Consider the following 71,221-nt stretch of genomic DNA (forward strand, 5'->3'; position numbering starts at 1 on the left):
CCCTTTTATATCTGCCACATGACGACCGCTTGTGTTGCGATCGAAACGTCGTGAGTTTTTGTTTTTTTATTAATTAAAATTGTATTTGTATTATTTTTAATGTATTATTTTCTATCTACGTGACTTTACCGAAAGAACCAAATTTCCACCAAGTTTTTATTTATAAATGCCAGTCAGGCTGCGTGTGATGGGTTACAGTATGGGTACTCTTAACTCGTCCAAGACGTCTGACCAGCATGGAAGAGTAGGCCAAGGCCCTCTGAGTAGGGCCGTCTTGAGCTCCCGCTCGTTTTGGAGGCCATTCTGCCAGCAATGAATGGTGTGAGCAAGCAAGAGATGTAGAGTCTGAACACCCCAGATGTTCCATACTTTTTAGTTATTTCGGTAAAGTCACGTAGGTATAAAATAAAATAAATAATAAATAAACACACAAAATACTAATAAATCAAAGCACGACGTTTGGGAAGCAACACAAGCCTCCGTCATCAGGTGGGACAGCCACAGCAAGAAATACATTGCTGCAGTGGGCAAAAAGAGCTGCTTGTGACTTAAGATCTAGATTTAATACATGTTATCATCACTACTTATTGCACCATAAATGAGGCTCTATTCCAGTGACTGCGGTTGAAAACACGTACATCATTTATTACTAATGCTGATTTTTCAGTGTTTTATCATTTCAAATGGCAAGCGCATATTTAATGCATGTGTATTTCACAGCGCGCTCCAAAGCACTCCGTCGTCTTAAGAAGCCATTTCTGTGGGGAAAGAGTTTCTATTCATGTCGCGTGGAAACAATGACTTCCATTCCGACACAACACCTGGCAGTTGTGAATAAAACATTGAAAGCTCCAGCGAGCTCCGACATGAAGCACGGGCAGCCGCACGAGTCATCGCAGCGGTGACGACTACATCGGCGTCTTAAACGATCAGCAGAAAAATATTGGTCGTAAAACGACGATGAGAACAACTACGATAGCAAGTGCCGTGAGCTGGCGAGCGATACAAGCCGTGCACGGCCCTGCGTGTGGTGGTCATCGCGGAGTCTCGGTCAGCAGGGCAGACACGCCGATCCGGTTCGATTCGATCTCCAGGCGTGACAGTTGAAGCCACGGTGCAAGTTTATTTAACAACACAAATCCCCCTCCTCCCTTTTCCTCTTCCCCCGCTTCTGCCCGCCGAAGCTTTTTTAAAATGGGCACAGCGCAGTTCATTGATCGGCAGGTCACGTGTAGTGGGGGGGGGGCATTGTTGGCACTGTCACCTCTTCAAAGACGTCTGGCGTGGAAGAGTAGGCCAAAACACCGTCAGCAGGCGGCTCGCCAGAGCCTTCCGTCAGCAGTGGTATGCCCAAGAAATTGCAGGGCTGCACCTGTTCCACCTTTGTCAACATCTCTCAGCGAGAGCTGATTCACCCCAGGACCCACGGGTCGCTGTGTACACACGCACTCGATGCTCTGCCGGTGATTCTGGCTGACCAGCGCACTGTCCCTACCCCTTTGTCCGCGTGGGAGCCTGCTCCGTTGTGTGGGGTTTTGACCGTCGGTACGGGACTGTCCAGCGATACCATCTTCCAAGTGGGCATCGCCACCTGAGATAAGGGAGTCAGCCCAGGACTGGTTTTGTTCACCTTATGCAATTCTGTTTTCGGTTTCTGGCTGCCGTGAGCCAGAAGGGCGTTGCGTAATGCCGCACTCATGCGCCTTTTTTCTCTTCAGAGGGGATTTTCTTTGTAATGTGAGCAGTGTGGATTGTTTTGCCAAGCTAATCTTTCACATTCCTTCTCGCCTATCGAAAACTGTAGTCAAATAATGTAACTTGTTGAAGAAAAACTACGTTCCATATTTTACGTTTAAATATTACATTAAAAAAAACATTGTGAACAAAATGTTAAACCGTTAGGAAGTTTTATAATTAAAAAAATAACGAGCCAATCAATTTGTTAACTAAACTAACTGAAGACTTTTTACCACAATATCAGTTTATCTTTTCCAAACTTTGCATATAATTAAATCCGGTTATGTGTGCAGTTCGTTGTCAATGCACGGCCGGATGAAGGCCTCCCCACGCCGTGTTGGTAATGGTGGGGTTGTTTAACCATACTTCACCACGCTGGTCAGTATGAGTTGGTGATGAGGATGACCCAGGACAGGTTCAGATATCACTCTAACACGGATATTAGCCACGATCGGGAGTTCGACTCAGAGCAGAGTGTGCTAAACACTGCACCTCCTCATCACCGCACATCTACTGCGGTTTCAGCTGTTTACAACTCTCAACGCATCACACATCTCATCAGAAACACGCGGTGCTGAGAAGAGCCGGGTGGAGTGGTCAGAGTCAGCCTGAGCAAAATACCAACCAAAGTCTGGCACGTGACATATCGAACAGGTGCATTCTGAACATTCGCCCCTTAGACCACATTTATGATTCGCTGCAGCTTTTAAAAAGGTTACTTTTATATAAATAGCATTTACGGGACAAAATAACGCAATTTTCCCAGGGGCCTGCTTCCACTTACGCCGTGACCAGCGTGGCGAGTAGGAGGTTCGTGATAAGTGCTTCATTGAGTTATATTATTTTCCACCGGCGTCTGCGACCGTGATTCATCGGCGGTTTCGCGCAGCCAAGCCTCGCGCTCCGCGAGCCGCAGCGGCAGCGGTGACGGGGGCCTCGCAGACCTCGGTCACGGGACATTGTTCCCGGCCGCGTCTGGCAGATCCGCATGGGTCGTGCTCATCATCACTTTTTCAAACGAGCAACCCCGTTAAATTATCCGCCGTGACACATATTGGCCGTTGGCCAATTTGTTTTTGTCCATCTGCAAGAATTGTTGAGAATGTTAGAATTGAGTGATGATGGCTGGGGGGTCGTGGGGTTAGGTCGCAAGGGCACCCGGCGACATGATTCGAATTTTCCCCCCAAAAATCTGAAAGTGGCAGTCACACGACACGCCATCACCCCCCGTGTTCCACCGAGCATTCATAAATGAATACGCATGCCAATTCTGGCCATTCTCACTCCATTAATAGCATAAGGCCTAGCTGCAGTGTGTCAATCGTGAGGGTTTTTGACGATACTTCACCATGCTGGTCAATGTTGGTCAATGCTGGATGGCAAAGATGAGATGTTGGAGTGGGGGGTAGGGGGGCAGGACCGATTCAGAGATCATTCACCACTGATGTTTGATGTCAGCCATGGCAAGGAATCAATCTCTGGTCGCCGGGTTCATAGCCCAGGTTGCTCGACACTATATTGCTGCTCTACCCTAACAGTACGTAGTACATCCCAAACAATGTGCACATACCGTCAGTATGACATACATGTAGGTTGTAATCATACTGACACAAATACCGTATACGAGACATGCAAATTCTGACATGGTCTGGATTGCTCTGCTATCATTTGCCAGCACACGTTGTTCCACTGCCTGTGCTTATTGGGCCGTGGCCTGGAATTGAACTCGGGTCGTCAGGTTCAGAGCACCGCGTGCGACCTCTGTAGATGCACCGCTTTCAGGAGACACCCACAGGGAATGTGAAGCTCTGATTTCAACCGACATGTCCACATGGACGGTGCATGGTGACAGAATGGGACAGGTGTCACGTGGACCTCGTGACCTCTGTCAGGTGCAGCGAGAGGGGAATTACCACGCGCGTTGTAGACCCCGTGCTGTTTGATTTACCATGGTGATCAACCCTCCAACTATCACGGTTGGCTATGTACGGTGCAAAGGAAGTTCAAAATACATACATACGAAGCTTTTTGGATGGCGAATATCCCTATTGTCGACCACATCAGCGCCATCAGAAGCCAAGGTCTCAGCCATTGGGTGTTTACTACTTCCACATGTGGAAAGAATTTGTCCATAAAGTATCATCAGATCACGTTCTTTTAAATCACCGGGAAGTTGAGTGTCTTGCAACGGGTGGACAATGTCGGGATGCTCCAGACCCTCACGCACAGCAAGTGTTCTCGGCTCCTCTGTGAAGGCATGAAGTGCGCGTAATTCAGAGTGGGATACATCGATCACAGGCCCGACTCACGTCTCATCCCAGTCCAATATTGTTTCCAAATTGGACGCCTTCTGCAGGCAAAACTGCCAGCAAGTTGTGGAGGACGGTGTGGACGTGATGAGGCCACACTCATCAGACGTGTTGCTGCTGCTGCACTTGTCAGCTGCGTCTGTGACCTCACACATTTTAGAAATTCAGATTAATCAGCCCATTGGCCATGAGGGCCACGTGAAATGTCACCACCAGTCCCGTTTCGTAGACGCATTTTGGTTAAAATCCGAGCGACACACTCCATGAATGCTCCTTGTGACCTCCGACCAGAGCGTTAGTTTCATTGTTGTGTTTGCATGAACTTCTCAAACATAACGATGCACGCACACCATGTGTAGATGTCACATTTATACATGTGCAGTGCATGACCTGCAATAAGCCTCCGAACAAATCCCGCGCAATGCAGGGTTGAGGCTGGAGAGAGTTTGGATGGGTGACCGCCATAGTCGCAGGTCTGCGGGGCTACGCGGTGCGAAGTAGAGGGCAGTGTGGCGAAGTGAATTGCTGTGCCGTGCTCGACGTTGATGCTGCCACATCTGTCTCCTGTCTTTGCCGACAACGGTGCGGTGAAGTTGGGTCATTAAACCCCCGTGAGCCACACAGCACGGGGAGGCCCTCAATCCAGCCGCAGAGTCACCAAAGCGCTGTGTATGTACGGCGTGCAAGTAGCGCTCATGCAATGTATGCAGAACATCTTGGATGATCCGTTTACAGATACCCAAAAGGCAACTGAATGTTGTGAACGCGACGGGCTACGTATTTCGCAGAGGTGGAGCCGTAAAGGATGTCATAATTGTAATGAAGAGGGTTGTTGGAGACATGCCTTTACAATAAAATGGTACTTTCTCTGTGTAGCAATATCCCACTAATCATTATTTTAGTGGAGTGTCTGTAATTGGATCACCATGAATGGTGGCACTTACAGTAGCATACTGTCACAGTGTACTACTGTAACACTGAAACACAAATAGAGGGCTTGTAAAGTTAAATAAGCAATCGTCGTGCATCTATAGATCGTCACCTGAAATGACGGTGCCATATGTGTTAGGATTTGCGTAAACACGGTCGCTGTCGTAATGAGATTCGATTCAATTCACTCTTCCTCATAGGTGGCCACTATTCCCGTGCGTGAACGACGAAACGCATCGTCGGTGGTCACGTGCGCCGGGATCATTCCCAGTGGTGGCCCTTGCACTTCGGTTCTGTTTATCCGCGGGACCTTTTTGCCAGCATCCCACGTGATGGAAAGGGAGAATAGGTGGGATCCTTTCTGGCAATAAAACAGCAGGTGTTAAGATGTTCAAACACCAAATAGATGCCCCTTTCAAGGCATCAAGTCTGCATTAACCACACGTCCTTGTGGCAAAACATGCATGCAAACAAACATGCTCTGATAATGTTTGTGTTATCTTTGAAAGTGATTGCCCTACACCAGATATTGCTCTTGTTATGGCCTCGTCTCACCACCAGTGTTCGACCAGGGAACGCCAAAAAGGGAATAGTACAAAGACGATGCACGTATCAGAGCACTTACACCTCGGGTCAAGCAGTGACATCTTTGGGACCTTTTTGCCAGCATAAAAAATAATGTTCTGTTTTTTTTCCGTTTCCTAATTTGTCCCACGAGTTGATGCCACGCGTGAGCCACGCGGTTGAGCACCCAACGTCAGGGGTACAGCCGCTGTGGGTGGTGTGAGTGGCCAGACGCCCTGAACATTTATATCCTGGGCTAAGAGACTCCCACACACCACATTGTGCACCACCTGGTCAACACACACACCCATTCACACAACCAGCACACACACATTCACACAACCAGCACACACACATTCACACAACCAGCACACATACATTCACACAACCAGCACACACACATTCACACAACCAGCACACACACATTCACACAACCAGCACACATACATTCACACAACCAGCACACACACATTCACACAACCAGCACGGACACATTACAGTAAAACTCTTATCTGCGAACCTATTATCCATAAATCCTATTATCCACAGAGGCAGTAACGTCTGTAAACACTCCTATTATCCGTGGTCCCTATTCTATTATCAGTAAATAATTGGTATTTTCAATCCGGCATTGCAGAAAGGACTCCCGAAACCGACACCCCGCCTATTTCTCCGATAAGAGTTCATTGGCAGATTGTTTTCCTATTAGCCGTGTTAATCCGCAAATTTTCGCGGAGAAGCGAAGTAGATTTGAGGATGACATCGCGGACAGTTGGATCCACCACGACCGTCCCCAACATGACGGTGGATGAGAGAAGTTCTCCCTCCCCTTGTCTTCTCCTCCGTTTTGCCGCGTGACCATGAGATTTGTAACTGCCGCAGAATATCTCGCGATCAGACGCACTGCCATACATCGTAGCGAGATAGCAATCAAAAAAATGTTTTAAAAAATCAGGCGCCGTTCGCTATCGCGTTTCCTCATCCCCCCGTGCGTGGGGTTGTCCACCTTTCTTCTTCTTTCCACGTGGGAGTCATCGTCGCAATTTGCATCTCTGCAGTTTAAATTCAGATGTTTATTTGTGGAAGCGTGGCGCAACGTGTGAATAACAAGATGCGTAACCTCTGAGAGCTACGAAGCATGTGCGGTTCTGCAATACTGCACATATAAAAATAAAGTTACCGATTAACTGCAAATAACATTTCCGTGCCTGAATTGGCAGGCGTACTGAGACCGCCTGAAAATACGTGAGCACCATCATTGCCTTATCTCAAGTTTGACGGGCTATTGCAAAACAGACACGAGCTAATTATAAAGAGTAAAAACATATAAAGATAAAGGTATATCCCTGCAGTTGCTTGCTCATGGTACTGCGGGTGGAAAGGCATCCAGTCGAGAAAGTCATAGACCCAGCCTCAGCTTAACACGTGGTGGTAGGCTTTGGCGACCAATATTATCCACAACAAATGTTTTTTGGGTTAGATCGCGTAAATAAAAATATTTCGTTAAACCCGCCAACACCCGACAGCCAATTAGTAAGGGTTGAAGCTGGTTGTACTTATCATCGAAACGTTGTGCTCGGATTATAACTTCTGTGGGTTTACTTTCCAACACAGCGGTGTACTGAAGAAGTAACTAATGTGCACGTTTTTGTTTACGTGACAAACCTTACTAATTGGCTATGTCGGATGGTAGCAGGTTTAACGACACATTGACATTTATGCGATCTAACTAAAAACAAATCCTTTATTGTGGAGAACGAATCCTCTCGAGGTCATTCTGTCCAACTCTTACACGCTGGCCACGCGTCTTGGGGAGCAGAGGGCTCCCACTTGAACCCACTCATCAGCGAGCTGTGCCCAAGCCGCTCACACGTCTGGCTGCTGCACAGAGAGGCGGCGGAGGGCGACTTCGTGAACTTGCGCCGTAGCTGCAGCTGGCGCGCTGCGAGACTGAATTGAATGGCGACCTGTGAATTGCAATCCCGGCGTGCTAACCACCACACCGCTGTTGTGTTCATTAAAATAAAAGGCATTGCTTCTTACTCGTGGCAGTCGTGACCGTTTTCCAGCCGTGTACCCATTAACATCGGTTGTGCTGCCTTAATGTTGTCAGTACCTAGCCATTTTATTGCTGTTTTTTATACTTTACTTAAACATCGATAATGGTGGTTACCCTTTGATGCACTCAGCAGTGCTAATGATGAGGATAAAGATATGTTATTGCGAAACAGATCACCTTAAGATTTATAAAAACGCTGCAATGTGTCCTCGCCGAATATTTATTGGGGAGCACAATGCTTATTTCACCTCTGTGGGAGTTTTAAAAGTGTCGCGCACGTCAAGGAAGATATGTTACTTTTCATTACCAAATTCAGCTTCCTAAAAGCACTCCCAGTCTGCTCTCCTCCACGTCTTCCTTCCATGCCGATGATGTCAAGGATGCCCCATGAATCCATGGGCAGGCGTGTGTGGCTAACGCTCAGGACGAAACTCAGCTATCATTTCTGATTTTATTCTGCGTGGACACGCTTAATAAATATATAAAATGTCATGGGACAGAATTATTATTATTGGAAAAACAGGGCAGCGGTACAAACACAAAGCCACTCGTTTATTACTCCATAAGCCAAACTAAATTTAGAGCGGGGCCGTAAATCATGTAATTGAGATCAGTGGGGTTGGGAGAGATGCCAAACCCGCCACGGCTCCAGTTATATCTCTTGTCAAGATTTTTCCGCTCACCCAGCGATCCGAATAGAGAGGGGTGATGCCAATCAGTGGGAATGCGATGTTCTGTTGAAGCGAGTGCGGCTATTTTCTTAACAACACTGCACCACATCGCTTAACCGGATATATCTTCCCAACAAAAATGCCATGTAAGGAGGACAGCTTTTTGGACAGCATGTACTTTAATAAGACGACTGACCTTCCTTATTATTCTTTCCTCACCCTTGATTTAGCGATACCACCGCTGGCCGTGTGTGATACTTGCAGGCATTCTGATTGACTGGCTCATTTGGAGAAGAAGCAGACGAAGAAGAAAAAAACCCACGTTCGATAGTTACTGTTGGCAAGCAGTGAAGTGGAATGCGGGCGAAATTGCTGGTTCTTGTTTACTCAGCGTAGGAAGACTGCTGTACAAACCCACGTGGGCAAACTTGATACAGCAATTAGTGTCCTGAGCCTGACTCCCCAGTTGAAAATGGGCGTTTGCTTTGTAAACAAATATGATTTAATTTCACCTGGAGCGACAACGAAATCTCATTTATACAGGAACATTCTGCTCCAATAAGCAATGGACATGTATGTGTCGTACCGGAACACTGCACTCACAAACGTACACATTAACAGACGTTTAACTCTGCAATCAACCACTGAGATAACCATAACGACAACAACAACACTATCTAACGCATGCAACTCAGACAAAAGTCCTCGTGCATCCAAACATTATATTATTTATTTTCTAGTCCATCCACCTGTGTGACTTCCGCACCGATAATTCGCAAAACATTTTCTTGCGCGGGCCAAGCAGACAAACTCTGTACAGCCTTCTCGGAGGGCCGCACTTTTGTCCGTTTAGTTTTTAGTCGCAAGCCACAATGCTTTACAACAGCGCATCGTGGGGTTTGTACAGTGCTGATTGTACGCTGAAGGGCACCACAGATTTGGTGGATGGCTTCTGCCGAAAACATTTGGCAAATTTTAGGGCCACGGTGCTATTGAAGAATGTTGTTGGTGTCTGTCATGTGTGTAGTGTTCCACGTATCTAACGACTGGGATTTAGCTGGAATGCGCAGTCTGAGGCAGCTCCGTGCCATCTCTGTCCTCTCTCGATGAGCTATGTGGGTGACAACTCCGTGCGTCGTACAGCCCGTCCTGCTAAATGCTAAGAATGCCGAGAGATGTCTTCTCTCTCTCTCTCTCTCCAAGCACAGCTGTTCTGCTTTAAGTTTAAACATCTGTCTTGTGAAAAAGCTCAGCTTTTAGTCGCTGGGGGCAATTTAGCTGTTTATAAGTCACAGTTTAAACCGCCCTTGTACATTTTAGCGTTATCTATAACGAGCGCCACGATGCACGTTCCAGCAAAACAAATGCACTCACGTAGCGTTCTGCTCGGCTTCAGAGCCACCCAGGGGCTCCTGGAGGTGAAAGCCGGGATGCCACGTGGGACCCTCTGATTCATTCGTGGTGGCGAGATGTCAACTACCTCGCTTTATATGCAGCAGGTCGTGGGTTCGATCCCGACCCTGACGCCTGCATATTTGGAGCTTGCATGTTCGCCCCGTGGTCGCGTAGATTTTCTCCGGGTCCTCTGTTTTTTTACCTCCATATTTAGAATCAAAACCACGCGTTCAGAGTATTTGGCTGCTATTAATTTCCACTTGAGGATACGCCACTTGGTTGAGCTATCATTTGTGGCCAGGTCGCGGCTGAAAAAGAGCTACATAGCTCTGTGGCGCCTTACCTGGTGACATGAAAACAAGTTTAGTTAAGTTAGCTTAGACAAACAGCGCCGTTGTGGGGCCTTCTGTTGTGAGACACTCCCTCCGGGTTGGCCGTGCTCAATAAACCCCCATATATATTTTTTAAAATATATATCATCGCATCTATCCATTGGAATTTAGACAGCGTAAAATAAGTTGACACCGCCAACCAAACAATGAGCTCACATCATAGCAAATGACACCACGCTGAACGAGCAATTTGATAAATAATAACGACAGTGCTCACGAGGACAATGCTCTGCTCTGCTGCTATAATTTTCGGATTTATCTCGAGGAATGGCTTCTTCTTCTTCTGCAAAATGCATTCCTTTCATCTCTCTCTCTCTCAAAGTTGTTTTGATCTCTCATCGAAGTGAAAATGCATCGTGTCACTCTAACCCAGCAACGCTGTGCGGAGAAGTCGCTCCACGGGGGAGACGGGCGTGGCCCCTTGCTCCTCGCCGGCTCCGCGTGCGCGAGATCCCGCGGGCGTCACGTGGCGATGTCCACCGCCTGTTGACTCCGGACGCGGCCTCCGTTGGGAGAAGGGGCGGAGAGCACTGCCCGTTCCTGGGCGCCACCCTGCTGGACCACAGTGAGGCTAAAGGTTAACGGTGCAGCCCTGCAACGACTTGCTCTCACCCGTGCTGGCGCATGGGCTTGCCCTAAAGCTGTGGCTCTTCTTCGTATTATTCTTATCCTGGGGTGCACGCTGCACCCCCTGGGGGTGCGAGATGCCCTCTCTGGGGGTGCGAGACACGGGCAGATTTTTTTTTAACGTAAATCATCGAAACATAAATGAAGCACCGGGCACGTGAGTACAACTACTTTGTTTCATCAAACCAATGTCTTTATTCACGTTATAATGTTTTTTTACGATTGAGAACCAAAGGGGTGCAAGGCTGCAGTAAAGGCTAAGAAGCACTGGTCTCGAGATCGCCGCCCCTCTCACAGATGATGTTGGCCTGCACTTCCACGCTGGCCACATATCTCGAAAGAGGTGGCAGTGCCCACACTTTGCCGCACTGCTCACGGCCTGCCGATCTACGAACTGTGCTGCACACATTGCTATGCTGTGGCGTGGACAAAGGTGGTGGTAAGGTGCGGCGGGGCGGGGGGGTGCCTATTGTTTTACTACCACTCCGGAAAGGTGGACTCGAATTGGCAACCTCCAGATTGTAGGTTCAGTGCGTTAACCATTCCACCACGGGAGCATCTCCACGCTGGGGTGCAGGGACACACACGGGCAGCGCACGTTTAGCAGGGTGCAGCATTTTTTCGGGTCGGGAGAGAAGAAAGTGGCAGGAAAGTCGGCCTCATCACATTGGCCAATGCGATGCAAGTTGAATAATAGAGCTGATATATTTAACGTCAATTCGTGAATTTCGCAAAGTGTGCTGCCCAGAAAACTGTAGTCGCCTTGCGCTGTAACGAGCCGTTCTGTGCTGCACAGAATAGAACCCATTACTTTTCTGGAAAGTATTTTCTGTCATACGACGCGCATTTACACAAATGTGGAGTCACGATGCGAAAAGAAGCCTCCAAAAGCGACAGGAAAGTGAGACACAGTATCAAGCATCCGCCGTCAGACTCCAGGCCTCCCGTAACCACACAATCTGCCCTTCACGTTCACCAAACCAAATTTACGAGGCACTACGCATCGTATCCGAGCTTACAATGCAGTGGACATTGGTATGTGTGTATGTATGTTGAACTTCTTTCGCACTGTTCGTAGCCAACCGTGCTAATCTGAGGAGCGGGGAAGGACAACAAACTAAACACCAAAAGCAGTTCGAAGGAAATTAGTTTTAAATGTCGATTTAGAAGAGCATAGCTCCAGTGGCTTCCTCATAGCGGAAGAGCTGAACAGCGGGGAGCAGCAATCCGTGATACGTGAGAGTGACGCTGGGTCCTCTACGGTGAGTTACAGCCGCGTGTTGTCCGCCGTGATGTTCGACGTTTCGCTCCACTTTCCGGGAGCTTCTCCTGCAACTCAATTGAGAACCGAACCGAGTTCCCGAATTGGCTCCCAGCACGTGCAGTGAACCGTCGGACATCTTGCCAGACGACAGGAAACCCGAAACCCCATCGGACAGCTGCACAGGAGAAGCGCAAAAACCTGTGCGGTCGTGTCGGGATAATCTTTTTGAGGGATAACTGTGGGGGGTACAATGACAGTGCCGCACTCCCTACGCTCGTCAACAGCTCCCCATCTGTCCCTCCCCATCGTTAAAAGGCTCCTCTTATTAGAGATTACAAAACGATGCTTTACTGCAGACGCAGCATGTGCCGTCTTCGCCAAGGTTTAGCTTGAAGGGCACGGAGGATTATCCCAAAGGTGAAACTCTGAAAAATGGAAGTCGGTGGGTGGCCCGTTATTATAAGAGCACAAGCGCGCTCAGTCACATGGCGCGGAGGTGTTAGCATGGACCTCGAGCACACGACCGAGGCATGCGCCGGCTCGTCGAGAAGACCTTGTGACTTATCCTCAAGGCAAACGCGCTGCCAATGAGGCCAGGTGTTTTGACGTTGAGCTCTCCCGGTAAGTCATAATATTTATACTGTGAAAGGACATTCACATTGAGTTTTTGTGTTTTGTTCTCGAACAACGGCGGCGCTTTAACCACGTGTCCCCAAATCCCCATAGCGCGCCAGGGCCATCCTCTCCACGGCACTGACGGGCAACTCGCCCGTGACAGACAGGGCCGCTGAAGGGTTCCTGGAGGCCCGAGGCCGGATGCTTCTTTGGGCCCCTTTATTTATTAATTTGGAAAAAAACCAGACCCGTTTTGGGGCCCTCTGTTGTGTGAGGCCCCCTTCCTCCCCCCTCCCTCCTCCCTCCCCCTGGGTGCACCTGATGACAGAAACCTGTGCTGTAGAACAGAGGAAGCCAGTGGCCTGCTGCCCGTTCACATGCAACCGTGGCCGCTCACATCTCGCATTCGCGCCTCAGTGCTGTTACGGAGGCGCTCTGCTTCACAGACGAGTATCGTCTGCCAGTAGGTGGGCCAAGTGGCCACGTGGTTTTTCCCAATTGAGGAATTTGCGGGTCATTTTAAAATAAAATAAAAACATTGGTCGTGACGCAAACATACAATGGCTTCTACTCTTTTGTGATAATGTCACTGGATCTTTAAGGCTCACTGTGGACCAGACGGTGCGTAGAATTCATGATCAATCCACCCGCAACATTAACCAGGGCGGCCGCTGGCCTTCCTCGAACCGCGCGCACGCCTGCAACTAAGAGGAGCAAACGTGCTCCCGCTCGGCCGCGTCACCGCCCTTTATCAGCGATCGCCACACACATCTCGCTTCACTGCCTGGGCCACCGTGTTCCTGAAAGAGCGTACGGGGCATGACGAGGTGATATTCGGCGCTCGGCGACGAGCTATCGGGCTCGAGTGTGCAGCAGCGCGGCTGAGAGCCGGCTCGGACCGGTTGAGAACGCGCCGTCTCATTGTGTGGACGCGGTCCACAATTAAGCCACGCGGCGGATGTCACCTGCGTCGCTTGAACAAAATAAAGAATCACAAATCCCCCCCCCGCTCCCCACCAAATGCCAGGCTTGCGTCAACGTGTTGGTGTTATAGGAATAATGAGGCGATTGCACCGAGCGAGAGAAGCGCCGGGAAATGCACGGCGGGTTCACGACGCGTCCTGGGAGTGCTTTGGGAGTGGACTGCTGTTGGCCGTGCCAAGAGCAGCCACTGCATCAGAGCCAACACCCATCGCCGGCCTCTCCGCACAGAGGTCGAGATGATTTAAGAGCACGTCATGCCGCCAACCATCTCTTGTTATGCTCTCAGTATGTTTCAATAGTTTGCTACGAATGGCTCTCCGACGTGTTTTTTGGGTTGTACAGCGCACGGTCCCTTCCCGAAGTTCAGTTCCTAAAGATGCTCCCAACACATAGAGTGAAACGTCGGACCCCATGCCAAACACCACGTGGCACAAGCCGACAACTGTGAGAATCTTCGCAGGAGTAACATACAATGCAGACTGTAAGCCGGGCATCAATGCACGCATTGCACGATGTGAAGTGTGCATGCGGACATGGGTTGAGAATGAGCTCAAGCGTTTGGGTTGCGGGTAAGATTTCTTTAGAGGGAGTGTGAGAGGAGAGCGGTGTGTGAGCGTGACAGCAGCAGTGCCGATTGGCAGCGCAGCGGTTAGTGCACTGCGCTACGAACCCAGCAACCCTAGTTCGATTCCCACTCACAACCACACCACTGACGATTATCTGAACCGGTTATGAGCCTCCCCAGGTCGACTTGGCCTCAAAAGAGTAGCTGGTGCGATGTGTAAATATCGCCACTCGGCACACAAAGGCGGCCGGGCGTTGTGCTGGCCACCCACTCCCTCGTTTGTCGTGTCGGCCTTCAGATTTGGTCGCTCCTAGCACTTGCTCCAAAAGTATGTTCAGGCTGCGCGGTGGATCTTTGACTTTGTCTTGGGACAGAAGCCACAGCCCTCTGGTGCCAGGAGAGGAAGGAAGAGCAAGGACACGCAGAGGTGTGGCCGCGGTTTCTCAAGCTCCCCCAACTACAAGTGGGGAGTGATGATGATGATGATCATGACAATGAATATATTTTAAGCACATTGTGCCGAGCGTTCAGAAATAAACGAACATATTTACATGGGCCTACATTTTTTTACGGGATATTTTCTGGGTCGCCGGTAAACTGGAGTCGTAGCTACAGCGATATGCATCTTGGATGTGGTGTGTCGGGTGTGGGAATATTTTCTGCGTGACTGACCTGGCCAGGTCCAGACACAACCAAGCCCAGGATATACTTACTATTATTGGTGGATCGATACATCAATTAATTGATAAATCCTTGATAACATCACATAATGAGCACTGAATAGCAAGTGTAAGCAATGATCGACGTTTTTCGAGTCGTATGTTGCGTAATACTGCGACCACGAGAGGCGCTACCATTCTGTGCCATCTTGAGTACATCAATCGTTTCTCAAATCGGTGCTTGACCGCGGCCCACGCCAATTCACGTAATCACCGGAGGGAGGAGTGAACGACTCCGTCCTTCGCGCATGTGCGTGTCTATATTCTGCGCTAGGAATGTTGATTTGCACGTCTGTGTCACGGTGACACGCGCATGTTACAAGGTGGAAGCTTTTGATCTTGTGCTGGGAGTTGCGCCACCGTAGGGGGTTGATCGTTCATTGATAGGGCGTGGGGCTCGGGGCACAATAGGGTACCCAGGTGGGGCTCGGAATTAGTTCAGAATGTCCAAGCGAGGAAGCGAACAGACAGGTGCAGGGAGTCGTCGTGTCTTGCTGGGTGAATTGGGTATGCAAAGGGTGATGGTGGTGGTGGTCTGAAGTTCAAGGGAGGAGAAGGAGGAAAGGCTGAGACTCTAGAGTCAGGTAAGGCGGCGGTACAAATGAGCACAATTAAGCAATTGGATTTGCAGCCTTTCCTCAGACACACAGGGGGTGAGAGGTACATCAGAATGCATGACAGACAAAGACAGATAGTATCGATACTCATGTTGTTAACACGTGTCTAGTTTGTGTATGCCCCTGTTATGTAAACACGGCGACAGGACTGAAGGAACGACTGGATTGGGCCGAATCCCACTCACCAGAGTACCGGTAAACATGGAACGTGGGTCCAGTGCATACAGCCACATGCCAACGTAGGCCCAAAGTTAGCATGTTTACTGAGATGGTAAAGTATGGTCAAACACCCCCCCCCCCCCAATCCATTGACTGACTGACACGAGCACGCGTGCTAACTACAAAGGGGCACAGCGAGTTTTAAAATTGTCTACTCCTCAGGCTCCATGCTAATTCTGACAACTCAGCAAACCGCAGCAATAATGGCTCAGAGTGGCACTGCACAGAACCCCAGAGTGGCTGAGCAGTGTGACCGCTATTTTGCCAAATTCAATGTCCTGCCATTCCCAGAGAAACGTATTGACTTTACTGCTCTGGTTCGTGTTATATAGAGAGAGATATCGATCCCGGCTCAGCGAGAGAAGCTTAAATATCGATTACAACATCTTTCATTCAGGTGTTGCTTGTCATTAGCGACACATCCTTTTGCAATCGTCATCTGTATTCATTATTATTTCACCTACAGAAATTACTTCCCGATACTTCACGGGCTGCGGTTATTCAGATCAGAATACAATGCCAACACAACGGCATTGAAATATCCTCCGAAGAGGCAAATGCCTCGGTTCTTCCAAATTATATTTCACTCCTATAAATACTGGTTTATATTCCTGCCTGTTGCGGATGATAATTAATGAGCGGACAGCTACAATGGATGGGGTGTGGACATTTTCAATCCCACACACGCGTTGCTTGTTAATTGTTTAATTTGTTTTAATGAGATTCGGCCATCTATTTTTGTGGTTGTTGCGAATTTGCCCTCCTTCCGTGTGTACATCAACCGGCGACGTGTAAGTGGTTATCGGTTAATTTCCATCCGCGTCCCACCGCTTACCCCAAGGTTACCGCGGTTGCAGCCGAACGTTAACGCAAAGGGCGGGTTCGTCAAACCCTCCCAGCTCTCTGTCTACGCAGCAGCACGGATGGGGTGGGTACATCGCAGGCCAGTGGTAAAGCGTGGGTATTTGCCAACACTTCCGTGAAGTCCGGCCAGCGTGGAAGAGTAGGCCAAACACCCTGTAGCGGGGCTCAGTGGATGTCACCGTAGTTGAGGCCCGTCTTCTGCCAGCAGGGGCGTGAGCAAGGCATTGCAGGGCTGCGCCTTAAGCTTGTCATTGTTTTTACAGAAACACAGTTTGAGGTCAAATATCGATCACAAGTGAAACCAATCCATTTTGATAACGATAATCTTTTATATCGCGTCTATGTAGCGTGTGCGTGTTCATGCATCTTGCACAGTAAATGGATATAGAACTGCAATGGAAACGCCTCCACATCCGATTGACATCCTGGGCTTTAGCGTCACACCCCACGGAAAGCAAATTACCTGGTTCACCGATGATTGAGGTCGCGTGTTTGTAAGTGTTTAAAATGAGCAATGTAGAACTTTAAAATGAATTAACCTATTCCATCTCTAAGCCATCATTTCTGAAGGTGCAAATTCAAACATTAAGGTTTCCAGTGTTGTCTAATTGTAAGCAAAGACCTGACCATATATGTGGCAAGTATGAGCTTGCTAGTCATCATTAGAATTGACGTCAGTCACACTCGTCTCTAATCATCATCATGAGTCGTGGTCAATCCACTGCTGGATGAAGGCCTCCCCAAGCCGCCATCACCTCTCACAATCCAGCGATGTTAACAATCGACCCAACGTCCATAATAAACTATGTATTTCTGAATTGCATAAGACGGCGTGGCGGCAAATGTACCGTGAATAGCAAAAGTAATGCATCACCTATGGACAAATGTACAATTGCAGAATGACTTTCAAAAAGTCAAGCCAGATTGCAGGCCTGGCTCTTCTCGGATTGCAGTGGGGGGGGGGGGCAGTGGAGCTGCTATGTGGGGGGCCACCCTCACGGTGATTCACCACTGAGGAGGAGAGTGAACTTGGGGGGCCAAGGGGGGGGGGTCAATGGGACATTTGGTGGTGCAGGGCGCACGCCAGCGCCCTCCTTCCGGAGTAACATTGGCCAGAGACAACCACCTCTGCTCGACACTGCCACCCATGCCAATCAACCCGCCCACAATAGACAATGGGCCATGAAAACATATCGGAGATGTGCCGAGCTGATCGGTCAAGTGAACCCGCTCGGTCAGCCACAACAACAGACGCCATTCGCCACGAAGCGACGCTGACGTCGACCCACGGTAGCCGTGCCAGGCTAGGTGCACGTTGAGGCCGTCGCTTGAAGCGTCGAAGGCTCGCTGGTGGCAGGAGGTCACGGCTGGACCCGGCTAGACCCGGGGTCTATCCGGGTGTTACCGGACAACTGACTGTGACGGCTATTGACTGAACACGGCCAAGAACAACACACAGAGAGTAGTGCACACACATCACACAACTCGCCCTGTTGTCCTTTCCCAAGCCCCCCCCCCCCCCCCGAGAATGCGGTGTCAGAGAGAAAGAGAGTGAAGACGGGGGGGGGGGGTGTACGTGCTGTGCGTGTGTGTGAGTTTTATACACCTCGAGTGGCGTCTTACAAGAGACGACGTTGCGCAATCGAGAGAAAGAGAGGTGGAAGGATCTTTTTTGTTAAAAGATACCCCGAGGCCATACCGGCCGGGCTCAGGAATGTTCTCTGTCGCAACTCGCCTCCTGACCCCGTCCCCCTCCCCTATCCCCAGCGAAGCGGGATCGGTGAAAACAACACGCGGAGCGGGCAGAGCGGGCAGCAAGTGGTCTTCACTCATTTTCAGAGGTGGTGGCGGGGGGGACTTTTTGCCGAGAAGACATCATCGGTGTGAGGACCGCCACGCATTTAAAACCATTGTGGGGTTGACAGCGGCACGATGATGGGGGAGGCGTTTACGCTCGTTGTGAATTGTCGGGGGCCGCACGAATGGCCACCAGAGGCCCGCGGGCCTGGCAATGACGAACGCTGGGATTCGGGGGATGCCGAGGGGTCAGTGACATGTCCGGTAGTCGTGGCTAGTCGGATGGTTATGGTGAGGGGTAGGGTCAGTGGCAAGGCTAGTCCCAGCTGGTGGGCTACGAGGTGAGGGTTCCGGCTCGTTGGGGAGGATCGATCGATCCTGCAACGCGTGGCCTCTGCAGTGTTTGCTTGCAGCGCGGTGTTTACAATGTTCAGATCACGTGGGCCCACCGTGCCATTGTCAGCACCTTCAGAGGTGTTTGTTTTATAGCTCTTCATGTACTGCTGGACGAAGGCCTCACCAAGGTGTGTAGGTCGTATGGGGTTGTTTGACCATACTTCACCACGCTGGTCATTGCTGGTTAATGGATGTCCGGGTCCACAGCGCAGTGCACAAACCACTTCGCCACCACTCTCCCTTGTACTTATGGCAGCACTTTTCTTTTTTTGCATTTTCAAGTCACATTAAATTACATAATCCAGTACTGTACTTCCCGACAATGCAAGGCTGTGCGCCGACTCCCGTGCGCGTGGTCGACTCTACTAACACGCGGCAGCTCCTTCAGAAAGAGCGAGAGAGATGGGGGTGCTGAGGGCCGGAGAGGGCACCATCGCGGTGTGGGTCAGAGGTCATGTGGCAGTCCGTGCGTGCAGGGTGAGCGGTGGGGTTGGTGGTGTGACAGTCTCTCTCTCTGTGTGTGTGTAAGGTATTTGTGGGGAGCGGTGGCGTAGTGGTTAGCGCCGCGCTGCACTGCAAACTCGGCCACGCGAGTTCCAGTGCCGCTCACGGCCAACACCGGTGACGATTATCTGAACCGGTCGTGGGGCTCCTCTAGGTCGACTCAGCCTCAAGCGAGAACCTGTTGCGGTGTGTAAACATCGCAATTGGGGAGACAAAGGCGGCCGGGCGTGGTGCTGGCCACGCTGGGGGGGGGGGGTGTTTGTATTGTTGTGGTGCGAGCTAGAGGAGGGGCTGATCGTGGTGTGCGCGGGAGGAGAGTGGCTCTCTCTCTCTCCGGACCACTGTGTGTGAGCCGTGGGGCGCTCTGTGTGAGGCTCCTCCACGCAATCGTTTCTGGAGTATCGCGGTCCTGGTCATCAGCATGGACTCATTCAATGCGAGTTTCACCCACCCCATTCTTTGTGGAGTAGGAGATGCGTTATTAAGTACATCAGCCAGTTCTGTGGGAGTGATGCGTGTGCATATGGTCCCGCGGTAATGCGTGCGTGCGTGGAGCGGTGGTGCAGCGGTTGACGCACTCATCTTTGTTCGATTGCCGGCCACGGCTAACATCGTTGGCGAACGATTCTATCTAAACCGGCCGTGTACCTCCCCAAGGTCAACTCAGCCTTAAGCGAGTCCAGCACCTGGTTCGTCGTGTGTACGCAACAGCGCTGGGGAAACAAAGGCGGCCGGGCGTGGTTGCTTGACCGCACCACGCAAGGTACTCGCGGACAGCCCTTTCCCCAGCAGTCAAGAGACTACACGAGTCTACACCTTTGTCTTTGTTTCCCGAGTGTGGAGGAGAGGGCGGCGGTAGCGGCGCTGGTGCAGAACACCGCCCGCGCCGTCGGTGTTTTCAGAAGCGCTCTTGTCCCGGGGTGGGGTTCGGGTCGGGGAGGGGGGTGACAGCTCGACTGGGTGGGTGGCAGGGCGCAGGGCAGCAGCAGCAGGAGTCTGTGGAAGGAAGCGAGGCGGGCGAGAGGCAGAGAGAGAGAGGGCGGACGGGGGAGAGGCGAGGGGTAGGCGGTTCCTCGCCGGATCAAGATAGCGGTGGGTTCCTGCCGCCCTCTCTCTCTCGCGCTCGCCCGTGTGAGAGAGGCGACGAGGGAGGGAGGGGAGGACGGGAGGGAGGGAGGCTCGAGAGAGGATGGAGGGAGCCTTTCGCCAAATGCTCGCATCGCCTGCCAGCTAGCCGGGCTCTGGGAGCGGGCCGAGCGAGCTGAGCGGTGATGCAATGCACTCCCAGCTGCAGCTCCGAGCCGCGGAGCCACGGTGAGAGACTCGCAGAGCCCCGGGTCGGCCGCTGTGCGGACTGAGGCAGAGGGCAGCTGCCCCTCTCCTCCTCCTCCATCGCCCCCCGCGGTTCCTCCCGCGCCCGGCTCGCCACACAACAGCAGCCCAGGGTCCCTATCCCCGTGGCCTTTAGGCGCAGCGGTTGTGTGAGTCGTGGTAGTTGTAGGTGGTGGTGGTGGTGGTAGTTGTAGGTGGTGGTAGTTGTAGGTGGTGGTGGTGGTGCTGCGCTCTGGCTGCGGTCGTGCTGGGAGCCGCGACGAGAGGGTGGGGAGGAGGAGGGATTGTGGAGCGAGGAGCCGGGAGACGACGACGGGAGACGCGACCGAGGACAGCGGTGAGACAGCGTGGGGTGCCGGTTCGTGGTGTGTGTGTGTCAGGGGTGTGTGTGTGTTCGTGTGGTGTGTGTCAGCGGGGTGTGTGTGTCAGCGGGGAGTGTATGCGTGTTGTGGTGTGCGCGTGTACGTGTGCGTGTATTCAAGTGTGTGTGTGTGTTCATATACTTGTGTTCTTATGTGTGTGCATGTCTTGGTGTGTGTGTATACAGTGCTGTAGTTGTGTTTCTTTGTGTTGCACGGCGATGTGCGTGTGTGCACGGTGTGTGTTGGTGTGCACGGTGTGTGTGTGTGTGTTGGTGTGCACGGTGTGTGTGTTGGGGTGCACGGTGTGTGTGTGTTGGTGTGCACGGTGTGTGTGTGTGTGTGTTGGTGTGCACGATGTGTGTGTTGGTGTACACGGAGTGTGTGTGTTGGTGTGCACGGTGTGTGTGTGTTGGTGTGCACGATGTGTGTGTTGGTGTGCACGGTGTGTGTGTGTTGGTGTGCACGGTGTGTGTGTGTTGGTGTGCACGATGTGTGTGTTGGTGTGCACGGTGTGTGTGTGTTGGTCTGCACGGTGTGTGTGTGTGTGTTGGGGTGCACGATGTGTGTGTTGGTGTACACGGAGTGTGTGTGTTGGTGTGCACGGTGTGTGTGTGTTGGTGTGCACGATGTGTGTGTTGGTGTACACGGAGTGTGTGTGTTGGTGTGCACGGTGTGTGTGTTTGTGTGCACGATATACACACGATGCTCGTATGTATTGTGGCGGTGTGTGTATAGTAGACGCAGAACACACACACAGACACAGTGGTGCACACACAATGAGCACACACCTCCACATGCACACCAACCCCACGACTCGTGCACATAGACGGGTGCTGTAGCAGGCAAGGGTAGCGATGCCCAGCCGTGTTTGTTTCTCTTTGGCTGCCGTCTGGCCAGAACAATGCCCCTCGTGCCTAGCAGCTCGTGCAGGGTAGCCCGGTGGTGACGTGTCGTCTCCACGCACTCTCGCGTCCCTGGTATATGAACAGCGCATCCCTGACACACGCAGCGCACACGCAGCGTACACCGCGACCGTGTGTAGACAATAGTAGACAATTCACGAATGCGTGCGATGGCACCAGCGCCGCTTCGTCCCATTATTGTCGCGTTATACAATCTCGGAGGTGGCGAGCGGTGGCGCAGCAGTTAGCGCACTGCTCGAGGAATCGCCTGGGCTGCCCTCCTTCGATTCCCGCGCACGAATTTCATCGGTGCCGAGTGATTTCTCATCCTTGGCTCATTTCTCTCTCTCTGTCTCTCTATACCTACCCGGACTGACCAGCTGGGTGAAGTATGGTCGATTAAACCCTACGACCGACAGTGCATAAGGGGGTCTTTATCCTGTTGAGGATTAACAAAGGACTGTAAACGATACCATGTTTACCGGTCGGCAGGTCGCTTGTGGTGTGGCAAGTGTGGTGCCTCTCCCGAGAGGAGGCCGACATTGCGTCTCGATGACCTCTCTCGAGACCCATCGAGTGGAGGCGCATCCTCCCGCAGTGGCGTGAGCAAGCAATTGCAGGCCTGCACCTTTACCTCTTTACTCATTATAACAGCAAGCTTGGCTATTATCTTAAGACAGCTTTACTGACCAGCGGAGCACATCTGCTCTGGGGGGGGGGGGTTATGAGAACTGAATTCCTCGATGGTTTCCCAAGCGCGCAGTGTGGCAGGAATGCACAGTGCCTGGGGTAAACTCACGGGTCGGCGAAGGGACGCACATCATTTAATACACCACCAGTCACCCCACTCTTAATCCTCTGCCTCTCTGTCCGCTTGCACGCCAGACCTCTTCCGGGCTCTCCCCGCGTCTCCTGCCACTCCTCCCAGTGGGCAAGATGAACGTGCAACGCTCCCTGCCCATCGCCATCGCCCGCCCGGGTCCCCACGCGCGCCACAAGACCCACGGCGGAGACCCGGCCGACGATTCGGGGCCGCCGCCCGGCGCAGGCGGCTGGGCTCGGCGCAGCTCGTCCGAGCAGCAGGGGTCCTCCTCTCAGGCGGCGCTGAGCCCCGGTCCGTTCCCCGGCAGCCTCGGCTCGCCCACGCCGCCGGGCACCCCCGGCACGTTCGTCTGCGCGTCGCGCATCGGCCACTACGTGCTGCTCGAGCCGCTGGAGGGCCAGAGGATGCTGAGGGCGGTGAACACGCACACGGGCAGGGAGCTCGTCTGCAAGGTGCGGCGGTGGTCACGGCGCGTCTGTCTCGGGCTGTTTGGGTCGCCGTGTGCGCGCGGCGTGTCGCCAGGTGTGTCTTGTCACGTGGTGGTGGTGCTGCACCCAGACACTCAGCGTGTCGCCAGGTGTGTCTTGTCACGTGGTGGTGGTGGTGCTGCACCCAGACACTCAGCGTGTCGCCAGGTGTGTCTTGTCACGTGGTGGTGGTGCTGCACCCAGACACTCAGCGTGTCGCCAGGTGTGTCTTGTCACGTGGTGGTGGTGGTGCTGCATCCAGACACTCAGCGTGTCGCCAGGTGTGTCTTGTCACGTGGTGGTGGTGCTGCACCCAGACACTCAGCGTGTCGCCAGGTGTGTCTTGTCACGTGGTGGTGGTGCTGCACCGAGACACTCAGCGTGTCGCCAGGTGTGTCTTGTCACGTGGTGGTGGTGCTGCACCGAGACACTCAGCGTGTCGCCAGGTGTGTCTTGTCACGTGGTGGTGGTGCTGCACCCAGACACTCAGCGTGTGGCCAGGTGTGTCTTGTCACGTGGTGGTGGTGGTGCTGCACACAGACACTCAGCGTGTCGCCAGGTGTGTCTTGTCACATGGTGGTGGTGCTGCACCCAGACACTCAGCGTGTCGCCAGGTGTGTCTTGTCACGTGGTGGTGGTGGTGCTGCACCCAGACACTCATTTGGGAAGTGCCAAACTGTTTTCCTACCAACAGTCATCATCATCAGATGCGATCAATCCACTGCTGGATTAAGGCCTCCCCAAGCAGTAGAAATGTTTGCACAATCCTACGATGTAATGATCCAAAGAGCACCTGCATATGAGCTGATTTCATTGCTCCATCTCTCATCTGGTGGTTGTCACCTTGGACGCGTACCAGTCCTTGATGGTTGCAACTTCGTTGCTAATCGGGACCATTGGTCGACATGCCTTCTCGTGACGTCTCCTGCCCAAGCTCATTTCATTAAAATGTTCAATTGCAGCTTTGATTCATTAGTTTGCGATGGCTCCATCACCAACAATCCAGCGAATCATCACGACCGATGCATTTTAGCTGAGATGTAAATATGGTCCTATGTGTCTATCCATCTTTGTGTCTTGGTGTATAAATCTGGGTGTCCATGTGTGTGTCCATGTGTGTGTCGGGGTGTATAAATCTGGGTGTCCAAGTGTGTGTCCATGTGTGTGTCGGGGTGTCTACGCGTCTGTCTCTTTGGCTGGCAACCCTGCCCGTTCATCTTGCAGGTACCAAGTGGTCATCACGAAGTTGTCGATTTAATATTGATCACTGTTTTAGACAGGATTGGTTCTTGTAGTTTTTTTTGCGAGGATAGCCAGCAGTGGTTCCACCAGTTGCTACATCCTTGCCGGGAAGATCGTATCACAGTGCAGTGTTTTAAAGCAGAAATATGTATAATTGTAATTCTATTGCTACGTATGTTGAACTTCCTTTGCACCGTGCGTAGCCAACCGCGCTAATCATAGGTGCGGGGGAAGGACAACAAAACAATGCAATGCTTCAGCTAAATTACAAAAAACATTACCAGCAAAGGAACCGTCATTTTCCACTTGGCAACAGTACAAAAAGGAAATCCTGTTTGTAGATCGGCTTAACGAACCCGCGCTCGAGGGGCTCTTCAGGGTGCTCTCCAGTCGAGGCCCCGTGCGCTAAAGCGAGCAAATGCGAGGCTGCACCTTTACCCTTGCCCCTTTTACTTGTGTAGAATCACTTAAAAAGGTCATCAGCTCCAAATGTCACGCGGTGTTGCTAATGTAATCGGGTAAGCAGAATCCGCTGAGATGAATGTGGACCCCGCGTGGTGCGTCACGGCGTTCAATGTCCCTGGATGCACGGCGGAGCGGGCGCGCGAGTCTGACTCTCGCTGTGGCAGCGCGTTCCAGTGGCACGGCACTCACACGGTGTGTGCAGGCGCCGTAGGCGTGACAATGAGCTTTGCTGGACACTGACACACGCACAAAGATTCCCCGTATGGCCTTTGATAAACTGTTAGGGCAATGTGCTGTTGGTGAGCACCTACGGAGGTCGGCATGGCACATGAGGGGTGGGTGGCCAACGCCACGCCCGGCCGCCTTTGTCTCCCCAGTGGTTGATGTTGACACACCGTACCAGGTACTCATTTGAGCTGAGTCTACCGAGGGGAGGCCCAGGACAGATTCAGGCATTCGTCATTGCTGTTGGCTGTGAGCAGGAATCGAACTCGGGTCGACGGGTTCGTAGTGCAGCATGCTAACCGTTGCAAAAACAAACAAACGAGCATGCATTCGCACATATAGCGTACGTACATATATAGCGCCACTGTCGTTAGGGACTGCCAGCTGAATGCCCCTTGTGCCGAGGAAACGGCTGCGTGTGCGTTGAAGACGTTCTAAGCGAATGCATTGTCTTTGGTGTTCCCTGGACTGGCCAGCCGCCTGGTTATTGATGCGAGCGCCTTGCGTGTTCGTCGTTCATTATCGGGAAACGCAGACCTTGTTAAACGGTTGCAGTAGCCGCACGTTGGAAGCCAAGGATCGGTTTTCAGGCTGCTGAATTTCAGTGCCAAATAAAGCCGGCAATGTTCAGTTTTGGCATTTGGTAATACAGTAACCGTATCGTATTGAATTCTAACTTTTTTACGGAGTTAATGCTCCAAATGAACAACAGCCGGTAACCAAAATCAGATTGTAATTTAGCACAATTCACAAAATGAACATTCCGAAACACGGATTTAGTAAGGTCGTGTTTGCAAGCACAAACGGCACACTTTGTATTAATAGCCAGTGACTTCAGAGTGCCTCTGCCATAATAATACATTCGGGTGGAATTATCTCGGGAAGCATTGTATCTCGGGAAGTATTGTATCACCAACGTCACAGGGCACATTTGCATTTCAGTTGTGCCAATTGCACACTCTCATGTCCTGCTCAGCTGTGCCATTGTATCCATGCAGGAGGGACATTGCGAAAGGAACTGCAAAGTCATACATGACACACCGTGTCATTTGTCCAAGGCTTCAACGATGGAAGTTTCAATTCTTTTCTTTTCCAAGTTTCCAAATTATGTTTTGACGGTTACATTTTCCAGGTGCCCAGCTGTTTGACATTTGAAATGGAGTCATACCACATTTCCCTCTAGTGCCTGCATTTCTCATAATAAAACGGGAGGGCAGGTTTCAGTTGCCTTTGCAATTCATCTTTAAGAATGTGGTTATTGTTTTTCACATTCCTGGCATGCTTTTTGGAGTAGGTGTTTGATCTACTTCCACCCCAAAGTCGAACCCCTCATTTATTTTTTGGTCCGTTGTGACATTTCACGTTTGCAATAATAAAATAAAACCTTTCTTTCCTGGCTTTATTTTTTTACAATTAGCAAACATAACACGTGCCCTGCATTGTACGCTTTTCAAAACGTGTAACAGCGACACTTTGCCCCTGCGAGAGAACTACAATGTTAAGGTCCAGTCCCAATTGGCGACTGCTTCAACAAATACAAAAAAATCATACCCATTTATTTTTCCTGATACTGGTTCACAAGCACAAATAACAAAAGCTCAGCACATTCACCCCACAGCGCTGCCCTAAAAAGGAAAACATAATACTATCAGATGATTTTGGGCAGTGGCCTTTCTCTCTGCTATGATGGTTGTCCATTGCCCGAAATGTCACCTGTTTTGTACATGTGTGTATATATGTATATATATATCCTTGTACGGCAATGTTACTGACGAACGTGCTGAGCTTTTTAAATAACATTAACACGGTGCGTTACGCTCACGGCATCTGACGTGGCACTGCGCAATCTCGCAGTCATTCAAGTCGGACCGAAGCGTTTGTAAGCCCATCGCTAAGCCAAGTGCCATGTCACGACAATTCCGCATGAGTGGCACGGCTCGCGTCTCCGCCGCGGCGTTATTAATAACTCACGCCTCGCCAGAACCTCAAGGCATTTTCGTGCACGCTATGAGATTCAGGTGCGCGCCCTTGATTCGGCCGCTGGTTAACGAGCTCCAGGTAACCCTGCAGGCCGCGTGCCGAGCGCAGCCTTCGTCAAAAACCCGAGAGCTCGCCCGCAACCTCTCGGCACCAAGATGACCCGTGACCCCGCCGGACCGTGGGTTAAGCACCTCTCATCGGCAGCTGCGCACGTGACAAGTTTGCCCAGTCTAAAGGGTTATATAAGACTTAAATGTTACATGGCTTCGGGTTTTCATTCCATGAAACTATTTTGTCGTGACTCATCAATATGAATAATACTTCTTTGTTTACTTGGGAAAGCCTCAGCGAGTCTCGAGACGTTTGGTTGGGTTTTTTTTAGAACGATCCTGCTTTCGGTTGTTTGTGAAATTCCTTTTCGAATAGCTTTACGCGTGGGAGGAAACGTTTTGTCGGGGAGAGTAAACCCCACGCATACAGATAAGACTGCCTCGGCTATTCAGACAGCCTGTTAGGAACCTGCTCCCGCATCTGCCCCTTACACTCGCCTCGCTGCGGCTCTTAGTGCACGATGGTGACTGGCTCTCTCCCCGTGCAGCCAAGGCGTTCTGGTTCTGTTTAAGCCCGATTTGGCAACCCGTGATGAACGGTAATTACCACAAAATGCTGTGCCCCTCGGAAGCGGCGTTTAGAGAGGCGTAAACACATCGGGGGATGCGGCCGCAGGGTAACGGTTAACAGTACACTGGACTCGCAATGCAGAGGTCGCCGGTTCGATCTCCGAGCACGGTAGTTGAAACAACGGTGCAGCCTCCTCAATCCCCCGCAGTGCATCTGGTCCGCCCAGCACCAGCAGTGTCAATGGATGCACCGCAGTCGATTGGAAAGTCACGTGTGGTGGGGAACAGAGTGGGATAGTTCGCCTTATAATCTCTAGAAAAGCTCGCGAGAGCTTCTCTAGTGGAGGCCCTTCCACTGGCAGTGGTGGGAATAATGGCAGGGCTCCACCTTTGCCTTGTTTCTGAATGTGGTGGCCTTTGCTCGCGTGATGGTGCATAATTGAAGCCGGCATCATAGAGCATCTGATAACCAACTTCATTCATTTGAATTTGCCTATTTCTATTTTTAGATTATCGAAAGGTGAGCTCTTAGCGCGTGTTTTTAATACGCACCGTATTAGCGCGTGTTATTTAAAGCAGGGATAGTGCCCGGGTGGGCGACCTCCACGCTTCACCAGGCGCCACAGACTGCCGCGGGGCCACGTGGTGGGCAGCAGTTATCTATTTGAACATCTTAACACAACTGTTTTATTGACAGAAGGGGTAAAGCCTATTCTTCTTTTCCCCCCATAATTTTGACACTCGCAAGCAAAGGTCCCGTGGATACAGAGCGGCGTCGTTGACCCTTGCGCCGCACTTCTGCGTCCAGGTTTTCGACGTGGCGAGCTACCGCGACTCGCTGGCGGCCTACTTCCGGATCCCGCCGCACGAGAGCGTGGCGTGCGTGGACGAGGTGCTGCTGGGCGAGCACTGGGCCTACGCCTTCCTGGAGCGCGGCTGCGGCGACCTCCACTCGCACGTGCGCGCCTGCAAGCGGCTTCCCGAGGAGGAGGCGGCGCGCCTCTTCCACCAGGCCGTGTCGGCCGTGGATCACTGCCACCAGCACGGCATCGTCCTGCGCGACCTCAAGCTGCGCAAGTTCGTCTTCCGTGATGAGGACCGGTGAGGAGCGCCCCCACCGCCCCTCCTTGCCTCGCTGCTGCTTTCCCACTCGGGATGAGAGCGTTGATTTGGTACGGCTCTGTCCGTCCGTAACACGAGGTCAGGTATTTCTCGTGATGAATCGTGGCGACAGCGGGTCAGCGGGTTCACGGCGTGCGCGTCATCGAACGACGTCACGCGCCACGCGCTCACCTCCACTGTTGATGACATGATTATTTGCGATGGCGTATTTATCACTCGTGAAATACAAGAAAAAAACGCATTTTGGAAAGCGTTACTGATCCGTGTGTAGTTCCCCAGCTTTTTCCCGAATGTGCTATCGGTGTCAATTCATGATAAAAGTGGATATCTTAGAGCTACCTCCGAGATACCTTCAGCTGACCTCTGGTCCACACACTTCCCCACCGGCCATTGCCATCTGATATGTTTAAGTCTCAGAGCCAGAACTTATCCACATGAAGTGCAGAACTAAATTTAAGGTTACGATTGTGTGTGTGTGTGTGCAACCATCGGTGACCGGTCGAGAACCATCAATCAAAAACTAGGGAACCCAGGTCACTCACAGGTGGCTGAAACCCAGATTCAATCCAAGGGTCTCATCAGTGCCAACTCAGCGTTCTGACCTCAGCCTTCTGACCTCTGAGCTGGGCTATATGTTTTAGTTAATCGTGCCGCTGCTCACTTGACGTCATTCGCACGCTCGGTTGCTCGCGCGCTTTACATGGCCTTGCATGTTTGTTTTCCCAGTTCCTTGACCAGGTGGCACAGCTGAGACAAATGTTTACAGCGTCGTCACCGCCGTGTGTGTGTGGTCCTGGTTTATGATGTCATCCCTGCAGACACGTTATGCATTGTTGACAGCTGTGGGTTACTTTTCAAACTGTTGCGCATTCAATTGGCACCGAAGCGGGGGAAAAAATTCCAGCTGCAGCAAACATGAATGTTTGGTTGAATATCTCTTCTGTACTAGACTGGTCTCCCTGAGATCTGCCGCTGTGCCCAATTCCCTTTAAGAGCGACTTGGCAGCGTGCTTGATAAGGAATGTGTTTGGCCAGCAGATGTTCTCGCGTATTGCTTTTCTCGCCAAGCTATGCAGGAAATGACTCAACGGAGAAACAGGCCAACTCGAGAGATTAGCATAATGCTGGGTTTTCTCAAAGACTTACTCTGATGCACACATGGGCATAAGAATAAAAAGCCTTAGGTAATTGATTGCTGAAATCAGCTGATGGGAAGAGGCTTACCAACTCTGCCCAGCACTTTGTTAATGCCCTACCACGTGTGTGCCGCCCTGCTCCCTGCACCGGCACATTGTGTAACAGCTGCCACAGCAGATTTCTGAAGAGCAAATCAAGGCAGCCGGTCAGGTACAGGATGAACCGATTGCCTTGGCGTTTTTGACGTGCGCGCTGGGAATCGCGCTGGGTGGAGAGAGGTGACGTACTAAGTTGATCCTGGGCGATTCTCCGGGGCTCGTAAAAAAAACGGGGGGTGGGGGGAAGCCGAAGAACGAAGACCGCTCTCGTTGCTGCGCACGCTCGAAACTTTAATTCAGAGACGCCACGCGGCCCCCGCAGGGACCTCGCGCGCATCCTCGGAGTCACCGAGATGCGCGGCCGTGCCCCGGCGGCCACGATCCCGACAAACGACGGGGCAACCTTCATCCGACGTGCTTCCCTGAAACGCGAGCGGGACTTGACGCCGGCGACAAAATAAGGAACGCGCGGACCTCGGCGTGCCGCGTTCGAGAGCCCCGGAGCCAGGTTGTACCGGACTGGACTGGATTGCCATGTAGGGTAGCGGGCGATGGAAAATGTGAGTGTCGAGCGAGCTTGCAGGCCGCCAATCAGATAGCTCGTGCAGGCGGCTGAGCCCTGGAAACTGATGACCTTCACCCTGTGGTGAGGCAAAGAGGCTTTCCTGTGCGTGCGCTCCCTTTGGCTACTGGCGAGCAATTACTGTACTGCCTTGTATAACTGCGCCTGCGCCACGGAGACTTAAGTGCAAACATGTGCCTCGGGGGAAAGCAAACAAAAAAACGAACGGCTCAGGAGCCCGGCATTATTATTACTAAAATGCCACGCGGAGTTTGTACAACAAATGCAAATGCTGGGATTCGGCCGAGCGCGGTGCTGAGAGCGAGCGAGGGAGCTGTGGCCGTGGTGCACGCGAGAGGAGCGCCGTCAGCGCACCGAGCGAGGGGCCCAGGCGCTGCGGGGAAAGCCACCGGCTCGGCGTGCCGTCTCTCTCTCTCTCTCGGGGATACGAGGCGTCCTCCTTCGCAGGCCGCCTGCGGTTTTTTTGTTGGGGTTTGTGGTTGACAAAGCTTCCCCTGGTTCTCAAGTCGGCAAGTCCTGCGGTGCACTGCACGTTGCCATTAGATTAGCGGATCTGCTTCGCGTACGGCGATGGCCCCGCGATGGGGCACCTGCAAGGTCGTCGCGTATTGAAATGACATGATGGCGAACGCGGGATCGCGCGAGCGCACGTTTGTCGTATTGCGGCGACGCACGGGACCGAATCTAAGAGCAAACAAAGGTGTCCCCTTGAAATGACGGCGAAGAGGCAGAGGGGGTGGTCACGGGCGGGAAATAATCACTCCTTTGTTCGTTTCTCGGCAAAAGAGCATCCCTCGAGAAATATCGCCCTTTGCCACATTCGCGACGTGCGAGGCCTAAGAGTGCAGTCCTGGGGCATCGTGCCTGGAGCCAGAAATCTGGAAATCCTTGCCGGTTTCACGAAATGTTTATGTAACATTTTCAAAACGGTTTGGGTGAAGTGCGCCCAGGCGTGGATTGTGAATCTTGGCACGTCCTGGGGCCGCTGCCAACCACTTTGGAATGTCGCTTCGCGCGCTTCACTCCTGGGGCTGTCGTGCAGAGCCGCGATCTTTTGTGTGAAATCCGACTGTCGCCTCTTTCGCCGCCTGCTGAGTTAACTCGGCAAAATTAATTTGCGGTGGAATTGCTCTCGAAGCCATTGCTGTGCAACAGGTAGCAAAGGTGCAGCCCTGCAAGTGCTCGCTCACGCAACTGCTGACAGAATGGCCTCCACTAGAGAGCACCTCAAGGGGGTTTTTGGCCTACTCTTCCATGCACATTGCTATAGATGTCACACACATCACTTAGAAGGGGGTATCACCTCTTACTGCCTGCACACATTTGTTAAACTTGCACAATCAAACACCATAACAGAGGGTTTTTTAAAATTTTGGTCTGTATATAAATTTGTCGTTAAAACCCGCCACCACCCGACACAGCCAACTAGTAAGGGTTGTCACGTAAACAGAACGTGGCCAATTCGTCACTAGTACAGCACTAACCGGTGTGTTGGAGAGCCAAGCCACAACATTTACAATCTGAGTACGACGTTTCGCCAGTAATTACTACTAGCTTCATCAGGCGAGAGCCAGATTTGTGGAGAAGTCCACCTGTTTCGTTCCTTATATAGAGGCGTAGATGTGGTGACCACGCTTCTGCGCTCTTGCGCAAAGTGGGGGGGGGGGGGTGGGGGGGATTAATAAGCCAACGTACATTATGCATGCGCATTATGCGAGCCCTTTCAACTTGTCCTTCTCTTATGGAACCTCTATTACGGATGATATTGGTGGTGAAAGCCTATGTGTTAAACTGACGATCAAAAAGGTTGTGCCGAGCGGCAGATGATCATTTGTTTTGGGGCGGTGACGTGGCCGAGTGGCAGCGCGTTTGCTGTCTGTCATCGTTCGAGCCCAGCGGCTGCCCCGGTTAACCTCGTGGGGGTGTTACCCATAGCACACATCCCCTTCACTGTGGATGTTCAAGATCCCGTGACGTTGGTGAAAGGGAATAGGCAATGAATGTCAAGGTCCAAATTTGCCAAATTTCAAAAGTTACCCGCAAAGTATTTCATTGGGAAAAAAACACATATCAGCATTGTCACCTACTGGCAGACTATATCTGTAAGTAAAACACAGTCTTGCACTATATAAAAATGGCATTAATACCAAGAGTACTGACTTACGGCTTATTTCAGGGGAGGAATGGAGATGAGATCCTAGCAAGATGTTGAATCACACTTGAGTTGCACACACATTAAAAACTGATCCACCCATCGACCTCTGCATCATTGTTGAGATCATCCCAAACGATGTTTTGTTTTTCACCATTTGTCCTTTGGGTTTCACTCGTTATTTATTTATTTACCGATGTTTTTTGTTCACGATGACCTCAGCGTTTCTTTTTGCCGCTCCTCGTCCCCTTACTGACCTTGTCTGCATCGTTTGAAACCTTGAAAAGCATTTCACTCGGAACCTTTCACTCTTTTCAACCAGATTTAGCAAGAACATAAATATGGCTGTGAAAATTGTGTTTCAACTCACTAGTGAAGGAGCTGACACGTATGTATGTTGAACTTCTTTCGCACCGTACGTAGTTAACCATGCTAATCGGAGGTGCGGGAGATGAGCAACAACCCAAACACAAAAAGCAGTGCCAAAGAAATGGGTTTTCAATTTAGATTTAACAGTGCAGCAGAGCTCCTGTGGCTTTGTAATATCGGAAGGAAGAGCGTTCGAGATACAATTATGATTTGTGCGTTAAACGCTTGTACACCAAGTGGCCCGTACATTTTGTTTGGCTCTGTCGGGTGGTGGAGGGTTTCACAGCAACCATTCGGCCAGATCATTTACGGGGCCCGAGCCCGACTAAAATTAAGTCCGATATCACGAGCTAGGCTAAAAACAAACGACGCCAAAAAAAGGTTACCTATTTATAATGAAAGCCTCACGTGTGCACGCAGGATGAGCTTGCGGCTCGAGGGCCTGGAGGACGTGTGCGTGCTGCACAGCGACGACGACTCGCTGGCCGAGAAGGTGGGCTGCCCGGCCTACGTGAGCCCGGAGATCCTGACGGCCGGCGGCTCGTCGGGCCGCTACTCGGGCCGCGCGGCCGACGTGTGGAGCCTGGGCGTGATGCTCTACACCATGCTCGTGGGCCAGTACCCCTTCCACGAGAGCGAGCCCACGGCGCTGTTCGCGCGCATCCGCCGCGGCCAGTACGCGCTCCCCGAGGCGCTGTCGCCCAAGGCGCGCTGCCTCATTCGCGACCTGCTGCGCAGGGACCCGAGCGAGCGGCTCACGGCGCGTGACATCCTCCACCACCCGTGGTTCGCCTGCGACTTCTCGGCGGCGGCGGCCGTCGCGGCCAGGGAGCCTGGCTGCGGGCAGGACGTGCACTCCGACCAGCTGGTGCCAGAGGGCCTCGCGCACGACGGCGATGATCCCTTCTTCGGTTAGCGGCGACGGGGGCTGAGGGCAGGCGCGAAGAAAGGAACGAGGAATCCCACGGACGTAGCGAACGAGAACTGCCGACGTGAACTCTGTGATTATGTCCGGGCTCCGGGGTGCCTTGCCAATGGAAATACGAGTTTGAATCACGGCGCGAATGACACTTTAGCGAGACGACCGGGATAACAAACAAACACAAAACTGTTGAAAGATGTGTGTGTGTGTCTCCTGTTTTTAGCACAATCACGGTGCTCACCAAACCACTGATGGTATCGAGAGATGGGATCGCCACTGCTCATGGGTAGGAGACGAGCTCCGAGAGAAGTGTGATCTGAAGCTAGCCCACACTCGCCCGTTTCTTAAATTTGCACAATTTACCTGAAAAATGGCATTACTTGATTTTGTTTTAACATTCCAGGAAAATAAGTGAAGCTGAAAATTTTGAGAAATTCTGAAACACGAGCTTAATCAGGAAAAAGCAGAGCCACTACTGAGTACAATGGTGGAACCGACCTCTGGGTACAGCACACCTCACTCAGGAATTCGGTTCAAGTAGCCAGAGTAAACAACCATAACGCATCCTTGAAACATCTCATTAAAGCTGCTGTGTCCATTCTTAGAGAACGAAGGCATTTACCTATCTCCTTTGTCATGTTTGTACGTTACATTAACGCTGGCTGAGACAAAAAAAGGTGATACCACTCTTAAAAGATACGCAGAAAGCAAATTGTCGAGATAAACGTCCATCTGCTCCCCGCCCGCCGTTGCCGCACCCTCCAGCTCCCTCGCCCCCTGCCCAAGTGAGAGTGCCTTGCATCTCAAGGTCCTTCTTCATCTCGGTCTCGTTTGAAGTAAAGTTAGCGGCAGAACGACGATTGGGTCACGTGTTGGAGTAATTAAATTAAAAACAAGTGGAGGCCGTTTTAAAAGTCACGCGGCCGAGAATGTTTTTTTGCAGATTAAGTTTACTGATGTTTCACCCCCGTAAATGTACACAGCGTAGCACATTGAAGAGGCGCATTTAAGAGTCGCAATGTCTCCACATTAATAGTCGGGCACTCTCGCACTGCGGCAAGTCCTGCCTTTAGCGCACTCCCTTTCATTTCACAAAGAGATTCATAGTCCGTCATGTTTGTCGGGTCTATTTAGGATCCTGAAAGTCGCAAGTTCGAACCAACTCAACACAAGGGCTGTGCAGAGATTGCTCTGGCACACAAACGATGGCACGGACCCCTCCGGCTGGGAGACGATGCGGAGAAGATGTGCGTCACATCTTCACTGCCAGCTCCCGTGGCGAAATAAAATATACACAAAAAACCTTTGAACATATCACACAACCCGTTGATGAAAGTTCCTTTCGTATAAACCCATTTACTGAAATGTATTTCACGCCATGAGGACGAGCAGCTTTAATACTATATTTGTCCGTGATTACTTACAATGAAATACTTTGTCGGTGGCGTCGTTTATCTATAACCTTGTAGAATTCGTTGCCACTTAAAACCATCGCAGCTTTGCCTAATTGACGAGACGAAACGGCGGCGTTGCGTGCTTGATCTCGATGGGGGAGCGGTTTCCTTTGAGGATCTCGTTCCGGTGTTGGGACTCGCAGTCTTCTCATCTCGTGGCCCTTCGCGAGAATTTGCTAGCCAGCGATCATGTCACGAGCGAAATTAGTGACAAAAATATTCGTCAACGATGCATTTTAGTTATATTTGTTTTTGTCAACACAGAAGCGCGGCGCCGATTGTGACTCCCCACCAAAGACCAATGCGTGACATGACGGTGATCGTTTAACAAGCAGTGCGCTGAGGAAGACCGCACATGGTAAATTTACCAGACTGTACATGTATATATAAAGGATGAACCGAGTTTCCCTGATTGGCTGACCTGATGAAAAAAAATTGACGGGAAACTGCACGGTCCTCACGCCAACGTTGAAAAACTAAAGAGTCAACTGAATGTGTCGACTGCTTTAGTCAGGCAGGCTGAGAGCGACTTCTGCGCGTGAGATCCGCAGATCGAGCGAGGCTCGTGCTGAAGCTGCACAGGCCGTCGTCGTGCTACGGACCGCGACCCAAAGACAACAAAACGACGAGGAAATTGCCGCCGGTGCCAGCCGAGGTTGGCGCGTCGCTTCGTCAGGCAAGAGAGTAGTTTATGCTTTTTAGTTGTGCCCCTGGTGTAAAAACTGTACTGCGGCGATGGAAAAAAAAACTGCATTTGTGTTTGCTCGAGCCAGTCTGACGGCATTGTGGCGGACGGTTTATTTTTTAAATTATTATTGTTGTTATTTTTTTCAAACAGGGTTTTTTTGCGTATAAGTTGTGAAACCACGCTTATTTGATGCACGTCAGGGAGACGCACAGTATTACGGAATGGCAAAGCACTGTTATGTTTCCATCAGTAATAAATATACGCGTACATACCCCGCTAACGATTTATCAGCATTTCAATGAAACAGCAATATGCTAACAACAACAACAACATCTGTTAATATTTGTTTCTCGTAAAATAAAGTTACATGGGACTTTTAATTTTATTTTGTAAAGGTGCTTAAGCTGAAGAGCAACTCGTAGGGTCTTGTGCTCTTGGGAGTCAAATACTGTGCTCACAATTCAGCATTTACTGCTCTGCCAACTGTGCACGCCAGGGCCACTCGGTCCTTGCCCACGCGCGAGATTCTGTTGAGAGAGAAAGGAACTGAACTGTTGTGAGCGGTGATAAATAATCGGAACGGTAAAGTCACCTCGCGTGAGAGGACAACTTGAGGTGCGGATGTTTTGTCCGTCGTTTCTCGAGTTGGAAGCTCTACCGAAGCGTTTTCGTGTCACTCCGCACGCAGTTCGGCACGATATGCGACGTTTTGCTCCACGTGATGAAAAACATGTTGCTGGCACCTGGAGCGAAACGTCGGACCTCGTGCCTGGCGGTGTGCCGAACGAGCCGAACGCCCGTGGGGAGAGACACGCAGAGCAACTGCGGAAACCCTACCGGTCGCTTTTCTCTGTTTCCATTCGAGAGATGTAATCTCCTGGTCCAAACCAAACAGCCTGGAACTTCTCGTGAAGTATTCGCGTATGTATGTTAAGTCCCTTTGAATTGCTCGTCTCTACTGCCAAATGTACTTCAAACATCAGTATTGTGTCCATCTCAGAGCGTAGACGCAGCGACTCGTTTTGTCACGCGCAGGCAGCAGGGTCCCTCCTGTACCCAATGTCCATCGCTGTCGGTACGACGCAAGTACCTCGTGCTGGTGGTCGGGCGTGTAAAATGGAAGATACTTTGTCGAGCAGTATTCAGGTGCAGACCGTTAACGGCTCGTGATCTCGCCCTGCGATTTCGCGAGTGCTCCTCTTTGAGTCTGGTGGTCCACGAAATACGAAGTGCTCTCGACGCGCGCACACCGACACGGACTCGCCGACTCGCAAACCTTCCAGAAACTCAACGTGCGTCCTGAAGTCGGAGAACGATGAACAAATCGACGACGACGACGAGCGGCCACCCTCTCCGCGGGGACCGCTCGGAACCGGAAGACGCGCGCCGCTGTCGCCAGGCACGCGGCTCCTCGCGCCGCATCCACGGGAACGATCCCAATCGGAGCCGTGGCGATGTGTGAACACGCTGACGCTCTCCGTCGGGTGACCGAGGGTGGTGGCAGCGCCTTTCGCTCGCAGCATTCGTGGTGATGCCACAGACGCTTCTCAACCACGTGACCCCCTCAATGTTATATTTCTGTAGCAGCATTATTCTGAATACCTCAATGTACTACACTTCCACTATATTTAATAGCGAACCACACGGAGAGCATTTTCATTTAGCATAGTAGCGTGTTGCCGTCTTTATTAATATATACACACACAAACTGTGCAGGTGTGCGGTGTTGAGTTTCGCCTGGAACAGAGTTGCCGATGTGTGCGTCACCGTTCACATCCCCACACACACCTGTGCTGTATACGCGCTGACTGCACGCCTCGTGTGATCGTGGATGGTGTCAAATACTATAACGCATTCATGCTACAGCACAGAGATGTCTGCGGATAGTTTTGTTTTGTTTGTTTTTTAAAATAGCAAGCTTTGCGCACGCGTGTGTGCGCATCACTCGGCTTCCAAACGCTCTAACACAAGTAACCCTTGACCCCTTTTAGGAAATGTATTTAGGATAACCCGTAAACAATCTACAATTTAAACATCTTGTTTTTATTTTGAGTGGGATGTTTTACGTCTTCGAGAACCGTCGTGGTTTATTTCTTGGCAAAAAGCGTGAAAAATAAACGACGCTGACCATTTACGATTTGCGTAGAAAGCTCTTGCGAAGCCACGTGTTAGGGTCGTATACATTTCTAAACGTTCTGTTCATGCAAAGTTATCGTTCTGGATGTTGTGTTCGTGCGAGTGCTTTGTAAATGTTGATGTAAATAACGCAGCATTCCCATCGGCACAGCGGAGTGGGCCCGAGTGGAGGTGCTGGCTCTCGATGTCTCTGTACAAAAAAAGAAACGACTTAGGATGTCTGTTTTATCTAATAAAGACGAGACCTGTACTGTGACGAGGTGGTCATTTCAGCCGCGCCGCGTTCGAGATCGGCAGTCCATCGCTTCTTCATCACTCTTCTGCTGCTTCTACCCTGGCTACTGCTCTGGCTACCGCATTCATGATGGACTGGACTCGTAAGAGAGCGCAATAACAAATGTTTCTACTTACTCATGAACACCACTCATCGATCCCGCCACCCTACCGTCGACTCGGTCGACCAGACACTGGCCGCTTCGTCTCATCCACGCCGTGTGTGCAACCGCCACCACGTTGCGGCTCACCCACACTTCTACTTCTGCGTCTTCCACTGCTCCACTTTGCAATTCCCTCCCGTCGTCTCGTTTCCCAAGTCCCCATCACCAGCAGCCGTGGCCAATCGCTGAAGGAAAGCTCCCAAAGCTGCCGCCACCTCTCACGATCCACCTCGCCGCCTGCAACTCCCAAAGTTGTCACAGCCCGCCGCAATTTACCAAACATTCACTCTCACCCATTACAACTTTCAAAGTGCTGCTTGTCGCTGGTTAATCGCCACGCGTTCGCTCGCTCAACCCGCGCCCTGGCACGAGAGGCGGCTTGTGAGCAAGCGGCGGGAGGAGGCCCTCGTTTGGTTCGGCATCGACTCTCGTGGCTACATTCACCAGTCAGTGACCCGCGCGCGTCTGGGGATCGCAGATGACACGAGGGACGTGACGAGCCCGTGACTCCAGGCCACGCGTGCAGCCAGTTCCATCTCAAGGTTTTGGTTTTTTCAGCCAAGAAAATCCCGTGCGGCCTCCTCCTCGTCGAGAGAGTGGATCTGAGGGAGAGCCCAATGCCCACTCGCAGTGCGTTGGGTATGGTCGCCACTTCCCTCTGTAATGAATCGTCGCGTGAACGTCGCCTGAAGTTAGAAAAAAACCCGCAGTCGAATTCGCTGCCAGTCCGTGTGGAGTTGTCGCATCTCCGTCTCTCTGCTCTGCTCTGGAACGCGTTTGTACGTTTTAAAGCTAAATGTTGCAGGCTATCCTGATCATTAATGATCGGTTTGATATTCAAAGCAAAAAAGTGCATGCATTGTTTAAAATGCATTTGTCTCGAGCCGGAGAGTTAACTTTTAGAATCGTAACGCGGTGAATGGATTTAAATTCGGCAGCCGACCGCTAACATCGTTCGGAGCTCGCGCGAGTGACGTCACGGGCGTCTATCGCCTCCACGTCACTTGGCCGAACTTCGTTGTACGACTGTGTAATAGTAGTGGTAATAACAATACCTAAACATGTGTTTCGCTTAGCGGGCGACATCCGCAACTCGTATCGAGAGAGACTCAGGGAACACTACGTGCCGGTCCCGTGTGTGACACCCCCCGGTTATCAAGTCTGGGAAATAGAACACTTTGGAAAAAATAATTGATGAGGCCAGGGTGCAGGCAACGGCACACAATGGCATCGATTTCCTCCGCCGGTTTTGTTTCACCGCGGAAGCAGCACTGCGTGCCGCACGGCTCGGACCTTCCAGGGGGGAAACGCCGCCATGTCAGCAAAATCCCCGGCGGCGTTCCCTGCGCGCCCTCTGCCCCCGGGGTCGTCTCCGCGTCAAGCAGCCCCCGCGGGGACTCGCAAAGGCTTGGGCGCGGTGGCCCAGGAACGAGTTTTTTTTTAGTTTTGTTGTATTCGTGTTAAAGCTGCCCATGATGTGAGGCGCGTCTCGACGCGGCCGGGGCTCTTGGCACTCGGTGGAGATTGCGGGAGATCACGAATCTCTGCTGCGGGCGGCCGCAAACCCAAGCCGACGCCAACCACACGGCGCAGACTGCGGTGCGAATTCTCCGAAGTGCGGGCTCGGCGGGGCCCTGCGTCGGCGGCTTCGGCATTCCGCTTGGCACCTCGCGTGACCTCCGAGCGCACGGAGGAGGCGACGACGCGGTGGCCGAGGCAGTGCGCGCGAGGCGCTCGCCCTCTCGACCCCGAGCGAGCGGCTGTTTAACGCGCGGCTGCCACTGAATTCCACCGACAATCGCGTCGCGCCGTGCGGCCGAGGAACGCGCTGGAAAGCCGAGCGAGACGTGCGAGGGGCTGGCGCAGGGCGTGGGGGAGGACAGCCGCGTGAGGAAACCGGCCGCTCGTTCGCTGCGCAGTCGCGATGTCGGCTCTCGATGCTGTTGTCAAAATGCTCTTCCGCTCCGCTAGCTCGTTTCAGTGCTTCCCGTGACGCAGAGGGACACGAGGCAGTCCGGTGTGGTGCCCACATTAACGAACCACCACGCCAAGTCGTCATCCACACCTCCAGTGCTGCGTCAGTCCGCTGCCAGACCGAGGCCTACGCATCGCTGTGCGGGTGGTGGGGTTATTACACCGCGCGTCACCACGTTGCTTTATTGAGGGTTGTCCACTTCAGGGAGCATAGACGAGGAAGCGTACAGATACAGTACAACAATCGATTATTATTCTGCACTGCCTTCTACTGCCCGCCACGTAGCCCCACTGCGACCACAACAGACGACAAGACCGTGGTGAATCTGGCATGCTAGCCTCTCCCGAGATCTCTTCACAATCAAAACATTCTCCCTGTGATTTGTTTTCTGGGATGTTGAAGTGCTCGTGACAGGTGCTGGTGCTGTGGCTCCTTTTGCTGCGCTGTGAATACTTTTTTTTTACCCGAGTTCGATTCCCAGCCACACCTAACATCGGTGGCGAGTGATATCAGAATCGGTTCAGCGCCCCAAGCATGGTGAAGTGTGGCCGAACCACCCACATCGATACAACAATGGGGAGGCTTTCATCCAGGAGCGGGGTGATAGCGGGCTGTAAATGATTACGATTTATTTCTTTTTTAGAAACATTGATGAATATCAAAACACACCACGATTACAAAAAAACGCCACTATCATTTAGAAAATGCCGCGGCTCGTTTGACTTTTATTGATCGACAGTGGCATTTACCAGAAGAAACCCTGGGACGCTCCCGTGCGTCACTGTAACGCCCCAGACAGCGACAGAGCTCTTCTCTCCGCATTGCGTTACTCCCCTTGTGATGTCGGTGCTGCTTCTGCAAGACCACCTTTGCGCTCATGCCGTGCGCGCGTGCGCGTGAACAATGCACACCGAGAATTCGCCGATTGGAGTCCAGCTGTGACACGAGCAAGACCCATAGTTTGTCGGCAACGGAGCCCAGACCACCGGTACAAGTATTTAATCCGAGACGCGCGTCCTGTCAACAGGATGCCAGGGCGGGCACGCATGCTTGGAAAAAGAATGCAAGCCGTGGCTTTTTTCTGAAAATCAGCCTCCCAAACTTTAAACATTTCAACGAAACATCCTTGGCGAAACATCCAAACAAATGTGAATCATTACAATAAATTGCAGCAAGGGGTCATGCGGTGGTTATCTGCAATCTCCAAAATATTTGTGGGATGCGTGGAAGTGAATCAATTTCCTAGTGGCCGACAGTATGTATTTACGTATGTTGAACTTCTTTCGCACCGTACCTAACCAAGCGTGCTTGTCGGAGGTGCGGGGGAAGGACAACAAATTATACACAAAAAGCAGTTCTAAAAAAATTAGTTTTCAATTTAGATGATGATGTCAAAGTGTCAAGCTCCAGTGGCTTCCTAATATCGGACGGAAGACGTTCCAGACGGCCGCAGAAGCGCATCTGAAAAGGCGCGATGCAGTGACCGTCTTTGTTCGATGTCTAGCTCATGTCTGCTGCTGCGAGGATGACCGGAGTTCCCGTGACGATGGTTAATGCTCGTGAGCAGATGCACGGCAGTGCTGCGTTCACCTCCTGACACCGCTGCAGAGAGGGGCCGGGCGGCTCCGAGGTCAGAGTGCACCACTGAGGTTCTGCGATTGGATTGGGGTCTCAGCCACTGTCCGTGATTGAACCGGGTTCTCGACTGCACAACAACTGAACCTTTATTTATTTATTTGGTTATCAATGACTCGCCATCAGAAATCTGCAAGTTCAAATCCTGGCTTTGGGATGATTCAGCCCATCATACTTTCAGGGTCGATAAAGTAAGTCAACAGCAGTTGACAAATGGAAAGACTTGCGGTTGCTGTAGGAAATTGGAATTTCCACTACCGGCTCAGGGCGAAATCAGCACCGCATCATTGCTCATTTAAGCAGGAAATCACTTTGACTTTGACCTCATTCACTAAGCCGAGGTTCGCACAGCCAAAGCCATAGATCACGAATGCAAAACTCATCGATGAAATAGGGTTGAACGTGCTTGTGGAGATTGTGGCGAGAGAGAGCTGTCAGCATCTCTGCTGCTCCACCGCTGTGTCCATCGCTCACGGCTCCCACTTAATGGCATTCATCATCACAAAAACGAACTCCGCTCGGTTCGCTTTTTCCAGCCCGAACACACAACCACGTGGGTTTCCTCCAACGACAAAATGGATGCGCCTGCGCGTGCCGTTCATCACGCGCGTCATGAATAATGTTGCAGCCGTAAACAATCGGCGCGTGCCTCCACCGCCGCCCGTGACATTCCAGAGGCAGCCGCTCCTCGGCTCGCCCACGCGTCTTCGGTTTGTATCGCGTGTCCGACGTTTCACTCCACGTGCGAAGGGCTTCTTCGGGAACTGATTGCGCTTGCTAGCCGAGTGCATGTCATGCGGCCAGAATTTGGCGGTGTTATTTAGTTTGTCAAACCAGGCCAGGTGGAAACAATCCTGCTTCGGGATTGACTCAGCCTATCATCCATCCACAGTCAATCAAATTAATACAACTGTGTGCGGAAGCCAACGGTAGATGTCCGATGGACTCACCCAAACCATAGGAATGTGGAATTTCTACCACAGGCTCAGGTCTCAAAACAAGGAGATGAGCACTGCCTCAATGCTCATTTGAGTACAAAATCACCGGTTTTTTTTTTTACTGAATTCAGTTCCTGAAGAAGCTTGCGGCACGTGGAGCGGAACGACGGGCACCGTGCCGAACAACACGCGGCAGGGCCTCGACGACACAACGGGGAGCCGAACAGCGTCCGTGCACGTGAACGCACGGAGCCCCTCTGGCGTGCCGTGCTTGACAGAAGCGAGACATCGCCGATGGCCATCGGCATCGCACGCGCGGGTTCCACATCAAGGGCGCCGCCGTGCCCGCTCCCGACACCTCTCGGCTAGGCCCCCAGCTCGCCTCGGAATATTTCTTCTTATAAACCGCAGCTGCCGAGCGCACGCCCAGAGGCCAAAATTGGCCCAGCAGCGGCCAGCAACGGACAGCGCTTTTCAAGTCGGAATAGACAAAGAGTTGACATGTTTCTTGACAGACCTGTTCTCCACCTGAGGACGGCTGCTTGCGTTGTGGCCGAAACGTCGTGAGAATTATTTTATTATGTTTTATTTGTATTATTTTATTATTTCCAATCTACGTGACTTTACCGAAAGAACCAAGAAGATGAATCCCTGCAGTCACGAAAGCTTCAAATCGACATGTTTCTTGAGTTGAACACGGCGTCAATAAATTGGGGAAAGAGACGACCGGAGCGAATTCCAAAGTGGAGCAGTGCGAAAGAGTAAGTAGACATTAAGAGACGCGTTTGGGCCTGCAGTGTGGTGAGTGAGTGGGTGGGTGAGTGGGTGAATGTGTTGTTGTGACCTGCAGTGTGGTGAGTGGGTGGGTGGGTGAGTGGGTGAATGTGTTGTTGTGACCTGCAGTGTGGTGAGTGGGTGGGTGAGTAGGTTGGTGAGTGGGCTGTTGTGACTTGTAGTGTGGCGAGTGGGTGGGTGAGGGTGTTATTGTGACCTGCAGTTTGGTGAGTGAGTGGGTGGGTGAGTGGGTGAGTGGGCTGTTGTGACTTGTAGTGTGGCGAGTGGGTGGGTGAGGGTGTTATTGTGACCTGCAGTTTGGTGAGTGAGTGGGTGGGTGAGTGGGTAAGTGGGCTGTTGTGACTTGTAGTGTGGTTAGTGGGTGGGTGAGGGTGTTATTGTGACCTGCAGTTTGGTGAGTGAGTGGGTGGGTGAGTGGGTGAGTGTGTTGTTGTGACCTGTGGTGTGGTGGTTGAACACAGTGTAGATCACGCAAACGCAGTCAGTGTCTGAAGGAATCAAGGAGTGAAGGTCACGTGAACGTTGGTCATGGTAGTAGAGATACAAGAGTGCTGTGGAGGCGAATGATTCAAAGTCGTCTGCCCCCCGTATTTCTCCCTATCCGCGCGAATTCTTCACGAGCGTGGCAGCGGAGTGCGCAGGCCTCGCGGCCTCTCCTGGGGCCCGCTGGGGGCCGCTACGACCCGGATGGGCTCTGCGCTACCGCCCGTCCCCTAGGCCGGCGTGCGGACACGCGGGGAGGGCGAGCGGGGCGAGGGGCCACGTCCTCTCCCTGCTCAGATCTAATCTTAATCTTTATAATAATAATCCCCGGGCGTACGTGACACCCGTGTGGAGCCACTGTCGGTGTGGCCTTGCGATTGGCTGCTCGCGCCAGCGCTGGCAGAACGCGATCCGCGGCAGGGGAAGCTTCTCCAGCGACAGCTTTTTGTGTGGCCTCCTCTCCCACGCTGCTGGTGAGACATGCCCGAAGAGATGGGAGTACCCACACTTTACCCCACCGCACCGTGACCTGCTGATCGACTGTGGTCATACACGCCACGGTGCTGGACAGACAGAGGCGTGGGGGGAGTGATCAATAATTGTGTCCATTGTTCCAGCTCTGCAGACAGATCGAATGCATGTAGCTGAATTTCTTTCGCACCGTACGTAGCCAACCGTGATAATAGGAGGTGCGGCGAAAGGACAACAATGAAATGGAATTTGCCGACATTCTGAATGGCACGCCCGACCTAAACCACTGCACCACGGGATTAATGAAACCACAGCACCGGCCTCAACATGAACATCACGCACATTGTTGTTGTTGTTATTCAGCATCCTGCCGACATCCACCCCCTGCCCCCAACCGCACGATGCGCCCCTATTCAATAATCCCGAGGACGTGCCACTTTCAACAATGGGGCATGCCAGGGAATTGTAATAATCCAAGGACAGGCCGCTGTCGACGGGACGTCGGCGTGCCAGCGAAGTGAAGGGGTGGGGGGGGGGCCGCGCCGAGCGTCTCGCGGTGTGGGGGAGGCGGAGCGAGGAGATTCCACAGCGCGGCCCCCCGCGAGGCGGTGAAGCCAGGGCCCCCCGCCACCAGCCCCCCCCCCCCCCGCGTTCTCGTACGCGGCGGGCGAGATTTTAGTCAGCCCGAGCTGAAGCACCAACAGCTAAAAAACCCACACCACGCATGTCACGCGGCCGGCCTTTAGCGGTGTCATTTGTTTTGTCGCGTTGAGTGCATTCGCAAATTCCCCAATTTGTTGTGGATAACGACGCGTGTCTATATTTGTCCATAGCCGCAGCCGCAGCAACAGCAGCAAGTGGCTGCAATGCTTGCGGGATGTGGAGTCAGCCGGAGGTGGTGGAGGTGGTGGAGGTGGTGGAGGTGGAGCCCTGCGATCGCTCACTCGCACCACTGCAGGTGGAAGGGCCTTTGGAGGGCCCTTAAGAGTGCCGCTCTAGCGGGTGTGCAGGTGAGAGTGTACATGAGTGTGCAGGTGAGTGTGTAGGTGAGTGTGCAGGTGAGTGTGTAGGTGAGTGTGCAGGTGAGAGTGCAGGTGAGTGTACAGGTGAGTGTGTCAGTGAGTGTGCAGGTGAGTGTGCAGGTGAGTGTGCAGGTGAGAGTGCAGGTGAGTGTGTAGGTGAGTGTGCAGGTGAGTGTGTCGGTGAGTGTGCAGGTGAGTGTGTAGGTGAGTGTGCAGGTGAGTGTGTAGGTGAGTGTACAGGTGAGTGTGCAGGTGAGTGTACAGGTGAGTGTGTAGGTGAGTGTACAGGTGAGTGTGCAGGTGAGAGTGCAGGTGAGTGTACAGGTGAGTGTACAGGTGAAAGTGCAGGTGAGTGTGCAGGTGAGAGTGTAGGTGAGTGTGCAGGTGAGTGTGTAGGTGAGTGTGCAGGTGAGAGTGCAGGTGATTGTGTAGGTGATTGTGCAGGTGAGAGTGCAGGTGAGTGCAGGTGAGTGTGCAGGTGAGTGTGCAGGTGAGAATGCAGGTGCGGCCCCATGTAGCAATGCCTGTCTGTACTGACTGCAATGTGCACAAGAGGGATGAAAATGGCAAATGGTTATTAGGAGGAAATGGATATTTTCGTAGCCTTTTGTGCAACAGATAAATAGATTTCTAAAGGGTCTCTTTGCACAATAAAAACGTAAAGCTTTTAGGCATAGTTTGTATTATCCGTCAATCTGCAATGTGTTCTAAAGTCTTAAAACACACTTTAGAAACATGTTGCGGTGTGGTATCACTGCGCGGCATCGCGGCTAATTTGACCTCGCGGTGCGAGCGAGTGCGGCGGGTAAAGGCCGTCAGTGTCCTACAACACCGTGGGCACAGAGAGAGAGACACCTCGGGGGAACAGACAAGCCACCAGCTCGCACGTGTGAGCTCGAGGCGGTCACATTGTTCTTCAACAACATACCGATCGTATCTGTGGATGACGAGGAAAAGCCATCACGAAAGAAAAATGCGTGCGATCCACGAATCCACAAGTTAAAACAATAACGAACAGAGGCGCGTACAAACAGCACTCCGTCTTGTGCATTGTGAACAAAATCCCCATCGACAGTTCCTGAAGAACCGCACTGCTCCACTGCTGCTTGTATCGGTTGGCGACATATTTGTCTCGTCTGCTTGAGTGGGCGGCCGAAACGTCGAAATTGCCACGCGGTCAGTCGAGCAAAAATGAATTGGGATACGCATTCCCACACACACGCACACGCGCAGGCGCGGCGCTCGCCAGCTGTGGTCTAGCAAACAGTGAAGCACACGGACAAGAGAAAGAGCAACGGGAGAAGATAGAAAGAGGAGAAAGGGAAGGGAAAAGGAGGAGAGAATTGTGTAACGGCGGACGGGGGAGGGGGGGGTCAGACGAGGAAGGAATTAACAAAGCCCCCTCGCGGTGCCTCTTGCATCAGCGTTAGCCAGCGTCTGGAGCAGCGTCTGGAGTGGGAATCTCTTGGGTTTCCCATCGCCCCCACTGTAGGAGTCTACGAGTCTCAATGTGGAAGCATGTGTTGTTGTGTTGTTGTTGTGTTGTTGTTGTTGTCGTTGTGGGCGCCAGCAACAGAGCGCAGGAGCCGTGCACGGGTCCCAGTTCGCGTCTCCGCGGCGACGGGAGGAGCGCCAAGCGCCCGCGGGCGGCCCCCGCGGGCAGGGCGAGCTGCGTTCGCTGCGCAGTTTCCGTGGCGACAAGAAGGATGCCGGAGATGAGAGATGCGTGAAGCAGATAATGGCGAAGGCGAGAGAGAGACCGCTTAAGTGAGGTGCCACTGGGTGGTGATGGAAACGAAAGAATCATCATCATACGCCGTTGTCTATCTACTGCTGGATGAAGGCATCCCCATGCTGTTACCATCCCTCATTGTCCAGTGCGCGCTGTCGTTCGCCTCACTCCTGCATGCGGACTGATCCCTCCATCTCCGTGGAGGTCGTACTGTCGTTTCTTCCCTGGTTCTGTGAATCCGTTTGACGCTGGTTTTGTCTTCAAGCTGATCGATCTTAAACAGATGATGTAACGGTGCTGTGTTGGCAGTGGTGCACAAGTACGGAGAGCAACGGAAATCACCACGTACGTGAACACTGCTTAAAATGGAAAATGCATATAATTGGCGACGTTACGTGCAATCACCCACCTCCATAGGACATAAGAGAGAGTCCAGACAGATCGAGTCATTCAGATACGCACTTTACACCATGGGGCTTGATGATAATCACATGTTTTTAAATATTTAACAAAGAACAGTTTTAAAATTGGTTAATTAATAGTAAACTATTTGTGGCTATTAAAGTAACATACAAACAGTGCAATATTGCATCAAACAATACGAAATAAGCAAATTTGTATTGAAAGCTAAATTATCAAACGTTGCTGGCACATTGCATTACGGGTAAGCATGTTGCAGTGAGGTCAATGGAAACATCGTGAGCATGATAATCCACTTGGTGATGCATTCCTGCGCCCGAATGTAATTTCAGTAGGATTAGAGACGCTCTCAAGAGAGGGATTTGTTTTAAATTCCTGAACCTTTTGAGACAACGTAAAAAAATAGTGATATTTTGTTGTGTGCCTTTTAGCCCTGGTTGTCCAATTTTACTTTGAAATCAGACGTGTTATGTAAACAACTGTGCGTCTGATCAATGCGTGCTGCTCACAATGGATTGTCGTTACGGTGATCATCGTTATGATGATGTAATGTGAACAGCAAGCATTGATCCAATGGGCTGCACGTGGACAATGGACAAGGATGACGATGACGATCCTCATCCATTGTGTTTACAGAGAGGGAGTCGCCAGAACGGGAATTTGCCGCGTGAAACCAAACGAAAGAGAATTGGTCAACAAACAAAAAGGACGGCGAGTTCTGTTATTTGAAAAGTGCCCACCGCACGATGCTCTCAAACGCGCCAAAGTGGCAAGTGGCCAGCTGTGCAGGTCACCGGCACTCGTCCACAGTGGCCAGGTCAAGCAAAGATCGTCGCCGTCCGTGACGGTCTTGCGGTCATTGCCTTGCAGTGGCTGGCTGGCTCGGCCGTCTGTTCTGACAATCCGTGACTTCCACCTTGGCATATCCCGTGTGAAACGCAACACGCGGCCACGATAGATTACGACTGAACGCGTGCCATGCGACGTGGTGTGTTGCTTTCTCTGTTCGCCTATTCAGTTTAATTTGCCCGGGTTGTGAAATCATCGCTCGCCGTTCCCCGAGCAGCGAAGCGAGCGAGCGAGGGAGGGGGGGGAGCGAGGGAGGGATCTCGCGGTATTTGCTGAGTGTAAGAGGGCGCTGATAAAGCCTCTTCGGGCGGTCAGCGGAAAGCCTCGCACTTTCCTGCGCGCCGAAGCGCTGACAAGCCTGTGGACAAGTACACGCGGCACGAATGACCATATTTAAACGCTTGGAGGTGCTCTCCGATGCCACGTCATTGTATACGACGCTGCCGAAGGGGAGATTGCGAGCGACGCGAATGACCCTCTACTCGACGTTGTGTTCACTCGATTTTTTTATAAACGTAATCGCTCAACCTTCAAAAATAATAATCTGAAACAAAAGCTACACATGTGCGCACTGATTACTTCAATAAAACAATAACACGTTTGTTCAGATGTACAGTAATTTATTCGGCTTAATTTAGTTTTTTAGAGAAATCACGTGAATGTGTTTTAACGAAACGTCTCGCGCTGCCGGAGATCGCCGTTGCCCCGATCTCTTCGCCGTCGTTGGCTGCAGCCCCATTCACGGGTTTCTCTCATTCTAAGAGAAATTCCCATTTAGGGAGATGAAACATTGCGTGTTCAACAAGCACGCGTGTTGGGCGGTTCCATATGGACACGTGCGTTCCTCGACTGAAAGACCAAAGCTAATCAATGAAGTACAAATACAATTACACCCCGCACTTGAGCTTGCGATTGAGGATTGTTCTCCATATGAACACACCCCTCAAGACTACCTCATACCCAAGCTTACAAAGCTGTGTTCGGAGGGCATCAGAATGCGCCCTGTTGTCTTGGCCGTCTTCAACACAGCCAAAGCCAGGCACATTGTACCTCGTGTCACAATGCGTATCGGCCTACACTGCTCACAACCCGGCACTTGAAAGCGACTGTGCATTTTGAAATACAACGCAATATTGCGCAATGCAATGATAATTTATATCGCGTCCAAATACAACTGCGTCTCAAGACGCTGCACAAAAACAATGTGACATGCGCATCACGTAGACGGATACTATGTAGAGCACGGTAGGTGAATGTTCTAGAGAAGAGGCAGTCAGTCACAGGCTGCAGAAGAACATAGCCTGGACTTGGACAGGGGCAGGGAGCGGACAGCGCGGATGTCTGGGGGAGGAAGTTCTAGACTGTGGGAGCAGCAGCAGAAGATTGGAGCAAGCTCCCACCGCGCGGAGGTTGAATGCTTCGTTTACAGTCGTGAACATTAAAATACGTGACGCCTCAACGCACGATCACCAGGGTGGCGCGTGGCTTTGATCAACCGGGCCACTGCGCTCGGCACCAGGAGCCAGGGAACTGGGCGGTCACGCCAATTCTGACTCGTCCTGCGAATGACGAGGAACTCATCATCAGGGCCACTGGCCGGATGTGGCTCTTCGATGGGAGATTTTTTATTCATTTTAGAACATTTCCTTCACTCCAGTTTGAGGCAAAAATGCAAATTATTTTTTTTCGCAAACTTCCACACTGGTGTGAAGTTTAAAAAAAATACAATTCAAACCGGGTAAATTGCTTCTCTCAACAGGGCCCTATCCTCTGAAATGAAACAATTCACACATCCCTGAGAACCTACAGTAGTTCCACTCTGCATACTGGAAGGTCGTGTTCTGCACAGTGCCAAACGTCGGGCTGAAGTGGATATGGCAGAGCTACCTCTGAGACCCCTCAAAAGTTCCCTCTGGTCCAGAGTAAGGGTAGCATTGTTATTATGCCTGCCTTGCCACCGAAAGCAATGTTCGTCTCCGTGACAGTGAAACCGAAATGTATAAATCGGTGAGCTGTAATTTAACGTACTGCCTTCATACTTACACAGCCATAGGTAACCGGGCCGAAACTATCACCATCGACTCGCTGCACTTGAGAAGCCGCTGTAATCACTGGCGGCCGCGATGCTTGGATTTGAACCGCGGATCGCAGTGGTGGAAGCTCAGCGCTCTGACCTCTGACCTCTGAGCCACTCGGCCTGCTCACAACAGGCATTTGAAAAGCATCTGAGAGTCCGGTCCCTTCTCGTGGACTCCGCACATTCGCTCTGTGGCCTCACAACAACATGTCGTTGCGCAAGAGTTTGCTCATCATCATCATTGTGTTGCACCTCTCCGTGGCGCGAGGAAGTGGATTCTATTTATTTGCTGATGCGAGCCGTGCACAAAACACAGTTCCTCATTTAGAGGGCTGTTCTCAGTATTACGTAATCCAAGCAATATATGAACAAGAATGTTGAGAACCTCGCAAACCCCACCGGCTGTACATCTGAGCTCATTATGAATTGAGCTTAGGTAAGCGTCAAGTGTTGCATAACCCCATCGTATAATAATAACAATGCTACTACAGCATTATAATTGTACTCGTTCTATTTATGTAAACACCTAATATTTGAACTAATCTTATAGTTAACTGTGTGCTTCCAAAATGTGTAAAATATATAAATATATGCTCACACTATTTACACGCAAATATGTGCCAGTTAAACATATGGTCGGGGCATGACTTGCTCGTAAACTCGACAAGAAGTTCACCAATTGACCCAATCGCCTGCAAAGGGCCCAATCCCATCAGATAGCGAAAGCCAAGCAGGCGTTGAGCCTGGCTGGCGCTTGACGCTGTGGCCACCGCGCAGTCACAGGTGCTGTGAGCGTCGTGGGTAGCATAGGGCAGTGCCGTACAATCCCCGTTCCGTAATCAACTCGGCCTTCATCACTCCGCACTGACCAGCTTGGTGAAGTATGGTCAAGAAACCCTCACGGCCTGCACGGCGTGGGGAGGCCTTCATCCAGCAGTGGATTTCTCATATGGCTGTTGATGATGGTGATGGCGGTGAAGAAAAGTGATCTCAGAATGTTGTGGTGGCTGCGTGAGGCTCCGCGTTCCCTCGCGAAATCCTTCATCCGTGCAGCACGCTGAGTGTCGGAGTCATTACCCTGCGTTACCGTAGCGTCAATAATCCACGGAGCAAAGGCAGAGACGTCGCCTGTGATGTGCGCTGAGTCACCCCACCGTGCGAACGAGTGAGCGAGCCGCACAAACCCGTGGCGTGTGTGTATGTCGTACTCCCGGCCACAGGCCAAAGCCCCCCCCCCAACAACCCATCACGGTTGTGCAAGGAAGGAAGCACTCCATTAGCTCGGATCTGCTTATCAGATCCATGGGGGAGAAGCGCCGGGCGCTGTGCGTGCCTGCGCGCTCCTGCCCCTTCCCCTCGCCAGCACCCCGAGGGGGGATGTCCTCATCGCGGCCCGCCTGTCAGAACAATGAACATCCGTGAGCCGCAGCGCCTGCCACAGCTGGTTAGGGAACTCGCCGTGCCCTAAAGTTAGACCCACAAAGAATGCCCGCAGCAGGGGTGGGGGAGACTCGCAGCAGGGAATTTGTTTTAACGATTTTTTTTCAGGGATATTGCGAGCCACAGTGTGTGGAGTGGTGGGCACACTAAGTGGTGGTGAGCACAGTGGACTTGCAATCCAGAGCTGGTCCGTTCGAGTTACGGTGGCGAGATGTTAACTCCCTCGCCTGGTTTGCAGGAGGTCGTGTGTTCGATCCCGACCCTGAAGCCTGCTGCTACTGCTGCTGCATATTTTGAGTTTGTGGTGTCTCTCTCCCCGTGATCGCGTGGATTTTTCTCCAGGTCCTAAGTGTTTTCCCTCCACGTTAAGAAACGTGCGTTTAGAGTATTTGGCTGCTATACATTTACATATGATAAGCCACTTCTTTGAGATATCATTTGTGGCCAGGTCGCTTCTGGAAAAAGAGGTGTGTAGCTCATTTGGTGTTACCTGGTCAAATAAAAAAATGTTTAATAGTTTTAGTCTAGTTTTAGTAGAGTCAATCTCCCGGCGTGCCAGTTAAAGCAATAAGGCAACATGCTTACTCTCCGAGCCTCACTCGTTTCTGTCCATCCAGCAGTAGAGGGAATGGGTACACCACAGTCGAACGGCAGGTGACGTGGGGTGGAGAAAAGTGTGAGTACCCCCACCTCTTTCGAGACATCTGGCCGGCGTGGAAGAGTAGGCCAAATACTCTAGAGGGGGCTTTAGAGAGGCCCCGTCCCCCCAGTGGAGGCCTTCGTCCAGCAATGGAGCGAGCAAAGCTACCGCAGGGCTGCATTGTTGCCATCTTCACTCACGTCCTTTTTTATTACGTAACAAAAATTATAGCACATTAGGTTACGCAAACGCTTAAAGTCAAATTGCAAAATGTATAATTAAAATTGGTGTATTCACACATCATTTTTATTTGGACACTAATGGTAACACGCAACACATAACTGGGTGTGTTCATTGAAAGGACCCGAAATAATCAATTTACTTGCAACGCTGCCAGACAGTTTAAGTTTTTAATATCGAAAACCCAAACGTGTCTGTTGCCACGTCAGCCGAGCTCATGTGTCGACAACCTGCGGCTCTGAATCCGCATGCGGCTCTTTAAGGACTGATTCCTGGTGTTATTTATTCAGGACCACTCTTCCGTATTCAAACGAATTGCGGCTCTTGAAATATTGAGTGTTGTTTTTTTATCGAACTTGGGAAAAAAAACGGCTTTTAATGTAATTTTCGTTGCCGAACCCTGGCCGAGATAAATGAATACACCTGGCTGGGCACTCTAAGCGGCTTCTATAAATAATCTCAGGTTCAGTGACACATTGACACTGTTCATTGCATGCATTTATGCTCACTCTCGAGCAGCTGCATCCTCATCTCGACCATCGCCTGGGCTTTGTGTGGCGGCAGAGAGGCGCGGCGAGGGCTGGCCCGAGGTGCACAAGCACGTGGCGAAACGCCTCGTGCCAACGATGGCGGCGGTCGCCAACGGGCAGCTTCGAGCATTCTTGATGTGCCCCGCACACGCGCGAGTACTGCGCCCCCTCTGGCAATGCTCCCGCTGGTGGGGGGCCTCACCACGATGTGCGGGTCATGTCGTGGGAGTTATTTGGCCACAATTGACCACGCTGCTTCAGTGCCGGGTGCTAGATGCGAGGAGCATAGACGTGGGATGATCGAGTAGAAATCGATGGGCTTCCTTAACTCCTCTCGGCCGACCACCGCATGGCACAGTCCCACAGCCACCTCTGACCATCCCCGGCGTGCACTGGGGTCGCCCATCCGAGCGCTATCCAGGCGCACACCGGCTTAGCTTCCGAGATTTTGACGAGAGCGAGTGCCTGCCGGGTGATCTGGTCACAGCGTTAGAGACGTTAGAGACCTAATCAGTTGAAGTTGTATTGCACTATGAAGCTTGATATCGTAATTTCCATCAAACTAAATTGGGTCTTCAGAAGCACATATCGTGGTCACGCCGTTTGAGTCTGCCTGGCAGCGCCGTGGAACAGTTGACGGTGAGATGAGGCGGCTCGCCGGGACGTAGCGGACGCAGAGCCGCGCGTTTCAACTTTCCTCCCAGCTATTTGTTAAATGGGCGAATATCAGATTGCGTGGATAAAGCGACATTTTTGCAATACGGAGAGAGCAATTTTCACAGGCTCTGATGGAGGTTATTACCGTAAAAAAACGTGTTTTGCTTTTAGTGTCACTGCACGCGCGGCGGCTACGACCAGAGGTGTCTGCAGATCCGTCAAGAACAATGCGACCGTGCAGAGCAGTTGAGTTCCCTCTGATCTGCCTTGAACCCACTCACTTCATCAGGAGTCACAGAGATTTATAGAAATCTTCTTAGCGCAAGCAAGTTCTGGAGAGGATAGCAAACAGAATCAAGGCCACTAAGTCAGGTCAGCTGCAGGACACGGAATCCTTTCGGCCACGTGGCCAAGATGGTCGCTGCAACCGATGGGGATGGGGGGGGGGGTGACGATGGCCTGAGTGGACATCGAGCATCGACCACGAGGCGGCATGGAAGCTGTCTCAGCTGAAAGACGCAGCGATGGACAAAGAGAATCGGAGGAGCAATGGCACACAAAAAAATCCTCAATTCATGTCAATGTTAATGAAAGTGAGTTAAAACATTTGTTAAAATAAATTAACTAACTCTATGTGCTTTATTAATTGTGGCCACCCTGTGTATTTGGTACGAACATTACAGAAGCCCCGCCAGTCTCACAATGACCGGTTCTTAAAACAACCAAACTCGGGTGGGTTTGGTGTGTGGGGGGGGGGAGAGCGAAAAACAACTGCATGCTCTGAGCCGTTTGAGGCAGCTGGGAGCAGGAAGGTGCACATGGATGGTGGGTGGGGGGTGGGTGGAGTGGGGGTGAGTGGGCAGGTCGCGTTTCCTGCGTCGTTACGGTGGCTGGCCACGAGGCTTAACGGGAGCCCTGGCTATTGGTGGCGGGTAAGGGGAGAGGCAGAGAGCGGCGGAACCTTAATCGGCTTTCCTGGCCGATGCCAGCACCAGATGGCCGTGGGCTCGGGGCCACGCACAAGGAGAAACCGCAAAGCACGCGCCTCGTGCGTCGCCGTTAGACCGCGGCGGCCACCCCCTCCGAACTACGAACAAAAACCGGGACATTTCATGGGAAGCATATCTCACAGTTCCAGAGGAATGGAGAACTACGTGTCGATGCAAAACCCCACAGTCGTTGTGCGCTGCTGCGGCGCATGTGTACGGCATTGCTCGTTTGCGTCGAACGCGCCTCATCAAATCAAGGGAGTGCTCTTGACAATAGCATCTGGTGATCCAGCAGCATTTGTTGAACAAGCCCGGCTCCACGGAAGAGGCCCACGATGTCGAAACTGGTCCAGAATTTGCTTGGTTAAACAAATGCTGCAGGTCAATATTGGTCTGGAAAGCCGATATGTGGACGGAGTAAAATATATTTTCGTATCAACGCGTGCAGACAGAACATACTGCGCTTACGTATACACGTAAGTGCATTGTCACAATTGGTTCATCATATTCTTTGGGTCTTTCGTTGAAGCCACGTAGGTAGAAAATATAATCAAAATAATAACAATATCACGACGTTTCGATCGCAACACAAGCAATCTTCAGGTGAAGACGATTGCTTGTGTTGCGATCGAAATGTCGTGATATTGTTATTATTTTTGATAATTTTTTCTATCTACGTGGCTATACCGAAAGACCCAAAGAATATGAATTCCTGCAGTCATGAAAGCTTTAAGTCAATATTTAATTGGTTCATCGTTATTATGCAACTGATAGCAACGGTGCTGAGTGATGTACGGGGAGGGCTGGCGGGGCAACAGCTGCGTATGCACACGAGCAGGGCGCACGGCGGCCAGTTGGCGGCCTCGCGTTTCACAGTGGATTGACGTGGCGCATTGCGTGCAATGCCTTGAGTGAACATCTCCACCAACTGAAGGGAACGTGGCGCCGCGTGCTTCAGTTGGTTGATGCCGCTGACCCTGTGACCCACAGCTGCAGGAGCAGCAGCGCCCACGTGTGCAGCAGAATGGAGATGGACCTCCCGAGCGCTTTATAATGTCCCCACGTCAACAATGGGCCAAACAAACCCCCCTAATTGGCCATACAATTTGGGGATAAAATAAATTGTTATTGTCGAACATTTGCTCACGTTCCAAATGTAACTAAATATTTTAAAACGTGTTTTTTATATATTTGTATACACGTATAAAATCGTTGTAATCTGACCAACTGTGTGTGACTTGGTCCAGCGAATGCCAACAAAGCAGGGGCAATTACATTCTGCAGGGGGCTCTGCTCCGCGTGGAGGCAATGAATGTGTGCGTACGTGCCTAATATATGCATAGACAAAGATCCCCCGGGTAGCCTGCCCAAGTTGTTGGGGCAAGTGATGTTACCGAGCACCGATGAAGGCTGTCACGGCGCATGCGGGAGTGGTGTGGCCAGTGCCACTCCCAGCCTCCTTTGTTTCCCCAGGTCCGAAATTTACGGACTTCGCCAGGTGCTGCATTTTAGGCTAAGTCGACCAGGGGGAGGTCCAGGACTGGCTAAAATAAATATATACATACATACATATGGTAAATTTCCCACACATCAAATATTTCTTCCCACTGCCAAATCATATTACATAAACGCACGCATTGTTGAGGCATCCGATCTGACAGCATCTCACCGAGCCATGCTGTACAGTGCAGGGCCACGTGGTTGGCTCGTCTGTCCCCGACTGAGAATTGGAACTCGTCTTTAGTCTGAAGCGACGATTATTTTTTTTCCAAATCATCTTCAAAGATGGAGCAACTATGCCCCCGTGCTGTCTGTACGGAAACATTCACGACGCATCAGCAATTAACACTGCTTGAAGAATAGTTTGACGACTATTACCCCGTGACTTTCACATTTAGTGAACTCCCCTTATACGCGGCGTTATTATCTGCGACTTCGAGTATCCGTGGCAGCTCCAGGGTCCGCAGAAACTCCTGTTATCCACGGCCCTGTTTTTTCCTGTTATCCGCAATTTTATTTTACTACACGGAAAAGCTTGCAATTGCGGATAGCCACGTCGACAAGAGGAGCCGCGAGATTGGTCCCCACCATGAGCGTGGATAAGGATGAAATCGTCTGTATATAAGCGAGACCAGCCCCTTGATATTCACTTCTCGTTTACAAGGATATGTTCTACCTGCTGTGACGTGGTTCAGACACAGGATCGTTATCAAAACATGTTGAGCAACAGCTGCCAAGTGTGCACAGACACACGGAGAGATGCGGGCTTTGACTTACGTTGAGACAGAAATAGGAAGAGTGGGATTAGAGCACACACGCGGGCTAATCGCATAATTGAAGCTGTTAATTAAAGTAACGGGGCTTGCTTGGGCAGGAGGGGTTACTAGGAGGGTTGATGAACAATGGCCAAGCATGCGGATGGAGGAGCGGCGACAAAGGAAGATTGGAATGTATCCGAGAGGACCTCCTCCAGGGAGGAGCACACAATTACCCTGCGCAGGTCACAGGCATCACTCGAGCCGTCCACACAAGTGAATGACCTCGGGCAGTAGGCGTCGCTCGAAGGGATGGTGACCGATGGTCGAGAATAATGACAGAGTGCGCAGCCAAGAGATGGAAAGCGATTAAATCAGCTCGTGTGCAGGTGATGGGTGGAGTGCTACGCTCAGAACATCAGACCATCACAAACGTTTCGAACGAGAGGGGGCTTTTGGGTTGATCTCGCTCGTTAGGGCAACTAACCACAGTTGTACGGCAGCCAGGTGCTAACCATTGCCCAAGATTTGTGGTCTGCCAGTAAGTGAGGAGGAGAGACTGGCCGTGTATAACCTCAATTGAGCAATTTGTCGGTAACTTTTCAAGTATGGACCATGACGCCCATGTTCAATGGCCTAACCCTTTCGAAAGACGTCACGGATCTATCAGGGACACTGTGGAACAGACGGCGTGCAATCTCGTTGTGGTTAACAACCCCGCGCGAATCGAAGTATTAATCAGGGGCGGACGCTGCATTATAAGCGTGAACCTCTGTAACAAGCGGCGAACACGACCCAACGCCTTGAGGAAGCCTGCACATAGCAGAGGGAAGCGGCCTGGGAAAGCCTTAATCCAGCAGTGGATTGACTATGGATGATGATGAAACCCATGGGATTTCTGACAAAATGTTCGCAGTACATTATGGCCACGTACAGTTGGTTTAGTCAACCCACCTGCTGAATAGTAATGATCACATCCCTAATACAGGGAGATGTTTTTGTTAGATCGCGTAAATATATGAATGTGTCGTTAAACCCGCCACCACCCGACACAGCCAATTAGTAAAGTTTGTAAAAAAAAATACCCTGTATTATGGATGATATTGATCGCGAAAGCCTCCAGCAACAATTACAAGTGAGAAGTCGCTCACTTGTAGAAGACGAGACTCGAGGTGCGAGGAGGAACCACAGACACGCGGGAAGGCAGCAGCCAGGCGGCGAGACGGCGCGAACAATTGTCCAAGCTCTGTGATCCTCTGTGTATTAAGTTGTTTTTGGCCAACTAATGTTTCCATATGGGAGGAAACCAGAGGACCTAGATGAAACGCACGTGTGCGACGGGGAAAAACACTCGATCACATTTAGAGGGGACAGGTGAAGTCCACATTCGCTCCACTGTCTTCTCCTGGCGAGCCAGGGAGTCTCGCGGCGTGCGCCAACACCTCCCGGGTGAGAGCCTTCCAGAGATGTGTGGGTCATGGGGTCATTCGACCATACTTCACCACAAGGCCGTAGCCATGGAGTCAACATTGGGGGGACCAAATCTTCCAGGGGTTCGGGGGGTCCCCCCCCCCCCCCAGAACAAAAATGTAAATTTGAAAACGAATTTCCTTCTAAAATATCAAAAATGCACTAACACATAGGATGGACTTTTTTACAATAATGTCTAATAGTGTATTGTATTACATTGCTCTGTATTTTCTTTTTTACCTTTTCTTGTTTCATTGTATGTAATGGCAGAGATTAGGGATTAATAAAGTACAACCATAACCACAATCATATAAACAGAAATCTATTTTGTAGCAATATATTGGGGGGGACATTTTGAGCATTTTGAATATTGGGGGGGATGTCTGTCCCCCGATTTATATTATAAGTACGCCCTTGCTTCACCACACTGGCCGCTGTGGGTTGGTAAAGGCAGGGGAGCGTATCACGAGAGCGGAGCAGTGCAGTAAAACGATGGACTTTTCTGTACTGCCCATCACACGATCGGCCGGCAAGTCAGTACAATTATGTAATGTGGCTGCACTGCCCCCTATCGATGACAAGCACAAGTTACAGCGCCAAACCAACAATGCACCTTGTATGGACAGTTGAATTTCTTTCGCACCGTACGTCGCCAACCGTGCTTATTGGGGGTGCGGGGAAGGGCAACCTTAAAGTGCGTTACAGGACTGTGGTGTTGTAATAACACATTGACGTTAATTATTAAAATATTATTATTCCAGGTAGGGCCCCAATATTTATGCTTCTTCTTCCACGCGTTTGTCCCACTGACGTGGCGTGTTCCGCTCTCCCTGCCAACCTTCTCCACGCTGCCCTGTCCCACCCTGCCCTGTCCTACGCTGCCCTGTCCCACGCTGCCCTGTCTCCATGCTGCCCTGTCTCCACGCTGCCCCGTCCCACGCTGCCCTGTCCCACCATGCCCTGTCCCACGCTGCCCTGTCTGACTATGATCAGTCTGTCATTCACTCTTCTCACTTCCACCACCTTTGTCCTAATCTCCTCACTCAGCACAACTCCAACCCCATTTCGCCTTGCTGTGGTTCCATGGTATAACAATTAAAAACCACAGACAATCTCTTTCGCTTTGCTGCCTTTCCATTTTGTTTCCTGGATGCACGCGATGTCGACTTTCCTCCTTCTCAAGCGGCCCGCTAATTCCTGACCTTTTCCTGTCATTGTTCCAATATTCCATATGTGACCAACCTTGCCTTCCTCTCGAACAACCTGCTGCTCTTTCAGTTTTGTTTCTCCGTCTCGATGTGCGCAGACGACGTCGCTACCACGGCCCGGGTCTGCAGCGGCACCGTCATTGGGTCGCGAGATTCCTCGCACCCTCTGCCCATGTATAGGCTGAGGGCCACTTTGTTTGCAAGGAAGCCAAACGTTACTGCTCTAATTAAATTAGAATAAAGCGTGGAACGAAAATGAAAGCATCCGTATGTTTTTTAAGCCGCGTTTTAAATAAGTGTGTTGTTGTTGTTGTTCTTTGACAGCGTTGTTGAGAACAAATGTCACGCTGGTTGTCTCGGGGGCCCCAACTGGCAGCTCTGGCCACCCGTCGCCGGCCCCGCGCGCTCCTCGTGTCGCCGCTCCTGGGGCGGGTTGAGGCTCTTTTGGTTTCACTTCCAGGTGCTCGTTTGGCTGACGACGTTCACCCTGCACTCTCGCGACCCTCCGTGCTCCCTCAGTGCCTGGCCACCCATCCCCAGGTTCACGCGCTCACAATCGGTGTGGCATTGAGACTAGCTTGGGGCTTCCCGATTATAAATAAACTTCGACGGTGATGATGATGATAGGCCCTGTGAGGCAGCTGAATCACTGCTGTATCCGTGCCACCCAGGGTTCTTTGACGAAAATTAATCTTCGTGAGTCTCCCTAGACTCGGCAATTTCCCCAGATTCTGAGTGGTACCGTGCTGGCATGCTTCTCTCCTGTCCCGAGCTCGTATCCCGTTCCCTTCACTGCATTCTTACTAAACAGCTGCTGAGCGCAGGAACAAAGCCCCGTAATGTCAAGCAGTCCGCAACAAACGGCAACGCGATCACAGCTCCAACACTCGGGGTCGCCTCTTCCTCGAGCCCGCTTAGTAGCTTTCAAAGTCAGATGGGCGACTCAGCCGTGGCCTGGGGCTCAGCTCGTGGCAGCCGTGAGCACGGGACCATGCTCAGAGCGGGCTCAGGTTAAGCGTGGCTTTGAGCCGGCTCGCTTGAGCCAGAACCAAGGCTGAGCCGAGCCTCAGCGGCATTGCGGCATGCATGTGTAGGGTTGTTACGGGAGGGCTGTAGGTGCATGGGATCCAACGGGGAATAAACACAGTGGGCGGAGCTCCGGGAGTACACGGGGGGGGGGTGCCCGCAGCGACGTCCGCATCAGGCAGCCTGGGGGGTTGTGATCCTGACGGGGGGTATAAAGGGGGAGGACAGAGAGAGCTCGTGGCTCAGTCTGGGAACGAAGGAGGAAGAAGGAAGATCTTCTAGTTAGAAGCCCTGGACTCCCCTCGACGCCGCCCTTGTAAGGGCTGCGGAGGATCGAGCCAGAGGCGTGGTTCCGTGAACCAGGGTCAGTACCCTGGGACTCCGGAGACTGTAGCCCGACTCACCAGTGTCGGGCCAGTTAGCCTCCCCTAGCCCGTTAGTGGAGGACTTGGGAGTAGGTCAGGACTAGCTAGGGTGTATCCCCAGTTATCCGGGTGAGGGGGCCGCTACCCCCTCTAGTGCTGTCCTGTACCGACAAGTTTGAATAAACATACGTGTGCCTCAACCTGGGTGTCCAGCGTACTTACCGGTACTTCATCTGGTGTCAGAAGAACTACGGACATGGAAACACGCCAGACAGCTCGAGCCAGAGTACCGGAGGAGGACACTGCTGAAGTCATTGAGCCCGAGACGGCTCACCAAGACATGGCGCAGCCGGGGGCCGACGCGTTCCTACCGGGGCATCGGCATGAGGAGGGGCCGCAGCCAGACGCGCTACGGCTGGCTCACGAGAGACTGGCGGAGCTACTGTACGCCGCTGCCGCCACGCTGGAAAACATCACGCGGCTGGGGGCTGGTGGTCCACCACGGGGCGAGGGGAGTCGTCGACCTGAGCGCCTTCCCGCCATTTCTGAAGACTCCAACTTTGAATTTCCCGCCATCGTTACGGCAGCTGCAGAGGGCGTGGCCGGGCTCAACCTTGGGTCCGACACCGCTCTCGCTGGGACAGCTGCATCATCACCAGCGGAGGGAGCGTCATCACATCGGCGACAGGCGATTCCATCTGCCATTCGCGCCGACGCACAGCCGAGTCCCGGGAATAACAGCCTGCAGACTTCCAAGGCGAACGCTGCGCTGCAACAACGGCTGCCTCCGCTGAAAGAATTTGTTGGTGCAGAGGGCGACTGGGGCGGCTTCCAGCGACGCTTCATCGCCCACCAAGAAATGGCAAGGTGGTCCGACGATGAAGCCCTCTGCGCGCTGCCGGCGCTCCTCGACGCCGACGCGCTCGCCGCCCTCACATCGGCGCCAAGAGAGAAGCGTTCTACTCTGCCGAGGGCGCTACAACTGCTGGCTGGGGTCTATGGACCATCTGCAGAATGCAGACAGCAGTTCTACGACCGCAAGCGGGGTGAAAAGGAGTCGCCCCTGGCATACAGGACGAGCCTCCTGGCGCTGGCCAAAACGGCTTTTCCCCGTATGGACGACGACGGCGTGGACGCGATGGTCACGGAGAAAATCCTCCTCCTGGCAGACGACCTGGACATCGCTGTCGTCGCACAGGAGGACGCCGAGATGACCTCTCTTCAGGCGGCGCGCCTCCTTCACGCCAACCTTCTGTCCCTGCGGCGGAAAGCCAGCAGGGCATCGGCCGGGCGTGCGGTGGCTGCAGCCACCCTTCAGACGGAGGAGCTCTACGCCGTCGACCACCGACGGCAACAGGCGCAAGGAGCACGGGCGGCCCGGGATGGCTCAAGCCGGTTCGACCGTCCATCGTCTCCACCGGGGGGTCCGCGGTGTTTCAACTGCGGCGTTCGGGGCCATGTCGCCTTGGGGTGCCGCTCGCCTCGACAGCGCGGGACGACGCCTCGACGGGACGCCGGGCCTCCTCCTCCCAAGCTCCAGCAACATGATCCGGCGAGTCGCGGCACCACACATGTTTGGCCAAAGCACCCACCCGTTGCACACTCTCGCACCACAACGAACGGGGGGGCCGATGTTGCGTTGCGACGGCCCAACGCGGATCACTGCGGGGACTCGAATCGAGCCCAAACAGTGGTCCGTGTTGGCCCATCGCGTGGTAGCCGCGTCGTCAGGGTCGTCGGCCGTGGTCGGACATATTGACGGGGTAGAGGTACGCATCCTGGTCGATACGGGGGCATCGGCGACAATCATTTCGGAGTTAATTTACAATATTCTGCCTGTACAAAGCCGGCCCTTACTGCCGGTTAACGTCCCATTCTATGCCGCTAACGGGGGCTCTCTGGGCATCATGGGACAGATTCGCGCGCAAATTTGTATCGGGGACATCAAATTGTCGGGGCCGATTTTCGTTTCCTCCTCGCTGGCGGTTCCGTGCCTGCTGGGGACGGATTTCTTAGGCAAAATGCCAATTCGTATTTTGATCGACCAAGGATGCATTGAGCTTCCGTCAGGGCGACGCATGGCCTTCCTGCCTTCCCCTGCGGCGGCTCGGACGGCGTTCGCGACGGTACCGGCGTTCGTCGTCAGAACAGTTAGTGTGCCGCCGGGAGCTCAAATGCTAGTGCCTCTGAAACTTCGTAAGCCCTTCGCTAAGGGCGTAGGGGATCAGGGTGTTTTGCTGGGACCGTCTAGGGCCGGGGTTAGTGCACCTCATTTGATTCCGGCCCAGACCGTCGTAAGAGGGGACGAGGACCCTTTCATCGCGGTCCTCAATGTGGGGTCGCAGACAGTGGTGGTTCCTCAAGGGACGGTGCTCGCTCACGCGACGCCGGTACCCTGCGAGGAACCTGTCGCGAACCATGTTGGCACTGCTTCCCGAATGCTCCCACATTCGGACAGCGATGAAGGGTGGCTCGACGCGCTTTGTGCGGGATCGACGGACCTGACAAATTCAGAGCGCCAACAGCTTAGAACGCTACTGAGGGAATTTTCCGACGTTTTCAGTCGGGATAAATATGATTTGGGTTGCACTCACCTGCTGCGTCACCATATTGACACGGGTGACAGCGCGCCAATTCGCCAAAATCCGTTTCGGTTAAGTCCCGCCGAAAAGGACCATGTCAAATCGGCTGTTGATGACATGTTAGCCGCCGACATCATTTCTCCCTCCACCAGCCCTTGGGGAGCGCCGATCGTCCTGGTTAAAAAGCAGGACGGCTCGTTGCGGTTTTGCGTGGATTTTCGGCGCCTTAATAAAATTTCGGTTGCCGACGCATACCCGCTCCCACGGATGGACGAATCGCTGGACGCCTTGGCGGGAGCGCGATTCTTCTCCACACTAGATTTACTTTCGGGATTCTGGCAGCTTCCTCTGGACGATGATTCTAAGCCTAAAACTGCTTTCCGTACACCGCACGGCCTGTTCCAATTCAACCGGTTGCCGATGGGCTTACACTCAGCGCCGGCAACTTTCCAGCGATTGATGGAATTGGTTTTGGCTGGATTGCAATGGGAATCGTGCCTGATTTATTTGGATGACGTTATTGTCTTTGGTAAAACTTTTGATGAACATCTCCAGAGGTTGCGGGCGGTTTTCCTAAAGATGCGGGCTGCTAATTTGAAATTTAAGCCCCAGAAATGCCATTTGTTACGCGAGTCGGTGCGTTATTTGGGGCACATCGTAGGGCGCTCAGGTATTGCTACCGATCCCGCCAAAACGCAGTGTGTCAGCTCCTGGCCGACTCCCACCTCGGTGGGAGAGGTCAGGAGTTTTATTGGCTTCGCATCATATTACCGACGCTTCGTCGCTAATTTTGCAACGATTGCCAAACCCCTACACGCGTTAACATCTAAAGGGGTTCGGTTCCACTGGGGTCAGGAGGAGGAAGCTGCTTTCTGCTCCCTTCGGGACGCCCTGGTGAAGGCTCCTCCCCTGATTTACCCAGATTTTTCTAGGCCGTTTTTGCTCGACACCGACGCGAGCAACACGGGTATTGGAGGTGTGCTTTCCCAGGTGGTTGACGGCGTGGAACGGGTGGTTGCGTACGGCAGTCGGGTGTTGTCTCCAGCGGAGCAAAGATATTGTGTCACCCGTAGGGAACTGTTGGCAATTGTCTATTTCATCCAACAGTATCGCCCATATCTGTACGGTCGGCATTTCACCGTCCGCACAGATCATGCGGCACTGCAGTACGCCCTGAAGGTTCAACAGCCATCGGGACAATTGTCCCGATGGTTGGAGGTCCTCCAGGATTTCGATTTCGAAACCACCTACCGTAAGGGCGTTCGCCACACCAACGCTGACGCTCTGTCACGGATGCCAACCGCCTCCGAATGCGCATGCCTCCTGGGGTCTGGGCGTTGCAAGCCGGCAGGGGACATGATGGTTCCGGTCCTGGCGGCCGCCGCCAATGACGAAACATTGGTCACCAATGATATCGCGGAACAGGGGAAAGATTCCCTGCTTGGGTTGCCCGTTAATGAATGGGGGCGCCTCCAAATGGAGGATACCTCCCTCCTCGCGTTGCGTCGTCGCGCCGGAGAGAGGGGGCGGGGGACGGGTGAGGCCGACGCTTGGGGCATGCACGCAGGGGTGCTCATGCATTGGGACAGCAAATCCCACCGTCACCGGCTGGTGGTCCCTTCGGGATTACGGGGTAAGGTGGTGTGGGCTGCGCATGAGCGCCTCCTCCACCTGGGGACCCAGAAAACTCTCTCCTTGCTCCAGTTGAATTTTTTTTGGCCAGGCATGACAAGGGATGTCACTGATCTGTTGGCAGCATGCCCTCGGTGTGCGCAGCGCAAACCACCGGCACGGGAGTCGAACCCGCCCTTGCAGTCCATCCAGGTCTCCCGAGTAAATGAACTGGTCGCACTGGACATTCTGGGGCCATTCCCCGCCACCCCCAGGGGTAACAGATATTTGCTTACTGGGGTCGAATATTTTACGCGCTGGCCTATGGCCTGGCCCCTGCCAAATCAGTCGGCAGCAGCCATCGTCGACGCCTTTGTCCAGGGTTATGTCATGGACAAAGGTGCTCCGGAGCGGTTGCTGACCGACCAGGGTAGAAATTTTTCCGGGAAACTCCTAAAACAAGTCTGTGATCTCCTAGGAACGAAAAAAATTCGAACCTCTCCTTATCACCCGCAAACGGACGGGATGGTCGAGCGTCTGCATCGCACCATCTCGTCTATGTTGTCGCAGCAAGTCTCGGACTCACAGACTGATTGGGACTTACAAATTCAAGGGGTTCTAGCGGCATACAGATTGGCTCCCCATGCTGCGACGGGATTTTCACCATTCTTTCTTATGTATGGCCGCGAACCCGACCCACCTGTTCCGGCACAGCTGCAGATCCCCGCGCCGCTGGGTAAAATTAAATTGGATGAACACGTTAAATTTAACCTTGACAAACTGACTGAGGCGCGGGATGCTGCGAGGCTAAATTCTGACAGGCGTCAAAAGGCGAACGAGCGCCTCAGGCTGGCTCGCGCGCACGTGCTGCAGTGGAAGCCGGGGGACAGGGCATGGCTGCACTGTCCCCAGGTACCGCTCGCGACCTCCTCTAAACTCGTGCGCCCGTGGCGGGGCCCCGTCGAGGTTGTCGAGGTTTTGAGGCCTCAGTGCGTTCGAATCAAATGGGGCAGGCGCCGGTGGTTTGTACACCCCTCTAGGCTAAAACCGTTTGTTGCGGTGCGAGGGCCCACTCCACACGCGCGGGGCCAAGCATGTGGGGGGTCGACCGACTCGGAGGGTCCGTCGCTGCTCTCGCCTGATGTGTTGCCGGCTGTCCCACCCACAGGTGCACCGGGAATGACGGGCTCACGCCCTAGAACCCACACGGGTGATGCCGACAGTCGCGCGACTTCAATCGCGACCTCACCTCGAATGGGACAGCCGCCACCGGATGGTCCGCCGTCCGGGGTTGCCCCGTGTGACGGGCCTGCGGCAAGGACGCGCGCTAAAATGCGCAGACTCTTATAATATACAGAAGGAAGAAAAAGAAAAATTTGTTTTTTATTTATTTTCCTTCACGTGTCATGGTTACTGTATGCTGCGTCGGTGGTGTGCTCCTTGCACACTGTGTGTGTCGTGTTGTGTGGGCGCGGTGTGTGTGTGTGGGTGCGTTGTGTGTCGTGGGTGTGCTGTGTGTGCTGGGGGAGTTCCTGGCTAGTTGTATATACGCGCTTTTACGGATTTCGTATTTATACGGGGGGGGGGTGCGTCGGACATTCCCTTCGGGGGTGTGCTTGTTCTTCTTGTTGTTCTTGTTGTTGTTGTTCAATTTGCATTTTGTTGAAAAAAAATGAGGCACACACGGGGTTGAGGGGTAAATGTTCCTTTATTGGAATTGTTGCAGCCGGGACGGCTGCGAGCTGTAATGGGGGGAGTGATGTAGGGTTGTTACGGGAGGGCTGTAGGTGCATGGGATCCAACGGGGAATAAACACAGTGGGCGGAGCTCCGGGAGTACACGGGGGGGGGTGCCCGCAGCGACGTCCGCATCAGGCAGCCTGGGGGGTTGTGATCCTGACGGGGGGTATAAAGGGGGAGGACAGAGAGAGCTCGTGGCTCAGTCTGGGAACGAAGGAGGAAGAAGGAAGATCTTCTAGTTAGAAGCCCTGGACTCCCCTCGACGCCGCCCTTGTAAGGGCTGCGGAGGATCGAGCCAGAGGCGTGGTTCCGTGAACCAGGGTCAGTACCCTGGGACTCCGGAGACCGTAGCCCGACTCACCAGTGTCGGGCCAGTTAGCCTCCCCTAGCCCGTTAGTGGAGGACTTGGGAGTAGGTCAGGACTAGCTAGGGTGTATCCCCAGTTATCCGGGTGAGGGGGCCGCTACCCCCTCTAGTGCTGTCCTGTACCGACAAGTTTGAATAAACATACGTGTGCCTCAACCTGGGTGTCCAGCGTACTTACCGGTACTTCACATGCAGCCAGCCGATAGGAACGAGGCGCGTGCCGATGACCAGTCACGCCACGACAGTCCGGCAGGTGGCGACCAAGAACCGCCTTCGTGTCTCGGTACACACAACAAGGACAACTACCACTGGATGATGCCAGGTATTAGCAGCAGTAACGGCAGCAGCTATGTTCTATCCACTGCTACATGAAGGCCTGCCTCCATGTGTAATCCCTCACAGTCACAACCACCATCACAGCAATCAGATTCCTCTAGTCTACATCAAGGTTATGCTTCTGATAACGATGAGTCAACCTATCTAAAAAAAAGAAAATAGAGGCACCTTGTGCCATGTAAGGATGAATTCACATCGACACATTGTGTTATTGAGTTGAGTTAGTTCCTAATACAATATCACCATCTTCTTGGTTATTTCGGTAAAGTCACGTAGAAGGGAAATAATAAAATAATAAAAATACAACATAAAATTGTATTATTGTATAATTTCCCTTCTACGTGACTTTTCCGAAAGAACCAAGAAGATGAATCCCTGCAGTCACGAAAGCTTTACATCGACAATATCACCACTTTACAAAGGACAATTGTAAAAGAAATGCAAGTGATCTACCATCTTAGGCGCCACGGTGGCGAGATGTTAACTACCTCGTCTGGTGTACAGGAGGTCGCGGGTTCGATCCCGACCCTGACGCCTGCTGCTGCTGTATATTTGGAGTTTGCAAGTTTCTACACCCGTGGTCGCGTAGATTTTTCTCCGGATCCTCCACGTTTAGAAACACGCGTTTAGAGTATTTGGCTGCTATACATTTCCACGTGATAAGCCACTTCATTGAGCTATAATTTGTGGCGTGGTCGCTTCTGAAAAAGAGCTCTATAGCTCAGTGTGTCTTACCTGGTAAAATAAAAATAGTTAAATACAATCTTCCCCAGCAACAAATACACTCACTGGACAATGTGAATTAAAAGTTGGGCTTTGCCACGGTCAAATTGTTTAGATAACGATATTTCTATATGTCTACGATATGACGATTATCTAGATCTGTTTCCAGTGGTATTGTATTTGTAATTCACGTATCTATTGTTCTGTTTTCTGCTTTGATTACACTTCCAGAGTCAATCTGTATTTCTTGAGAGTTCTTCATCTGCAGTTCTCTCAGCAAAAGTCTCCTCTCAGTCTGCCCTTCATTGCCATTCTGTAACGCACGTGCTGCCAGTTACACGAAAGACTGCGGAATGCAATAATGTTACTTAGAACTTTACAGGAGTACTATCCTGATCCGTGGTGATACACTGGGCCAACATCGCGGATCCTATTGTCCGCTGGGTTATTTGAGATTTTACTCCTCTTATCCGCGAGAGTTAACGGGCACGGTGATAGGAAGATGTCCAGCCGTGGGAAAGAGCCTTTGATATTTAGCACAGTTGGCTACGTACGGTGCGAATAAAGTTCAACATACATCATACACATAGGAAGTTCAACATACATACATAGGAGGAGTTATGTAATGAATTTATTCCACAAATAGTCCATCCACTTGAACGGAGAACGGAGAATAACGATGGGGGAGAGTCTCTATGAGCTCAGCGAGGAGCGGTAGGTGCGCAGAGGATCGGTGTGTTACCGGCAAGCCAATCGCCATCCTCTGGGATCGATAAAACATGTACCACCTTGTGGGGACGTCAACAGTGGATACGCTCGACCCTGCCACAGGAGAATGTAACTCACACCCCTGGCTCGTGGCTGTAATGGAACATGCGCACAACCTGCAAGCTCATTCGAGCAGGAAATTACTGTCGCTTGTGTTGTTACCGATCGGGGTCCTGGGATAATCACCACGAATGGGACCTAGAGGCCAGCTCCATCCTATAGATGGCAATGTGCTCCTTTAGCATGGCCTCAACAACAGCAGTGGTGAGCTCATGTAATTGAATGAGGTCAGAACTTCCATGGACAGCGGCTTCCAGTGAAGGAATTCCTGCGCCCTGTGCTCCCAGACACACCCCCACCACCCCCACCACCCCCACCACCCCCCACTCCTACCACCCCTACCATCCCCACCACCCCCACCACCCCCCACCACCCCCACAACCCCCCTACCACCCCCACCACCCCCACCACCCCCACCACCCCCACAACCCCTACCACCCCCCACCACCCACACAACCCCCTACCACCCCCACCACCCCCACAACCCCCTACCACCCCCACCACCCCCACCACCCCCACAACCCCTACCACCCCCACCACCCACACAACCCCCTACCACCCCCACCACCCCCACCACCCCTACCACCCCCACCACCCCCACCACGCCCTACCACCCCCACCACCCCCCACCACCCCTACCACCCCCACCACCCCACCACCCTACCACCCACACCACCCCTACAACCCCCACCACCCCCACCACCCCTACCATCCCCACCACCCCCACAACCCCCTACCACCCCCACCACCCCTACCACCCCCCACCACCCCTACCACCCCCACCACCCCCACCACCCCCACCACCCCCTACAACCCCCACTCCTACCACCCCTACCACCCCCACCACCCCTACCACCCCCCACTCCTACCACCCCTACCATCCCCACCACCCCTACCACCCCCACCACCCCCACAACCCCCTACCACCCCCACCACCCCCACCACCCCTACCACCCCCACCACCCCCACAACCCCCTACCACCCCCACCACCCCCACAACCCCCTACCACCCCCACCACCCCCACAACCCCCTACCACCCCCACCACCCCCCACCACCCCTACCACCCCCACCAC

General features: G+C 52.4%; 1 protein-coding gene across 2 annotated transcripts; it reads left to right on the forward strand.

Moving 5' to 3' along the window:
- Window positions 1-20,198: 20,198 nt before the first annotated feature.
- Window positions 20,199-38,563, forward strand: LOC144732903 (tribbles homolog 2-like). Of its 2 annotated transcripts, XM_078614576.1 has the most exons (5): window positions 20,199-20,897; window positions 21,820-21,899; window positions 22,710-23,099; window positions 28,455-28,747; window positions 33,528-38,563. In XM_078614576.1, the coding sequence occupies exons 3-5, from the start codon at window positions 22,761-22,763 to the stop codon at window positions 34,021-34,023; spliced, it is 1,128 nt and encodes a 375-aa protein (XP_078470702.1). In that variant the 5' UTR covers window positions 20,199-20,897; window positions 21,820-21,899; window positions 22,710-22,760; the 3' UTR covers window positions 34,024-38,563. The 2 variants fall into 2 exon arrangements, with proteins under 2 accessions (XP_078470702.1, XP_078470696.1); XM_078614570.1 differs by lacking the exon at window positions 21,820-21,899 and having other exon boundaries at window positions 20,201-20,897.
- The last annotated feature ends 32,658 nt before the right edge of the window (window positions 38,564-71,221 follow it).

This window comes from Lampetra planeri, chromosome 2, assembly GCF_965212315.1.
Source record: "Lampetra planeri chromosome 2, kcLamPlan1.2.h2, whole genome shotgun sequence".
In the NCBI taxonomy this organism is placed as follows: Eukaryota; Metazoa; Chordata; class Hyperoartia; order Petromyzontiformes; family Petromyzontidae; genus Lampetra; species Lampetra planeri.

Coding starts and splice junctions, on each gene's coding strand:
- LOC144732903 (XM_078614576.1), top strand. CDS start 22,761: ATGAACGTGCAACGCTCCCTGCCCATCGCCATCGCCCGCCCGGGTCCC. Junction 23,100..28,454: donor GCAGGGAGCTCGTCTGCAAG/GTGCGGCGGTGG, acceptor TTCTGCGTCCAG/GTTTTCGACGTGGCGAGCTA. Junction 28,748..33,527: donor GTCTTCCGTGATGAGGACCG/GTGAGGAGCGCC, acceptor GTGTGCACGCAG/GATGAGCTTGCGGCTCGAGG.